The 72,089-nt window shown below is 43.4% G+C and overlaps 2 protein-coding genes across 2 annotated transcripts; both read right to left on the reverse strand.

Moving 5' to 3' along the window:
* Nucleotides 1-10,731: 10,731 nt before the first annotated feature.
* On the reverse strand, nucleotides 10,732-56,941 carry slc25a46 (solute carrier family 25 member 46). Its single transcript, XM_055633214.1, is given in 9 exon segments — nucleotides 10,732-11,427; nucleotides 19,418-19,475; nucleotides 24,771-24,827; nucleotides 27,536-27,636; nucleotides 34,419-34,496; nucleotides 36,543-36,600; nucleotides 39,075-39,117; nucleotides 56,550-56,817; nucleotides 56,819-56,941. Coding segments are annotated over 9 exon segments (1,350 nt in total). The 5' UTR covers nucleotides 56,927-56,941; the 3' UTR covers nucleotides 10,732-10,848.
* LOC129695844 (39S ribosomal protein L23, mitochondrial-like) lies at nucleotides 15,193-16,676 on the reverse strand. The gene has a single exon (XM_055633215.1). It carries the CDS (start codon nucleotides 16,305-16,307, stop codon nucleotides 15,846-15,848), a length of 462 nt encoding a protein of 153 aa, XP_055489190.1. The 5' UTR covers nucleotides 16,308-16,676; the 3' UTR covers nucleotides 15,193-15,845.
* Nucleotides 56,942-72,089: the final 15,148 nt, after the last annotated feature.

A 72,089-nucleotide genomic window follows, 5' to 3' on the forward strand; every position in this document is an offset into this window, starting at 1 on the left:
AAAGTTGATAGTATATGGCATTTGAAGATATAATGTGGTTGATCACATCAAAAACTTGCCTTTAAAGAGATAAAATATCAAAAGTGCAAACAGCAGTCAAATCAAACGACAGACACAAGAGATACTTAAATCTGGAGCAACATGCTGTTGGTACAAAATGCTGGCAGAATTCAATAGGGTGTGTGTGTGTGTGTGTGTGTGTGTGTGTGTGTGCGTGTGTCTCAACCAGAAATGGTTATTACTACACCAGTTTTTTTTTAGCTCAAGACCACAAAATTCTTCAAGATTCAGCGCTAGAGATATATGATTTTCGAGGCACATGAAGATACTTCAAGAGATTAGAGAGGAGAGGAAACCGCAAAAGCAGAATAAAATTGTCTGCAAAAGGTGAAAACCTAAGGCTGTGAAGATTTTTTGGGGGAGTGGATAAGATAATCTTGAGGACAAGGACATATAAGATCAAGGCGAGGGAGTCTTTTGGCATTCATGTATTCAGCAGATAGCAATATTGACATTTATTGCCCATTCCTAATTGAACTTGCGAGCTACCTGCTGAACAGATTGGGTATGGATGGCAAATTTCTTTCTCTGAAGGTCGTCAGTGAACTCAATGTGTTCTAGCAGACATTTGGTAGTTATTCAGTTGCTGTGACAGACATCAGCATTTAAAAAAAGATGCAGATTTAAATTCCAACTTGCCATAATGGATTTTGAACTTATCAATGGTTCTGAACTCCTGGCTATTATTCTGGCAATTTAATCATTTTGCTATTCTATCCTGGAGTAAATCAAAACCGCACAGAGCTGATTCCTTGTTCTTAAGTTCAAATAATTGGAGAGGGGTGGGTGGGGTGAAGAGAATTCCTTTCTTGGATTAAAGATTAAAGTGGTAAGGACATACACATAGAGTTATATAGCAATCGTGGCCTTTAACCCAACTCAACCATGCTGACCAAATTGCCAAAACAAGCCAGTCCCGCTTGCCATGTGACTTAATTCATTGTGTTTCCGGAATGAAACACCTCATATTTATCGGAGATAAACTCAATCAAGAGTCAAGAGTATTTTATCGTCATGTGTCCCAGATAGAACAATGAAATTCTTACTTGCTGCAGCACAACAGAATATAGTACACTGTAAATAATGATGAACGAGAGGAAAAAAAAGTTCAGTGTGTATACACACTCACACTCAAAAAACAAACAATAATAGTGCAATAATAATAATAGTCTATTGTAGTTCAGAGTTTATATGAGGTTGTAGTGTTTAGTAGCCTGAAGGCTGTAGGGAAGAAACTGTTCCTGGACGTTAGTTTTCAGGCAGCGACTCCAATAAATCCCTTCGACGGTGGGGAGGTCAGAGCCAGTGATGGACTGGGCAGTGTTCACAACTTTTTGCAGATTTTCCGGCTCCTGGATGTTCAAGTTGCCGAACATGGCCATGATGCAACCAGACAATATGCTCGCTACTGTGCATCTGTAAAAGTTCAAGAGAATCCTCGCAGTCATACTGATTCTCTTTAATCTTCTCAGGAAGTAGAGGCACTGATGTGCTTTCTTTATAATTGCAACAGTGTACTGGGTCCAGGAAAGATCTTCGGAAATATGCACGCCCAGGAATTTGATGTTTCATTGTCCCATTGATATAAACAGGACTGTGGGTCCTCATCCTTCCTCTTCCAAAGTCCTCCGTGGACCTAGTGTGACAGTAAGCGAATTGTAGTGGGTCGAGGTTCTTGAGGTAGGAGTTGATATGCCCCATAACCAACCTCTCAAAGCGCTTCATCACCACAGACATTTGTGCCACTGGTCAATAGTCATTGAGGCACATCACCTTACTCTTCTTGGGCACCGGTATTATTGATGCCCTCTTAAAGCAGGTGGGAACCTCAGACCTCAGTAGTGAGAGGTTGAAAATGTCTGTAAAAACCCCAGCCTCACAGGTTTTGGGAACTTGACTGGGAATACCATCGTCGACGTTTTCAGAGGGTTCACCCCCTTGAAGGATCTTCTGACGTCGGCCTCAGTGACTGTGATATCGTCAGGGCATATGGGGGCTCGGGAGGGCACATCAGAGTTCTCCCTATCAAAGCGTGCGTAGAACACAGAGCTCATCAGGAAGTGATGCTTCGCTGTCGCTTGAGTTGCCTCTTTATTTCGCCTTGTAGGAAGGGATGGCCCTGCCACAGTTGCTGATCATCCGCCCCATCCTCCAGCTTTGAACGGAAGTCCCTTTTGGCCTTTTTGATGGCCTTATCAAGATTGTATCTGGACTTCTTGTAGACCTCTACGTCACCAGTCCTGAATGGCCGGGATCTGGTCTTCAGAAGAATCCAGATCTCATGGTTCATCCAAGGCTTCTGGATAGGAAACACTCGGAAGGTTTTTGTAGGAATATTTTCTTATGAAGTCTGTAACCACTGTGGCGTATTCATTCAGGTCCGTTGCCAAGTCATTGAACATTGTCCAGTCTACCGACTCCAAGCAAACCTGGAGTTGTTCCTCTGCCTCCCCAGACTAGCTCTGCGCAGTCCTCACCTCTGGGGGTGCACTCTTCAGTTGTTGCCTGTATGCAGGAGGAAGCAGCACCGCTGTATGGTCGGATTTTTCGAAGTGAGGGTGATAGATAGAGCGATAGGCATCCTTGATCGTCGTATAACAGTCGTCAAGGGTGTTTGATCCTCTGGTGCTGCAGGAGACATGCTGATGGTAGTTTGGGAGTGATTTTATTCAGGTTGGCTTTGTTGAAGTTCCCGGCTATAGTGGTAAACGTCTTGGGGTAAGCTGTCTGGTACTTGCTGACCACGGTATGCAGCTCATTCCTCAGCCCATTGATCAAGATCCCATTGCAACAGCAAGTAATTGGTCATAGATTAACTTGACAGTCATCACAAGGTCAAGAATGGACTCTACTCATTGAAGCATCAGATTTGCATCCAGATGCAAATTAGTCATAACAATTACCAGGTATCATTCACCCCCAATTGTGGACTTGATCAGAAATAACGAGATTTAACGAGTTTTCAATTTTATAATTAAACAAAGCTTGAATTCTCTATAACCATATAACCATATAACAATTACAGCACGGAAACAGGCCATCTCGGCCCTACAAGTCCAAGCCGAACAAATTTTTTTCCCCTTAGTCCCACCTGCCTGCACTCGTACCATAACCCTCCATTCCCTTCTCATCCATATGCCTATCCAATTTATTTTTAAATGATACCAATGAACCTGCCTCCACCACTTCCACTGGGAGCTCATTCCACACCGCCACCACTCTCTGCGTAAAGAAGTTCCCCCTCATATTACCCCTAAACTTCTGTCCCTTAATTCTGAAGTCATGTCCTCTTGTTTGAATCTTCCCTATTCTCAAAGGGAAAAGCTTGTCCACATCAACTCTGTCTATCCCTCTCATCATTTTAAAGACCTCTATCAGGTCCCCCCTTAACCTTCTGCGCTCCATAGAATAAAGACCTAACTTATTGAACCTATCTCTGTAACTTAGTTGTTGAAACCCAGGCAACATTCTAGTAAATCTCCTCTGTACTCTCTCTATTTTGTTGACATCCTTCCTATAATTTGGCGACCAAAATTGTACCCCATACTCCAGATTTGGTCTCACCAATGCCTTGTACAATTTTAACATTACATCCCAGCTTCTATACTCAATGCTCTGATTTATAAAGGCTAGCATACCAAAAGCTTTCTTTACCACCCTATCTATATGAGATTCCACCTTCAAGGAACTATGCACTGTTATACCCAGATCCCTCTGTTCAACTGTATTCTTCAATTCCCTACCATTTACCATGTACGTCCTATTTTGATTTGTCCTGCCAAGGTGTAGCACCTCACATTTATCAGCATTAAACTCCATCTGCCATCTTTCAGCCCATTTTTCCAAATGGCCTAAATCACTCTGTAGACTTTGGAAATCCTCTTCATTATCCACAACACCCCCTATCTTGGTATCATCTGCATACTTACTAATCCAATTTACCACACGTTCATCCAGATCATTGATGTACATGACAAACAACAAAGGACCCAACACAGATCCCTGAGGCACCCCACTAGTCACCTGCCTCCAACCCGATAAACAGCCATCCACCATTACCCTCTGGCTTCTCCCATTCAGCCACTGTTGAATCCATCTTGCTATTCCTGCATTTATACCCAACAGTTGAACCTTCTTAACCAACCTTCCATGAGGAACCTTGTCAAAGGCCTTACTAAAGTCCATATAGACAACATCCACTGCTTTACCCTCGTCAATTTCCCTAGTAACTTCTTCAAAAAATTCAAGAAGATTAGTCAAACATGACCTTCCAGGCACAAATCCATGTTGACTGTTCCTAATCAGACCCTGTTTATCTAGATGCTTATATATATTGTCTCTAAGTATCTTTTCCATTAATTTGCCCACCACTGAAGTCAAACTAACAGGTCTATAATTGCTAGGTTTACTCTTAGAACCCTTTTTAAACAATGGAACAACATGCGCAGTACGCCAATCCTCGGGGACTATTCCCGTTTCTAATGACATTTGAAATATTTCTGTCATAGCCCCGGCTATTTCTACACTAACTTCCCTCAATGTCCTAGGGAATATCCTGTCAGGACCTGGAGACTTATCCACTTTTATATTTTTCAAAAGTGTCTGTACTTCTTTTACTTTGAACCTCATAGTATCCATAGCTACTCTACTAGTTTCCCTTACCTCACATAATTCAATATCCTTCTCCTTGGTGAATACCGAAGAAAAAAAAATTGTTCAATATCTCCCCCATCTCTTTTGGCTCTGCAGATAGCTGTCCACTCTGTCTCTCCAATGGACCAATTTTATCCCTCGTTATCCTTTTGCTATTAATATAGCTGTAGAAACCCTTTGGATTGACTTTCACCTTACTTGCCAAAGCAACCTCATATCTTCTTTTAGCTTTTCTAATTTCTTTCTTAAGATTCTTTTTACATTCCTTATACTCCTCAAGCACCTCATTTACTTCATGCTGCCTATAATTATTGTAGATCTCCCTCTTTTTCCGAACAAGATGTCCAATTTCCCTTGAAAACCAGGGCTCTTTCCAATTTTTACTGTTTCCTTTCAACCGAACAGGAACATAAAGATTCTGTACTCTTAAAATTTCCCCTTTAAATGTCCTCCATTTCTCTTCTACATCTTTCCCATAAAACAAAATGTCCCAGTTCACTCCTTTTAAATCATCTCGCATCGCATCAAAGTTAGCCTTTCTCCAATCAAAAATCTCAACCCTAGGTCCAGTTCTGACCCTCTCCATAATTATCTTGAAACTAATGGTATTGTGATCACTGGACCCGAAGTGCTCCCCAACGCATACCTCCGCCACCTGTCCCATCTCATTTCCTAACAGGAGGTCCAGCACTGCCCCTCCTCTAGTAGGTACCTCTATGTATTGCTGCAAAAAACTATCCTGCACACATTTTACAAACTCCAACCCATCCAGCCCATTTACAGAATGTGTTTCCCAGTCTATGTGTGGAAAGTTGAAATCTCCCACAATCACTACCTTGTGCTTACTACTAATATCTGCTATCTCCTTACATATTTGCTCTTCCAATTCTCGTTCCCCATTTGGCGGTCTATAGTACACCCCTATAAGTGTTGCTACACCTTTCCCACTTCTCAATTCCACCCAAATAGCCTCCCTAGATGAGCCCTCCAATCTATCCTGCCAAAGCACTGCTGTAATATCTTCCCTGACAAGCAATGCAACACCTCCACCTCTTGCCCCTCCAATTCTATCACACCTGAAGCAGCGAAATCCTGGAATATTTAGTTTCCAATCACAGCCCTCCTGCAACCACGTTCCACTGATCACCACAACATCATACTTCCAGGTGTCTATCCAGACTCTAAGCTCATCAACCTTTCTTACAATGCTCCTAGCATTAAAATATGCACATTTAAGAAAACCCCCGTCTCTTATTCTCTGTTTATTTCCTTTTTTTTCTTTCTCCTCTTGTGTCCGAGTGCTTCCCATTTCTGCTTCCTGCCTCCCATTCTGTCTACTACCTTTCGTTATTTGAGTCCCTCGCCCCAACCATTCTAGTTTAAAGTCTCCCCAGCTGCCTTTGCAAATTTCCCCGCTAGGATATTGGTCCCCCTCGGGTTCAAGTGCAACCCATCCTTTCTGTACAGGTCCCACCTTCCCCAAAAGTCCCAATGATCCAGGAACTTGAATCCCTGCCCTTTGCACCAGTCTTTCAGCCACGCATTTATCCTCCACCTCGCTCCATTCCTACTCTCACTGTCGTGTGGCACAGGCAGTAATCCTGATATGGTTACCTTTTTGGTCCTTTTTCTTAACTCTCCTCCCAACTCCCTAAATCCTCCCTTCAGGACCTCTTCCCTTTTTTTTCCTATGTCATTGGTACCTATATGTACCACGACCTCAGGCTCCTCTCCCTCTGATTTAAGGATATCTTGGATGCGTTGAGACACGTTCGAGACCTTAGCACCAGGGAGGCAGACCACCATCCTGGTCTCCCGACTGCGTCCACAGAATCGCCTATCCGACCCCCTAACAATAGAGTCCCCAATTACTATGGCCCTCTTTTTTTCCCTAGCTTTTGGAGCAACAGGGCCGGTCTCTGTGCTGGAGGCCCGTCTGCTGTCACTACCCCCGGGTAGGCTGTCACCCCCATCCGTACTCAAACAGGAGTACTTATTTACGAGGTGTACCGACATTGGAGTACTCACTCGTTCCTGCCTCTGCCCCTTGCCCTTCCTTATTTAAAATAAGATTCCCCAAGAAACAATGGTTCTGGGATAAGCAATTTAAGACTTTGTTGCCAAAATCTTTGTTCATTGCACCAGTGGAGAGCGCCAAATTAAACTTGATATTGCTTATGATATGGTCAGCTGGAGGAGTACCATGATAAATGTTCTGCATTTACTGAAGTATGTACTTTTAATGTACTGTCATTAAACCCAATGTCTACTACAGCATTGATGAGCTAAGAAAATGTATAACTGAGAAGAGGAAACTAAGCCAACCAGTTACAGCTAGTCATTTACTGAAGGCAGCAGAATACAATTTACAATTTGAAGTAAAATGCTTTCCTTTAAAACTTTGAAAAAGATTCATATTTTAAATCTTTACCTTACAAATACTATCATTCCTTTAAAGACAAATATTAGCTCACAATCACTCACCTAATTGTGTGCTCTTGGACTTAAATCAGCACTTTTCATGTTTTTTGTTAGCTTGATGCCACCTTAGATGAGTGAAGTCTAATACACTCTCCTGCCATAAGCATTGGGAAGACACAAGGTTATCCCCTTTTTTTTTAGGTCATATCTTTTCCTCCACTGTATCCAAGCATTTTTGTTGAAGTCAATGTCTACATTATTCTTAGACGATTTGGATACTATTTTACTTACTGTGTAGGCAAGGTCTGAAGATAATAGGTATTCCATCTGTACTTTTCTAATAATTTCAGATAGAGACAATGTAACATACTTTAAGATGTGCCCGAATATTTTCAGCATCTTTCCCATGAAATTGCTTGGAATCAATAACAGGATTAAGTATTACACCAATCACAATCTATAAAGAATTACCCTATTTCTCATTCTTGAAACAGTGAATTGTAAGGTCATTTATGAAACAGTAGTGATATACATTGGATATTGATCAATGTACAATTTACATTGAATGAAAATTGCTATGAATTAAACCCAAGAATTTCCTTCCCATCACTTGATGATGGGAAGGAAATCTATAATCTACAATTAGACTATACAATTAAATCTATAGCAATCTATAATCTACTTGGATTACTACAATTAAATTCTCTCTCTATTGGGACTTAACCATTCAGTTTGAACATTCAAATCCTATTATGGAAATTATGCTCTGGCATCTATTGGGCAGTCGTGAATTAATAGTATTTGCTTTCTACTGTTCCTATCCTATCCTGCCTGAACATTATTTCTATTAACAACCTCCCCCCCCAACTTAAAATCCAAAAGAACAATTGCAATTTCAATTTTTGACTTTGAGACAAACCTGCACATTGATAATGGAGGAAGCTCTAAAGAGTGGATCTAAGAGTGGATATTTTTTTTAAGATTAAGTGCTGACTGAGAATGTTTTACACCTCACATTTCAGATGTACACTAATTCCATGATAGCAGCAAAGTCTAGTATCTTTAGAAATATTTAAATCCCGAAACTGAGGGAAAATTTGGGGGAACTATTGTACCATTTGATTGTACAGGTGCACAACCTTTTATCCGAAAGCCTTGGGACCAGACACTTGTCGGATTTCGGACATTTTCGGATTTCAGAATGGAAGATTTTTAGCGTAGATTAGGTAGGTAGCGCGGGCGGCTTGAAAAGTCTGGAGCAGCTGCCTCCTCCCCGGAGACCGGGAGAATCATTGCATAAATGTTAGTCAGTTAGTTTGGAGGGATTTTATGTGGTGGTGGTGGTGTAGGGGTGAAGGGGGAAACTTTAATTCTTAGTCCCCTACCTGGTCAGCGACTCCCAACCTCGCGGAGCTGGGGGCTCCGTCCGGCCGCGGGCGGCGCCTGTTGTAGCTCCGACCCCGGCAACTCTACCCCTGGCTGCGAGGCGCTCCAAATCCAGCGCGGCCCGCGGCCGGACGTCCCAGCTCCGAGAATGTCGGGAGTCGGCGACATCGCAGCGCTGGGATACCAGCGGGGAGCGGGCAATGCCTTACCGGGTCGCCGTGCGGCAAGCTCCGGAGCGCTGTGGCCGCCTTCTTCCAACATTCGCGGAGCGTCGCTGGATTTGGAGCCGCGGAGCTGGGGGCTCCGTCCGGCCGCGGGTGGCGCCGGTTGGAGCTCCGACCCCGGCAACTCTACCCCTGGCTGCGCGGCTCCAAATCCAGCGACGCTCCGCGATGTTGTGTGTCGGCGGCCACAGCGCTCCGGAGCTTGCCGCTGCGACGCCGCCGACTCCCGACATTCGTGGAGCTGGGGCGTCCGGCCGCGGGCCGCGCTGGATTTGGAGCGCCTCGCAGCCAGGGGTAGAGTTGCCGGGGTCGGAGCTACAACCGGCGCCGCCCGCTGCCCCACCGGCCACAGCGCTGCGGAGCTTACTGCACGGCGACCCGGTAAGGCATTGACCGCTCCCCGCCTCTCCGACCAGGTAGGGGACTAAGAATTAAAGTTTACCCCTTCACCCCCCTTCACATAAAAGCCCTCCAAACTAACTGACTAACATTTAAGCAATGATTTACAGATGTTTAAGCGTCTCCCGGTCTCCAGGGAGGAGGCAGCCGCTACAGTAGTACAGACCTGGGTTGACCGTGGGTCGTTTTGGGTCAAGTTTGGCGCCAAACGCGAGCTTTGGTGCGCAGACGACATCTGGAAAAAATGGCCGGTTTTCGGAGCTTTTCGGTTTCTGGAACACCGGATAAAAGGTTGTGCACCTGTATTTATTCAGTGAAACTAAACTAGGAAATGAGATTGACAGATTTCAATAATCATAATTTATAGTGATTAAAAACAAAGCTCAGATGTGGGCATGAATTTTACCGTCATGTTTTTTCTTCCCGACAACTTATCTGATTGGAGAAACACCCCCATACTCCTTGCGGGTGGGCTACAACCCAATGGTATGAACATTGAATTTTCCAATTTTAGGTAACCACAATCCACCGCCCCCTTTCTTTCCTTCCCCGATCACTCCCGTGTGCCCCACCTGGACTTGCACCTATTCTCACCTGCCCTTGCCCCTATTTCCCCCCCCCCCCCCCCCCTACATTCTTCCACAAGCTTCACAATGTACAACTCCCCAATCCTTTTGTCTCCAACATTCTGTCTTTGCATCTCTGGACTTTGTCCAACCATCTGTCTATCAACCCCCTCCCTCATCTGTATCTACCTGTTACTGGATAGGCTCCGTCCTCCCCTAATCACCATCAGTCTGAAGAAGTGTCTCCAGCCAAAACATCACCTATCTATGTTCTCCAGAGATGCTGCCTGATCTGTTGAATTATTCCAGCACTATCTTTTTTTAAATTGATATACTTAGTTGACTAAACTGGCAAGCATTCACCATGAAAAAATAGGAAGTATGTTCATTTGTATCCAGATCACAAATGGAACTCAAAGAACGCGTTAACTTTCATTCATCATATTATGGTTTGTACAATGATAAAGATAATTATTATATACAAAAAAGCCACATTCTTGATACCTGGAAATAAAGAAATCCAATAAGGCAAAGCCAGTCAAAATTAGTAAATTACAACACTGCAGTAATAAAGCACTCTAACTTTAACTAAACATTAAGCCAAATTATGATTCTCCTTTTCTTGCCATTTAATAGTTTTCAGCAGATAAATTCACTAGGGATGAAGAATTCGGTTTGTCCACATTGTGACATTCTTCCATGAAATAAATGAGGCAAGGAGACATGAAAAATCTATTCCATGCAGAAGGTGTGCCAATAAAAGTAAAGATGCTTATCAAAAATTACAAAGGAAACAGCTCTATCAGTTATTTTCATGTTAAGTAATAGAGAATATGTTTATCATTCCTTTTGGCTTATTCTGATTTGGATGGATACTGCATTGTGGGAGAAAATGATACTTCAAAAAGAGAATCATGGGGAATGGCAGGAATCTAAATTAAAAGGACATTAAAAGTCATAAATCATGGGCAGCTTTACAATTTTACAAATACTTATTTTTAAAACTAGATTTAACAACTCAGTAGTTTAAATAGTTACAGAGTGCATTTTATTAGTGCTTCTAACATACACCATAGGAAATTAATAACTTGTTCTTCATGACTATTGGTTATTTACCAATGACATCTTAAACTCCTGGATTAAGTGGTATTTTGCAACCATGTCGAATATATTATTCTAGTAATCTGCAGTACAGCAGCATGCAATGTGTACTGGACAAGAACTGCCCCAAAACCCTTATAGAAGCCAAATATGCCTTCTACTTTCTTGATTACATTAATGCAGTCTTTCATTCCTTCATACTGGGTGTTAATAGGAAGAACTTCATATCCATGGTCTGTGTTATCAATGATGGTGCGTGTTCCTTGAATGTGAAGGCGGTGAAGTACAGTTTCCAATGGATAAACTATAACATCAGCACAAAGATTAGCAACAAAAGCAGCAAAAAGTTCAGGGAAATAAGCGTCCAGCACAGTCTGTATGGAACTGGAAGCATCAGCTGGGCACTGATGTGATGCCTTCCTCCGTAGAAAAAATAGAATTAACTTCTGAATGATGGCACTGATGATGTAATGGAGCACTCCATGCAAGACAGTTGGAAAGATTAAGACTCCAAGAGGAAGCAGGCGCTTGCTGTGTGGGACACCCATTCCCACCAGTCTGCATACACCTTCCTTCACGCAATCAAATATTCCTGGATTGTCTCGAATAATCTCGCTCTGGAATTATAATAGACAATGTTATCGGCTTTTTAAATGTACCATACAGTATACCTGTGTTATGAATGAGCTGTGCTCCGAGAAAACCGTCCACGTTGTCATTTTCTATGATTCAAATTGTTGACAAAAATTGACACTTTTTGGGGGGTATTTTGTGTTTATTTTGTTGATTTCTTTACTCAAAAGTTTTCGCAAATTTTTATTCTGTATCTTAAATTTTTGGTAGTGATTCGTGAATTCCAAAAGGGTGAATTTCTGTTACCCAAACTGCTATAAAATGAGGGTACATTGTTTTCAAATGATTTCAAAGTAACATTTATTTTCAATTGATTACATTTATGACCAAACTAATACTATTTCCCTCCCCCAAATTTTGTACTTGAAGGGTGCAAGATGGTACCTAAAACATGGTGACTCTTCTTTATGGACTCACTGCAATCTCACTTGTCTTACACACGTAGATTGATTGTGCCTAATGTATAACAGGATTATCACTGAACTATGTGTAAAAGGAGGATTTCACTGTACAGACACTCCCCCACGTATGCCAAGGTTACGTTCCAAAAACCCTTACGCAAGTCATATTTTAGCCAAGTCGGAATCACATGAAAGGTCATGCAGCATCTCTGGAGAACATGGACAGGTGAGGTTTTGGGTCAGGTCCTTCTTCAAACTGATCAGTATGCTGAGTTACTGCAGTACTTTGTGTTGCTTCATCTTAAAACTAGGCTCTGAAGCTGCTGGTCTGCACCAGTGAGCCCTTCTTCTCCAGCTGCCACTCCATCTGGTTTACGTGGCTGTTGTTTCGGCGAGTGTGGAAGCCCCTGGCTGAGAGCATTTTATTCAGGCTATGGCCACTGCCAGGGTGCATCGGTTACCAGGGCTCATTCCCCTTTCACCAGCTGCTGTTTCACCCTGTCGACTGTCGCTTTGTCCGCTCCCCTGCACACAGTCACCCCCTTCGCCAAGGAGGAAGATGTCGGTGACTCTGGGGGAGAAAGAGGTGGTGGCGGTTGTGGAGGAAGGAGCAAACAAAGCGACGGCCAACAGGAAGGAGTGGCAATTGGTGAGAGGGGAGGGAGGCCCCATGGTGAACAAGCATATCCTGTTAGTGTTGGTAGTCTGCCACTGTAAGACAGGGCCTACAATGTGAGCCGCAACACCAGCTCAGTTAACAAAACAGTGTGGCAGCTGGTGAAAGGCTCACAACTTGTGCAACGGCTGGGAATTGCCAACGACCCCCTTCCCCGTTCTCGCTCGCCTTCCCAGTATCATACCCACAGTGGCCTCTTTTTAAAATCTATGAAGCTGATGGGAAACCCTCGCCATCTTCCTGTTGCAATAACACAGGTTATTCAGATCATTCATCCATTGTAAATTATTTACTTAAGTGAGAGTTTGCATAATTCACCTATCATGCAAGCCGGGGAGTGCCTGTACTGAGTTACATATGACAATAAGCATAGAAAATAGGTGCAGCAGTAGGCCATTCGGCCCTTCAATATGATCATGGCTGATCATCCACAATCAATGCCGTTCCGGCTTCATCCCCATATCCCTCGAGTCCCTTAGCCTAAAAAACTAAATCTTAAGCCCGTCCCACTTTCCCAAGTTACTCACGAATTCTCCCAAGTTTTCCCCTTGCTTCAAACACGGAGAATGTCCGTAGCGAGTCCATAGCGGCTCGTGATGCCAGCCGTAGGTACTCGAGGCATCAGGTAAGTCGGGACTTTTTTCAGCATGTTGAAAAATGTCCACGAGTAAAAAAAATAGTCCCGAGTACCTATGGCTGGCTTTTACCATAATTCTCCGAGTTTGAATCAAGGGGAAAACTCGGGAGAATTGGTAACTCGGGAAAGCGGGACAGGGGCTTAACTCTCTTGAAAAGCAGGGACAGGACTGATCCCTAAAGGCCAGGAGGGTCAGTAGTGCCCCCTACGGGCTGGGAGGAGGCAGTGCTGCCCCCGACAGGCCGGAAAGCAAAGATCTTAGAGCAGAGCAAGATAAGCCACTCCTGCGAAATACAATGGGCTGACGTGTAGTACGCTACGGAGGGGATCCTGGGCATTTTTCCCCGCCTATTTTAGTAACCGGAGCCTACCTGACCCGACTCGCAGTGTAATCAATGTTGCGGGGCAACAGTTTGTGTGTGTGATATAGGGTTAGATTCATAATTCTGTTAGTTCATAATTCTGTTCATTCTTGTTAAAGAATAAAATGTTTATAAACACACATACATGAATGTGATATAAATGTATATAATCATATAACACACACAATTATATTTCTTCCGATCCAATAATGAACTTTTTTTCCAGACTAGACAAGGGACATTAAATAAGAAACATTGTAAACCTCCCCGCAACTTCACACACACTAGGCCTTATCCCGCCCCACAAATCTCCCCCCCCCCCCCCCCCCCCCCCCCGGCACTCCCTCGCCTGCCCCCACCCTACAATGTCTCCCCTCCTATGCCCCACTGCCCCGGGCTGCCTCGGGCCGCACACTCCCTCTCCCCGGGCCGCGCACCCCCTCTCCCCGGGCCGCGCACCCCCTCTCCCCGTTGCGGAAACAAAGATCCAATCTTTGGCCGGAAGCAAGATGGCGGAACAAGATGGCGGGGACTGGTTGCTAAAATGGGTCCTACAATCATCCATGAATCTGCCCATGAGCGTACTATGCGTTTGCGTGAGAGTAACCCATCTTGCTCTGCTCTAAGATCTTTGCCGGGAGGGTCAGTGCTTCCTCCTACAGGCCGAGAGGAGGGACAGTGCTGCCCCCTACAATGTGGGAGGAGGAGGGACAGTGCTGCCCCTTACAGACTGGCAGGAGGAGGGAGAGCACTGCCCCCTACAGGCCTAAAGGTGGGACAATGCTGCCTACTACAGGCCAGGAGGGACAGTGCTGCCCTCTATGGGCTGGGAAGGACGATGCTGCCCCATACTGGCTAGGAGGGTCAGTGCTGCCACCTATCGGCCGGGAAGGACGGTGCTGCACCCCAAGGAGTCTAATTCACAGGCCGAATTCACAGGCTGAATTGGATGCAACACAATTTTAATTGGGATCTAACGTGCCACATAAAAGCTACTTTGGAATTTAACTAGAAAAACAGTTATCCTGGGGGAAAAAAAGTATCCAGGCTGTTTCCATGTAATCCCCCTGAGTAATCAAGATACCTTTGGCGCCCTCCACCAGCGTGTTCGTTATTTAGACTTTTTTTTTTGTGTGCCTAATGTTAGTTTAGGTGTCTCTTGGCGTGGGGGGTGGCAGGGAAGGGGGCATCCGCTTTCGGTCGCCTCCTCGATGGAGAGGTGACTTTTTCCATGTTGCCTTCCTCGTGGCCTAACAGCACGGAGTCGGGCCCGGAGCATCGGTAGCAGGCACAGCGTGGACTTTCCATCGCGGAGTGGGCGAACCCTTGCCGGGAGTCGCCAGGTGGCCTATTGACTTTGGCACCATGGGAGCTGTGGTCTGCGGTTTCTAGCCGCAGGCGTGTATTTACCATCTGGAGCCTGGGATCCCTTGCTGGGGATTGCCGGAGAACAGCTCCGACTGCCGACCTATAACATCCTGAATCCGGTAGGAAAGTGCGGAGTATGTTCGACTGTCCCGACGTCGGAGTTTCGATCATCCCGACGAGAGGGCCTGTACATCGGGCCGTTCCTGACGGTAACTATGGATGGTTTATGGCCGCGACCACGGGTAAGCAAAGGAGTAGGTCTGGCTGAACTTTGTTGCCTTCCAACACAGTGAAGTTTTTTTGGTTTTTTTTGCCCAGATACACTTGCATTTGATTTTCTCTCAAAAAAAAGTTTACAAAAGTAACTCAATAAATTCCTTGGCAGTTGGTCTTCAAATAATTAAATTTATTTTCCACGTACCTTCTCTCCAACCCCCAACAAACATCAAGTCTGCCCTCTTAAAAATTAGCATAAACTGTCGGGTGCAGGATATATTAACTTACGTACACATTCAGTTTAGCACCCATACATGAGCTACCTTCAGTAATACTAATAACGGCTGTGGAGGCCAATTCATTGGGTATTTTTAAAGCAGAGATTGATAGGTTCTTGATTAGTAAGGGCGTCAAAGATTACGGGTGAATGGGATTGACAGGGAAAAATAGATCAGCCATGGTCGAATGGCGGAGCAGACGTGATGGGCTGAATGGCCTAATTCTGCTCTTATGGTCAGCATATTGAACTGGATTTTCAATTAATGGACATCAAAACTGACTCGCAGCCATTACGTAACAGAGCACTACACCGCTGCTTTATAAGTAATGGACACAAATCACTGGAAAGTTGGTGAGCAATAGTTATCAAAATGTATAATGTCTACAAAGTTACCGCTCATGATGAACAGTATCTGAATGATAATTCTTCTGAAAAATATCTCAACTTCCAAAGAAGTGCGTCTCAAAGTCCAAACCATTCAGTGACACCCCCTCGCCGTGGGTCTGCTTTCTGTTTCTGTTTATCTTCTGCCAAGAACTTATTTTGGATTTCTTCCAGAGAGCCTGATTCAGCGGTTTGATCCTTCTTGGGAAAAATGTTTGGAAAATTGAAAGTCTGACCTTCAGCTAACTGAACATAGGCAACTTTATAATCAGGCCACTTCACCTTCTGATTCGTATGATTTCTCTTCTTGTTAGTACAATATTGTATTCTGGTCCTAACTGCAGCCACTGGGACACTGTCTATGTCCTGTAGGTAATTTTTCACGTCAGGTTTTGTCATCTCGATGGGGATCCTAAACTGGCCTGTATCGTCTTGTTGCTCCTTCCCAGGCCTCACCAGGGTCATAAAAAAGTTGGTTCGAAATATCCTGAGTTGAGGGTTTCCATATTGATACAGTGGATAGATCACCCTCCGCCCCATCGCGTCGCAGCTTCCCCGGCCCCAACACAGTGAAGAATTCAGTGGTGGGTGTTCATGTTAAATTCAATTGTGTATTGTGTGTTCTTTTTAAGTTTATCGCTGCTGGCAAATTTCACTGCACCTTCGGGTGCATGTGATGAATAAAATTGACTGACTTAATTAGTTTCACTGTAAGTACGCATTGAAATTGGCAAGCAATTGCTTCCATTGACTCCTGTGCAATGATACTTTATTGAACAATGTAACAGACAGTCTTTACTATTTTTAGCTTGCAGTAACAAAAATAAACACTGCTATTAAAAAGACCTTTGTTTTTGAAAATCTAGTGGAAAAAGTTACTTTGATGTTACGGGTCTGAAATTCTCTAGCCCCTAGCCCCTAGCCCCCGGGATACAATTGTTTTTATCTCAATTTTCCATAATAGAAGGTTTATTTGATCAGAACAGAACACAATGGAATCATGGAAACTATGTCACAGTGAAATAAGTTGAAAAATTGCTATATCTGAGACTCCCGTTTCAATTTAGAATCAAGTGCAATCTCCAGTACGCTCTACATGGCTTGGATCAGCATGCGTGAAGGGAATGCTTCCAGTTACTCAAAGTTAAGTTTAAGATCGGCAAAAAGTCACACCAGGCCACACTGGTGGCTGAGAGGTTTTGGTGCAGCTAAAAAATATATAAAAATACAAATTGTTGGAAACAGTCAGGATGAGAGGCAACTGTAGAAGCAGAAACCGAATCAACATCGCGGTTTCAAAATTATTTGTCAAATACTTCATTCTGACAAAAGGTCTTTGATCTAAAACAGATTTGATTTATCCTTCTACAGATGGGCCAGAACTGCCGTGTGTCTCCAGCATTTTTTGATTTTATTTCAGGTTTCTAGAATCTGTAAGGAAGTCAGAAATCTAACAAGTGACAGTCAGTCATATTTAAAGCTGAATAATAGCCATGGCAATGACAACTTGGGAGAGCCATTTGGAAATGATCCATAAATTTAGGCATCCCCTCTATGACAAAGTGAAAGTTCTTAATTAATGGGTGTAAATATCAATGTGTCGGGAGGGGCAGCCTCAGGCAAAGAAAGGAAAGATGTGCGTCATGCAGTTAGTTTCAGGAGCTAAGGAGGAAATTAAAGAATGGGACATATAAAAGTATGTGCATATGAATAAACTTAGGGAGTTAAGAAAGGGAATGAATAAATGGCTCGGAATGCAGGCTTTACATATCTGTGACAATTCCTAGGTAGGAGAAACCTGGACTAATATTGTTCTGGTATGGAATTTATAATTTGGGAGCAGGGACTCCTGGATGACAGAGATGAAACAAGGTGCCAAGTTTAGCGGGAGAGACTAAAATACCTATTACAAAGCTTGACTCAGATAAGGTAAATGCAAGGCAATCCACAATAGATACGAACAAACAACTGATGCAAAGATGAATTTGGAGTGAATGTGGAACAGAAATAAAATTGGCACGGTACAGGCATAAGACTGAACAAGATATATCAACAAGAAACAGGTTAACTAAAAGAAAAAAATGTTTAGTTAACTTATAACACCTTCAAGAGTGCTCTGCAAATGCAAGTATAGATTTAGAGATAAAGGAAAATTGATACCACACTGGGAAAATTTAAAAGCCCACACCAGTTCAAAAGTCTGAACTTTGTTACTGAAAAATAACATTTTACGAATAAGCGAAGAGTCAACTGCTTCTCTAATTTATCTTATTCAGACATCATGGCTCTTTCCTGCAAAAATCCACTTGATCAATTAATACAATTTTCCAATTTTAGCTTAGATTTTAAAATGCGTTAAAAAATTACCACTGGAAAACATGAAAATTATAATAAAACCCGAGATTAAAATAGAATTTACAATGCTACGAATCATTCAATTAAAAATTCATCGTTTGCTTTTGTTTGATTATTAATAAAGTAAATCTAGATAATTTGCACTGTAATCTTTTGGTGCCTTGCCCTCTATCCAACAGTGAGCAATAAATTACTGATATCATTCATCAAGTTTCCAAATGTTACTTAGTATTGATCTAGCAATGTTACAAAATTTTGAGATTTTAAAAATCAAGTCTTTAATTTATCCCATCAGATAAAGCATACAAATAAGTTTAATTTGACACCTAATTTGCTTTCATATCTTCAGTATTAAAAAAGTTATGGCCATTTTCATACTCGGAAATTGGCATCTTGTTCCCTATTGCTTTTTCATTGAGAACATTTAAAGGCCAATAACTTTCTTAAAATTTAAGAGAACTGAAAGACATTTTCAGTTATTATAGTTTGAAGCATTCTGAAACAAATATGAAACAATCTTACTTAGATGACTTGAAATTAAAGCTTATAATTGGTCAGTTACCTAATTGTAGCTAATTACAAAATTCAATTACTAGATCTAAACATCTATCCATTTCTTAATAGATTAACATTTTTAAATAGCCTAAGTGTCCAAATAACATTCACACAATAATTCAGAATATAACATAATTTTTAAATCTCATTGTCATGGGTTTATAGGCCAAATGAAAGGAATTTAATGTTTAATATCTGAAAATTAATGGCCATTTAAATCAGCTTGCGAGTGGGATTTTCTGGAACGGGACCATTTAGAACGTTGAGGTGCGGTGAATTTATACCCCCATATCTGCAACAAATACACTGCTGGTTCTTCGGGGGGAAAAATCACCGTTTTGCAACTTAAAATGTGAATTAAATACATCTTAAGAAACATTTTTGTACATAAAAATAATTTTACCTGGTCCTCCATACAATCCGTCCCAGTTGTCGGCATTGACGGCTTCCAAAGCCGCTTTTAAAATTATTCCAGCGATTAACTTGCCGGGTGAATTTTTTTAAAAACACACAGAACGGCCGTAGGAACAATTCTTTAGCAAAATCTTGCACTCCAACAAAATATAATTCAGGACCAGGTCGGGAAAAAACCCCGTTTTAACCCCGCCCCCCCCCCCCCCCCCTCCTCAAAAGCTGAAGGTAAGTTTTGTAACACACCTACTTGATCACTGGGAAATTACTTGCAAACAAAACACTTCATGCCCATCAATATGAAACAAGTTAAAACACTGACAATTTACCTGCACAGTTTCGATTAAACTAGCCGAGTAAAAAGGCATTGCCACAGCACATGTCAACCTGCAGGAAATAATATTATTTAAAAAAAAGAATCAATTTTAGTCAAAGAAAAATGATAACATGCTCATGTATATGTTCAAATTGACACAAAATTTATTAACATTAAACCATCTATCAGAGTTTTTTTTTCTGATAAAGGGGACAATAGAACAGTTTTGATTTCCTCTCATGCTCATCAACAAACACAAGTGATAGGGCCCTCAAGTCTGCTGTGTCAAGTCCATGGCTCTCTTCTACCTCAATGACATTTCTCCAAACTATCCCAAATCCCTTGATTTCCTTAAATAACTAAAATCTATTCATTTCATTGTTAGAACCTTCACAGCCTAGGTTGGCAAAATAATTAAGCACGATTCACCAACCTCTGCATGAAGTTACAGTGCCCTCCATAATGTTTTGGACAAAGACCCATCATTCATTTATTTGCCTGTGTACTCCACAATTTGAGCTTTGTAATACAAAAAGGCCTGTATGGCAGCCATCTCTAGCTTATGCTTGTTTTGGGGACTACTCCCCTTCAGTTTTCTCTTCAGCGTATAAAAGGCATGCTCAATTGGATTCAGATCGGGTGATTGACTTGGCCACTCAAGAATTGACCATCTTTTAGATTTGAAAAACTCCTTTGTTGCTTCAGCAGTATGTTTGCGATCATTGTCTTGCTATAGAATGAATCGCTGGCCAATGAGTTTTGAGGCATTTGTTTGAACTTGAGCAGATAGGATGTTTCCATACACTTCAGAATTCATTATGCTACTACCATCAGCAGTTGTATCATCAATGAAGATAAGTGAGAGAGTAGCTTCGGCAGCCATACATGCCCAGGCCATAACACCCCCACCACTGTGTTTCATAGACGAGGTGGAATGCTTTGGGCAGTTCCTTCTCTCCTCCATACTTTGCTCTTGCCATCACTCTGATACGAGTTAATCTTCGTCTCATCTGTCCACAAGACCTTTGTTCAGAACTGTGGTTGCTCTTAAGTACTTCTTGGCAAACTGTAACCTGGCCATCTTATTTTTTACAGCTAACCAGTGGTTTGCATCTTGCAGTGTAGCCTCTGTATTTATGTTCATGAAGTCTTCTGTGGGCAGTGGTCATTGACAAATCCACATCCTACTCCTGAAGAATGTTTCTGATCTGTCGGATAGGTGTTTGGGGATTTTTCTTTATTATAGAGAATTCTTCTGTCATCAGCTGTGGAAGTGTTCCTTGGCCTGCCAGTCCCTTTGTGATTAGTAAGCTCACCATTGCTCTCTTTCTTCTTAATGATGTTGCAAACAGTTGATTTTGGTAAGCCGGAGGTTTGGCTGATGTCTCAAACTGTTATTCTTGTTTCTCAGTCTCATAATGGCTTATTTGACTTTCATTGGCACAACTTTGGACCTCATGTTGATAAAAAGCAATAAAAGTTTCCAAAGGTGATGGAAAGGTTGGAGGAAAGCTCTCTTCTACCTCCATTAAGGAGGCATTTAAACACACCCGAGCAATTACACGTGTCATAAATATTATGGTGCCCTGAAATGGGGGGGGGAGGGGGGGGACTAGGTATAAACACTGCTGTAATTTCTACATGGTGAAACCAAAATGTATAAAAATGGCCTTTATTAAAATCTGACAATATGCACTTTAACCACATGATTTTTTCCTATGACAAATCTCAAATTGTGGAGTACAGAGACAAATAAATAAATGATGGGTCTTTGTCTCAAACGTTATGGAGGGCACTGTATATATCAAAACTTGTCGAATTGGGGTAAGGGTGACCTGTACAAAAGGGATGGGTTACACCTTAATTGGAGGGGAACCGACATTCAGGCAGGCAGGTTTGCTAGGGCTACACGTCTAGGTTTAAACTAAATAGTGGGGGGAGGGATGATTGACAAATTGGGAGTATAAAGATGGAGTTGAAGGGGAAGCGAGTACTGGAAAAATTACAAATGATTCTCAAATTATTGGGAAGGAAAGTTCGAGAAGGGATAAAAGACTAAGGTCAGGGCCAATTGCGAGCGGTCCGAGGGGGAACGTGAATACGGAGGTCAAAGTGTTGTATATGAATGCGCGAAGTATAAGAAATAAAGTGGATGAGCTTGAGGCTCAGTTAGAAATTGGCAAGTATGATGCTGTGGGAATTACAGAGACATGGTTGTAAGAGGGCCAGGGCTGGGAACTGAATATTCAAGGGTATACCTCCTATTGAAAAGACAGACAGGTGGGTAGAGGGGGTGGGGTAACTCTGTTGGTGAGGAATCAAATTCAGTCCCTTGCAAGGGGTGACATTGAAACAGATGTGGAGTCAGTATGGATAGAACTAAGGATTTGTAAGGGTAAAAATACCCTAATGGGATTTATCTACAAGCCCCCAAACAGAGGCCTGGACATAGGGTGCAAGTTGAATCAGAAGTTAAAATTGGCAAAGGTCTTCTTCTTCTTCTTGCGTATGGCGTGCACAGCCTAAAGTTGGAGGACAACTTGTTCTATTTGATCTTTCTTGATTGTGTACGCCAGGTTGATTACATCGAAACAGGGCGGACCACGTGAAGGTTGCAATCTCCCACCCTGTAATGCTGTGGCTGTTATGGGAGATTTCATCATGCAGGTATACTGGAAAAATCAGGTTTGTACTGGACCCCAAGAAAGGGACTTTGTAGAGTGCCTTCGTGATGGATTCTTAGAGCAGCTTGTATTGGAGCCTACCAGGGAGAAGGCAATTCTGGATTTAGTGTTATGTAATGAACCGGATTTGATAAAGTAACTTGAGGTTAATGAGCCATTAGGAGGTAGTGACCATAATATGGTCGGGTTTAATCTACAATTGGAGAGGGAGAAGGGTAGATCGGAGGTGTCAGTGTTACAGTTGAATAAAGGGGACTATGGGGCCATGAGGGAGGTGCTGGCCAATGTTGACTGGAAAGATCCACTAGTAGGGATGACAGTGGAACAAAAATAGCAGGTATTTCTAGGAATAATACAGAAGGTGCAGGATCAGTTCATTCCTAGGAGGAAGAAAGATTCCAAGGGGAGTAAGGGGCGACCGTGGCTGACAAGGAACGTCAGGGCCAGTATAAAAATAAAAGAGAAGTACAACGTAGCAAAGATGAGCGGGAAGCAAGAGGATTGGGTAATGTTTAAAGAACAACAGAAAATAACTAAAAAGACAATCCGGGGAGAAAAGATGAGGTACGAAGGTAAGCTAGCCAAGAATATAAAGCAGCACAGTAAAAACCTCTTTAGGTATGTGAAGAGGAAAACATTTAGTTAAAAACAAAGATGGATCTTTAAAGACCGAAAAAAGTGAATTCATTATGGGGAACAAGGAAATGGCAGATGAGTTGAACAGGTACTTTGTATCCGTCTTCACTAAGGAGGACACAAACAATCTTCCTGATATAGTACTGGCCAGAGGATCTGGGGTGATAGAGGAACTGAAGGAAATCCACATTAGGCAGGAAATGGTGTTGGGTAGACTGATGGGACTGAAGGCTGATAAATCCCCAGGGCCTGATGGTCTGCATCCCAGGGTACTTAAGGAAGTGGCTCTAGAAATCGTGGATGCATTGGTGATAATTTTCCAAAGTTCTATCCTGTTTTTGGATAATTGGATAATTTTCCAATGCTCTATCCAATGATCAATTCCTGTGGATTGGAGGGTAGCTAATGTTATCCCACTTTAAGAAAGGCAGGAGAGAGAAAACAGGAAATTATAGACCAGCCTGACATCGGTGGTGGGGAAGATGCTGGAGTCAATTATAAAAGATGAAATAGCCGCACATTTGCATAGCAGTAACAGGATCGGTCCGAGTCAGCATGGATTTACGAAGGGGAAATCATGCTTGACTAATCTACTGGAATTTTTTGAGGATGTAACTAGGAAAATGGACAAGGGAGAGTCAGTGGATGTAGTGTACCTGGACTTTCGGAAAGCATTTGAAAAGGTCCCACATAGGAGATTAGTGGGCAAAATTAGGGCACATGATATTGGGGGTAGAGTGCTGACATGGATAGAAAATTGGTTGCCAGAAAGGAAACAAAGAGTAGGGATTAACGGGTCCCTTTCAGAATGCCAGGCAGTGACTAGTGGGGTACCACAAGGCTCGGTGCTGGGATCGCAGCTATTTACAATATACATCAATGATTTGGATGAAGGGATTCAAAGTAACATTAGCAAATTTGGAGACGACACAAAACTTGGTGGCAGTGTGAACTGTGAGGAGGATGCTATGAGAATGCAGGGTGACTTGGACAGGTTGGGGGAGTGGGCAGATGCATGGCAGATAAAGTTTAATGTGGATAAATGTGAGGTTATCCACTTTGGTATCAAAAACAGGAAGGCAGATTACTATCTAAATGGCATCAAGTTGGGAAAAGGCAAAGTACAGCAGGATCTGGGGGTCTTTGTTAATCAGTCTATGAAAGTAAGCATGCAGGTACAGCAGGCAGCGAAGAAAGCGAATGGCATGTTGGCTTTCATAACATGAGGAATCAAATATAGGAGCAATGAGGTCCTTCTGCAGTTGTACAGAGCCCTAGTGAGACCACACCTGGAGTATTGTGTGCGGTTTTGGGTCCCCTAATTTGAGGAAGGACATTCTTGCTATTGAGGGGTTGCAGCGTAGGTTTACAAGGTCAATTCCCGGGATGGCGGGACTGTCATATGATGAGAGAATGGAGCGGCTGGGCTTGTACACTCTGGAATTTAGAAGGATGAGAGGATATCTTGTTGAAACATATAAGATTGTTAAAGGTTTGGACACGCTAGAGGTAGGAAACATGTTCCCGATGTTGGGGGAGTCCAGAACCAGGTGCCACAGTTTAGGAATAAGGGGTAAGCCATTTAGAACGGAGACGAGGAAACACTTTTTCTCACAGAGAGTTGTGAGTCTGTGGAATTCTCTGCCTCAGAGGGAAGTGGAGGCCAGTTCTCAGGATACTTTCAAGAGAGAGCTAGCTAGGGGTCTTAAAGATAGCGGAGTCAGGGGATATGGGGAGAAGGCAGGAATGGGGTACTGATTGGGGATGATCAGCCATGATCACATTGAATGACGGTGCTGACTCGAAGGACCGAATGGCCTACTTCTGTACCTATTGTCTAGTGGCTCAGCCAAGGTACAACGTAAAATTAAAGGACTGAATCCTTTCAGCATTCTTTGTGTTCCAGATTCCAGGATTTGCAGTTTCTTTTGCTTTCTAGGTGGAATTAATTTATGTAAATGCTGAGAACGACCAAGATAATAGATGCCAATAATATAACAAATTAAAAAGGCTTGTTTAAAAAGAAACAGACTGCTTAATGCTTACCCTTTGAGTACAAGATGACCAACAATTTGTTTTGGACTCCATTTATGTGAAACCTCTCTGTAATACAAAAAATGCTGAAAATGTTAAATAAATTAACGTAATAAAAAACTGTGTGGAGAACAAAATAAACATTACGCTGCTGCTAAAATAAATTCAAGTTTCTTCCAGATAATCTGAACACACTGCACATTTTTAAAAAATAATGAATTTTCCAAGATTTTGGTATTGTAGTCAAGGCTATCTCCAACTCCCTTTAATAAGGTGCTCTTGAATTGCTGCAATCCTTTCACCGATGTTTTTGCAAACCGTGATTGTACACAACCTGGCAGATGAAACTGCAGGTGCTGGCGCACCTCCTGCCCTTTTCTTTCTTGGAGGTGGAGGTTGTGATGTCTGACAATGCAATCGGACAGGTCTGTACCATTAACTCCATCTCGTAAATTATATATCTGCAGCCACTGTATATAGTTGCAGGAATAAATGTTTATAGTGAATGGGATGCCCATCAAGTGGTGGCGGTTTTGGTGTGCATGGCATTGAGCTTCTTGAGACCTATAGAGTCCTATTCATACAGCACAGAAACAGGCCCTTCAGTCCAACACATCTATGCAGGCTAAGATGCCCCATTAAGCAAATCCCATTTACCCACATTTCCCTCTTATCCTTTCCTATACCTGCAGCTATTCGAATGGCTTTTACATGTTGTTATTGTATCTGCCTCAACTACCTCCTCTAGCAGTTCATTCCATATACCCACCATGCTCTGTGAAAACATTGCCTCTCGTCTCCTATTACATCTTCCCCTCCTTATCTTAAACATATCCTGTTGTTCTTAATTCCTCTACGCAGGCTGAAAGACTGTGCATTCATCCTATAAATTCAATGGACAATAGACAAAAGACAATAGGTGCAGGAGTAGGCAATTTGGCCCTTCGAGCCAGCACCACCATTCAATATGATCATGGCTGATCATCCCCAATCAGTACCCCGTTCCTGCCTTCTCCCCAAATTCCCCGACTCTGCTATCTTTAAGTCCTATCTAGCTCTCTCTTGAAAGTATCCAGAGAACCGGCCTCCACCGCCCAGTGAGGCAGAGAATTCCAGAGACTCACAACTCTCTATGTGAGAAAAAGTGTTTCCCCGTCTCCGTTCTCTCAATTCCCCTCACATTTTTAAACATCTCTATGAGATCACCCATCAGCCTCCTGCGCTTCAGGGAATAAAGTCCCAGTTTGCTCAATCTCTCGCTACAGCACAAACCCTTGAGTCCTGGCAACATCCTCGTAAATCTTCTCTGCACTCTTTCCAGCAAGAAAAGATAATTTACTAAATCAATTACATCTTCCTAAGGACAAAACTAAGCACAGTACTCCAACTGCGGCCTCAGCAACAACTTGCACAACTTGACATATCGACCCAACTTCTATACTCATTATGCTGACTGATGATGGCCAAAGTACCAAAGCCTTCTTTACCACCCTGCCCAGGTGAGATGCCACTTTCAGTGAAGTGTATACCTGCACTACTGTATCCCTCTGCTCCACACACTCCCTTGGGCCTTATCATTCACTACGTCCTGCCCCGGTTTGACTTCCCAAAATGCATCACCTTACACTTACCTGAATTAAACCCTATTAACCATTCTTATAACCATATAACAATTACAGCACGGAAACAGGCCATCTCAGCCCTACAAGTCTGTGCCGAACAATTATTTTCCCTTAGTCCCACCTGCCTGCACTCATACCATAACCCTCCATTCCCTTCTCATCCATATGCCTATCCAATTTATTTTTAAATGATACCAAATGATTCTTCAGCCCACTTGTTCAGCTGATCAAGACCCTGCTACAATGTTTGAAAACCATCCTCACTATCCAAGATGCTAGCTACTTGAGTGTCATCTGCAAACTTACTAATCCTGCCTCGCACATTCCCATCCAAATGATTGATATGACACAAACAGCAATGGAACCAGCACCAATCCCTGAGGCACACCACTAATCACGGGCCTCCACTCTAAAAAGTACCCTTCCACCACCCTCTGCTTCTTTCCATGAAGCCAACTTTCTATCCAGTCACCTAGCTCTCCCTGGATGCCATACGATCCAACCTTCCACAGCAGCCTACCATGCAGACCGTTCATTCATCCAGGAAAATTGAGAGTAGCACATCAGACTCATGACCTGTGCTTTGTAGATAGTGGAAAGGCAAGTCACTAGCTTCAGGATAACCAGTCTCTAAGGTGGTCTCACAACCATAGCATTTATTTGGTTAGTTTAGGCAGGTTTCTGGTCAAAGGTGACGCTCAATGCATTGATGGTGGGGGCTTGAACATCAAAGGAGGCAATTAAAATCTCATCTTGGGAGATGGTGACTGTATGCATGTAAATATATTTAATTATTGCTCATAATCTATGGAGATGCTAAACTGCATTTCGTTGTCTCTGTACTGAACACTGCACAATGACAATAAGGTTTGAATCTGAATCTGGTTTTTGCCCGTCACTTACAATTTGAATGACTCTTTTCACAATACTGCTAAATTCAGAAACATTTTGTATAATCTCTCCAAATATGCACGTAAATTTAATCCTCACCCCCCCCCCCCCTCCCACTCCCCCGCTCGAAGAAACATCCAAATCACATACTTCCTATTTATAGATTTCTACTGTTTATCACGTTTTAAAATAATTATTATCTAGTTATAATTATTTACCATATAAAAGGAAGCAATTTTCAAGAAGCCCACAGCTGTGACCTACCTAGGAAGACGTGCAAATTCACTTATGACGCCTTCAGTACCCAAAGCTACTCCTTGAACAATAAACGTACTGCCCATCCCTTTCCATAATCCTTTTAAACCCTGCAAAATAAAATTATAGAATGTAGTCAAATATGCAATTTTCACAAATTTCATGAAATTTACAGTTAAAAACCACATCCTTTTACTGTGGCCAAGGTTTTCCATCCATTATTTGATGGGAGATGTGTGGGGGGGGGGGAAAGACAGAAAGGAATTCTGGTTTAAATAGTCTGACATTTCCTATGAGGGGGAGTGGGGAGAGGGAAAGGGCAGTGGGGCAGAAAAGCTGGAGAAATGGGTGCATATCCAGGTGGGGTAACGGAAAGAGGGGGGAAAAATAGTGGAGGGAGAGTGTGCACGTTGGTTAGTTACCTAAAATTGGATAATTCAATGATCGTCCTGTTTGTTTGTAAGCTATTCAAGTGGAATATGAGGTGCTATTCCTCCAGTTCGCATGTGGCCTTACTCTGGCAATGGAAGCCTAGGACAAAAAATTCTAAATGGGAATAGGGGTTACAATTGTTCGCAACTGGATGATACAGCAGGCCTAAAGGGGACCAAACACAAGCATTTGGCGAAATAGTCGCTTATTCTTCGCCCGGTCTCGCCACATCAGGAACACGGAATTCAGTAGAGTAGGTTAGAGGAAGTGCACGTGAACCTCTGTCTCATCTGGGATGTCAGCTGGGATCCTTGGATGGGTGTGGAGTAGGTGATGTAGGGACAAGAGTCAAGGGCTCTTCCCACTTTCACGACCTTTTTTACTCGTGGATATTTTTCATCATGTTGAAAAAAACACCCCGACCTACTTGATGCCACGAGTACCTACGATCAGCATCACGACCTACCTACGACCTGCTACGACCATGCTGCAAGTACGAGTCAAGGGTAAACTTGGCAGAGGTCAAGAATTAGGTCATGAAAGTGGGACAGGCCCTTTACATCACCTGAGGATACAAGGGAAAGCACATGTGATGGGGTGGTTTTGATGGGAAGGCATGAGTGAGCCAAGGAGTTGCAAAGGAAGTAGTCCAAATCTGACAAAGGATCCTGACCCAAATTGTCACCTACTGATGTCCTCCAGAGGTCTGCCTGATCCTTTTGAGTTACTCCAGCACTTTGTTTTTTTTGTAAATCAGCATCTGCAGTTTCTTGTGTTTACATTTAATTATCAGTCTTGCTGAGAGAAAGATCTTATTTACACAGCCAAATATTGACCAGTTAGAATGATGACTTTTTTTTTATTTAGAATTACCAACTTCTTGTTTTGCAAAGATGCAAAAATGATAATGATTTCCAAGGAGTCATGAAATCTAAACCAGGTAAGCACTTAAATGTTGAACCTGGGTAGGAAATGAAAGTGCCCTTAATCAGTCAGAGATTTGTTATGGATGTAGATTTTGGGTGCAATGTTGATATGACGTGATTTGATAATTGTACTCTTGAGTAAAACAAAGTATTGGAGTAACTCAGCAGTCAGAGAGCATCTGAGGAGGGGAAGAAATGTGTAGGAAGGAACTGCAGATGCTGGTTCAAACCGAAGATAGACACAAAAAGCTGGAGCAACTCAGCTAATTCAGCTTTCAAATACTTATAGATTCCTCCAACAGTAAGATAACAAAACAGTATTTTGCTTTGATGTATCTAAGAATCAAATTGAATATAGAAACTAGAGAGTAGAAAGCACTAATGAGACTTCAAAAATGGAGCAAGGTGAGCAAAGTATTAATGTCAGCAGCTGACATTAAGGCTGCCTTTACAACCACATTTTTAAAAAGGCTTGGGTCGGACAAACAATTCTTGCAGAGGAAATGGGCATGAAGATAAAGTACCAAGTATTTAGTATCAACCTTAAATAGGCCAATCATGTCAAACCACTGATTAATACCACTGATATTTGGACAGTTAAAAATAACTAAAGAACTTAAAGGGTGGCAGAGCACAAACAACGTATTCACTTGGTCCAGATGGGATGCATCCCGTGTTACTAACCTGGCTCTAATTTTTCTTGGATATAATGAATGGAAGAGGATTGGTCAGTGGGAGGCGCTGCGAGCCAGTAGCCCTGCCGGCAACGTGTTAGTTTTTTCTACCTTTTTTTTGTTTTTTTTATTGCGTCGTAAAGTGTATTTTTAATGTCTCTCTGTGTGTCTTGCGTGGGGGGGTGGTGTGGGGATAAGGGAGAAAACCGTTTCGGTCGTCTCCTCCATGGAGAGGCAAATTTTTCCATGTTGCCTCCCCCGTGGCCTAACATCGAGGATCGGTGTGGCCTTTCCCGGAGACGTGCCCGGGGCTTCAGCTGCGGGCGCAGCGAGGACGAGTTCGTCGCGGACCAGACGAGCACTCACCGGGGGTCGCCGGAGGGGAGCGCTCCGTTCACTGGCCCGACGCAGCATGAATCCGCGGCCTGCAGAGCTCCAGCTGGCACTGCGTCCGGAGCCTGGGATCCCTCATTGGGGATGCCGGAGAAGAGCTCAGACCGCCAGCCCGCGGGCGCGGCGGGTTCTTACCATCCAGAGCTTAGTATCCCCGGAGAGGAGCTCTGACCGCCGGCCCTGCAGTCTGCGGTGTTTCTGGCTGCGGCCTGGCGGGGACTTTAGATCTTCGGCCGCCGGCCTGCGGCCTACACCAACTTGAAGCCGCGGTCTCCGTTGGGGAGGCACCGTTTCAGGACTTACCTTGTCTGAACATCTGGACGCCCTCAGTGGCGACTGCGGAGGGTTGAGGTCCCGACCACGGGGGAAAATGGAGGAGGACTGGCCAATTATTGTGCCTTCCACCACAGTGATGAATGCCATGGTGGATGTTTGTGTTCAATCTTTATTGTGTATTGTGTGGTTTTTTTTATTATACCGCTGCTGGCAAATTCATTTCACTTGCATAGAAACATAGAAATTAGGTGCAGGAGTAGGCCATTCGGCCCTTCGAGCCTGCACCGCCATTCAATATGATCATGGCTGATCATCCAACTCAGTATCCCGTACCTGCCTTCTCTCCATACCCCCTGATCCCCTTAGCCACAAGGGCCACATCTAACTCCCTCTTAAATATAGCCAATGAACTGGCCTCAACTACCCTCTGTGGCAGAGAGTTCCAGAGATTCAACACTCTCTGTGTGAAAAAAGTTCTTCTCATCTCGGTTTTAAAGGATTTCCCCCTTATCCTTAAGCTGTGACCCCTTGTCCTGGACGTCCCCAACATCGGGAACAATCTTCCTGCATCTAGCCTGTCCAACCCCTTAAGAATTTTGTAAGTTTCTATAAGATCCCCTCTCAATCTTCTAAATTCTAGAGAGTATAAACCAAGTCTATCCAGTCTTTATTCATAAGACAGTCCTGACATCCCAGGAATCAGTCTGGTGAACCGTCTCTGCACTCCCTTTATGGCAATAATGTCCTTCCTCAGATTTGGAGACCAAAACTGTACGCAATACACCAGGTGTGGTCTCACCAAGACCCTGTACAACTGCAGTAGAACCTCCCTGCTCCTATACTCAAATCCTTTTGCAATGAAAGCTAACATACCATTACACTTTCTTTACTGCCTGCTGCACCTGCATGCCTACCTTCAATGACTGGTGTACCATGACACCCAGGTCTCGCTGCATCTCCCCCTTTCCCAATCGGCCACCATTTAGATAATAGTCTGCTTTCCTGTTTTTGCCACCAAAATGCACTATGAGGATGAACCCGTAATCGGATACCAGGCGGCCTAATGGAAGGCAACAGCAGAATATTTCATACAATTCTGGGCTACTGCAGTTTAGAAATATTAACCCTCTGGAGAGAGCTTAGAAAATTTTGCAGAATAATAAGGATTGAGGGAGTTCATTCACAGGGAGAGACTGTAGAACTGTTTTTTTTCTTGCAGCAGAAGAGATATAAGATCTAATCAGAACTTTGAGGGAGTCTTTATAAAGAGCAAATCAGGAGAATGCTTTCATAAATACATTAGTTCAAGTAGGTTATTTTTAATGTATTGATTGAAAAGCTAGTGGTCCATTATGAGAAATCTGTAAATTGTACTGCAGTTTCTCAATTAGACTATGCCAATAGCAACTCTGAAACTAAATATACCACTAGCCTTCGCATCCAACAACACATTCATAGCAAAAGGATTTGAGTACAGGAGCAGGGAGGTTCTTCTGCAGTTGTACAGGGTCTTGGTGAGACCACACCTGGAGTATTGCGTCTAGTTTTGGTCTCCTAATCTGAGGAAAGACATTCTTGCCATAGAGGGAGTACAGAGAAGGTTCACCAGACTGATTCCTGGGATGGCAGGACTTTCATATGAAGAAAGACTGGATAGACTCGGCTTGTACTCGCTAGAATTTAGAAGATTGAGGGCAGATCTTATAGAAACTTACAAAATACTTAAGGGGTTGGACAGGCTAGATGTAGAAAGATTGTTCCTGATGTTGGGGAAGTCCAGAACAAGGGGTCAGTTTAAGGATAAGGGGGAAATCTTTTAGGACCAAGATGAGAAAAACATTTTTCACACAGAGAGTGGTGAATCTCTGGAATACTCTGCCACAGAAGGTAGTTGAGGCCAGTTCATTGGCTATATTTAAGAGGGAGTTAGATGTGGCCCTTGTGGCTAAAGGGATCAGGGGGTATGGAGAGAAGGCAGGTACAGGATACAGAGTTGGATGATCAGCCATGATCATATTGAATGGCGGTGCAGGCTCGAAGGGCCGAATGGCCTACTCCTGCACCTAGTTTCTGTTTTCTATGTCTATCCTTCTCCAACATTTTCGCCACCTTCAATGTGACCCCACTATCAGTGGCATCTTCATGCCCTCGCACCTTTCCGTAGAGATCACTCTCTCCACAACTTGGCTCCTCATTCCTCTCCGCACCTCATTCCCAAGCACTTTCCCCTGCAACTGCAGATATAACACCTGACCCTACCGCCCCTCTCACATCCACTCAAGGATCTCAACAGCCTCTCTAGGTGAGACACAGGTTAACATACACCTCTTCCAACCATCCATTCCTTTTTTGTTGCCCCCGATGCTCATCAAGCATAGACGAGGTGACTGTTTCGATGGGTAGAGTGCAAGTGTTCGACAAGGCCTGCTGGAGCTCCCAGTTGCGAACCATTAACTCCTGTCCTTGTTCCCATACTGACCTTTCTGTCCTTGGCCTACATCATTGCGGAGTGAGACCACTTACAAACTGGCACCCCATATTCCGCTTGGGTAAGTTACAACCGTATGAACACTGATTTCTGAAAAAGGGGTTTGAACTGAAAAAGTTTGCCCATTGCATCTACAGATGTTTCCTGACCTGCCGAGTGTCTCCAGCACTTTGAGTTTTGCTCAACAATTTCTGCTATTTTGATAGCACTGATGGCAGAAAATGATTGACTGGACTGGGCTGAAATATACTCATTGAATTGTTACTTTTGATCGAGCCTGATGCCTAACCATAAGAACAATTAGACGCAGCATTATTGGAGATTTACGATACTTCTAATGTCATACTTTCATATCAAACCAAATACCTGTTGGAAATCTAAATGGCATCCACTGGTCCTCTTTATCAACTGTGCATATTACATCCTCAAAGAGCAATACATTTGTCAAATAGGATTCCCTTCCTTAAATACACGCTGATTCCACTTGAATGTCATTCTACAACTTGAAAAAGAATGAATTCCAATATTTGCGCACTGAAATATATATTTTAAAAAATCCAGTCTGTAGTTTCCAGCTTTCCATCTCCTTTCCTACATTTATGTTAATCTTTTGTTTTCAAATATATGGGGATTTTTGCAAGATAACATCCATTATCACCAGTCATTAAGGCCATCAAATTCAGGATATCAGTCAGTCATTCAATTGAATTGTAACTATAAAATAGGGATTATTTTAAGTTTCTTCCTGGATTGCCTATCATACTTGGTTTATGGTATCTTTTATTTTAAAGATAGACAGGAGATATTTGTTGAAATTCTTTTCCATTTCCTCTAATCTCATTATTTCCTAAGTCATCCTCTGGAGATCCAAAGGACCAAATATTTACTTTACTTTAACCAGCCATTACATTTTTATATACTTGAACAAGATATTACAAGCTGTTTTTGTATTTCTTGCTAAGTTACTCTCATAATATTTTCATATTTTTCTTTTTAAAACATCTTCAGTATATTTTTAAAACTGTCAATCTTTAGGCCCACCACTATTCTTTCAATTTGATATCAGTCTCATCTCCCTTGGTTAGCTATGGACAAATCCTTCAGAAAGTCATGATTCCTCAATGGACTGTCTTTGTTGTGAATTACGAAATATTTCACTAAATGTTTGCAATATCTAACCTCCATCTCCCCTTTTAGTTTATTTTCCTACTCTGCACTCATATCTGTTTTATTATATTCTCACTCGAATGTTGTATACATAATTCTATTATATAATAATCGCTCTCTCACAGAAACCTTGTCTCATTGCACACACGAATTAAAACCTTGTCTCATTGCACACACGAGTTCTAAAATAAGTCTGTCTATTCCTTGGTTGGTCCACAAGTACTTTCAAGAAAATGTCCAAATACAGCCTGAAAATTCTCAAGCTTATCTTTGCCAATTTGACATCCTTAATCTATACGAAAATTCAAGTCATCCACAAAGTAATGCAGTATCTTTCTTTTGTGCCTCCGTTATTCAATGCACTATTCTTTGGAGACCTATAGATAACTTCCGCCAGTGAACCTTATTTTCACCTGTCATATGGCTTGGGAAGGTACACAGGGAAAGTGGAATGCAATTTTTTTTGGAGTGGGAGCAAGTATGTGGGGAAAATTTTGTTTTTAACTAGCATAGTTAAGACAGTTGTAAAGGCCTACCTGGGTTTTGCTGAAATTGTACATTATGTTAACAACGGTGAAAGGAGTAAGATGATAATTTTTTGCATGATAATTGACCTAAAATAGAAAATAGAAGAGGTTAGAAGTTTAAAAAAAAACCTTTTCATACATTGCAAACCCGATATTAATAATTTTATGTACAGCTGCAAGTTTTAAAAACGTTTCTTTAGTTTAGTTTAGAGATACTGCGCGGAAACAGGACCTTCGGCCAACCAAGTCCGCACCAACCAGCGATCTTCACACAACACTATCCTACACCCTCTAGGGACAATTTCCACATACACCAAGCCACTGTCTTTGGAGTGTGGGAGGAAACCAAAGATCTCAGAGCCAACCCATGCAGGTCACGGGGAGAAAGTACAAACTCCATACAGACAGCATCTGTAGTCGGGATCGAACCCGGGTCTCCGGTACTGCAAGCTCTGTAAGGCAGCAACACTACTGCTGCGCAACCGTGCCATTTCTTGGCAATTTGTTAAAGATTTCATATGTTCATATTTGCATATCAAGTTCTGGAAAACCTCTGCATTTTAGAGAAACAGTTATTGCAGTCAGTGACTTTCAGTAGGATAATTAAACTAAAGACATATTCCAACAAGAAATAAGGACTCTGAGAATTGTTTAAGAAGGAACTGCAGATGCTGGAAAATCAAAGGTAGACAAAATGCTGGAGAAACTCAGCTGGTAAGGCAGCATCTATGGAGCGAAGGAAATAGGCGACATTTCGTGTTGAGACCCTTCCTCGGGACTCTGAGAACGATGATTTATCCATGGCTAACAAAGGATGGCAAGGATAGTTATTAAGTTGCATCACTATCTCCAAATACTGCCTGACCTGATGAACATTTCCACCATTTTCTGTTTTTTATTTTTCATCTAACAAGTGCAGTTTTTTTGCGTTTCAATTGTACGTTTCAGATTCTAATAGTTATAGGAATCTCATTTCCCTAGTCTAGAACAGAAATAAGATAACTTTTGTTTTAGAGCAACAACCGGTGGTGTTCTTTATTATCGGACCATTGGAGACACCATTCACATGTCCCTCCAAATGGTAGTTATAAATAATTTAAAAGTACAAATATACCAGTCGAGCAACTCAGATAACTGACTTTTTCAATTTTGCTCTTCGATACACCGTGGTCTGAATGAATGCACGGTTTAAACCAGCATCTGCTGTCACTTCTTACACATGACTACATCGTTATTCTTTGGTATCAGCCAGAGCTCAACCTATGAACTTTTGTCTCCAAGCAAAAAGAATCTGGCTTCTATTCCAGACACTTGATATAAAATTAGTAGTTTGTTACTCTAATTTCAGATTAGATGCTTAGTCTGACTACGCAAAATGACCATGAAAGACCATACCATTGATAATTGACGAGGAAGACTCTTGGTCAATCCTTATTTTATATTGCAAAAACAGATTTCCTAGTCTTTATCATGTTGCTACTTGCACATAAGACATCATGCAAGTGAAAGCTGTTTTCATTGGCACAAATTTTTTGTTGTTTTAAAGATAAATTGCTAGACTCTTGACCACAGCATACGTTTCTTTTCCCCCAGTAAGGCCCCATTGTATCCTTCTATCACAAGGAAGCTGATATACCACTCAATATCACTGACAGCCAGAACGTTTTCCCTCTTCAGACTCAGCGGCCAAATATATCAGTGCAATTAGGCTACTGAATGCTAATGAAATCACAAATATTCTGTCACAAATACTTGACACAACCAAAAATGTATGAATACATTTAAAATTTTAATAAACAAGTTTAAAACACTGAACCTTAGCCTAATGATAAAAAGTTATTACTTTTGACTCGGCCATTTCACTCATTCACTCCAATGGGACTGCTGTGCTTATACCAGATTTAACCTAGCACCGGCTCAGATGGCAGGCCAGCAGAAGATTGCAATGTCCTGCTGAACTCCACGAGGAACCCAATGAATCTGTCACTCTGGAAAAGGAGATTTCACTGGGGATACTTGGGTAAATCTTGGTATGAGTGCCGAAGATGGGGAGGAAGACCTGCCCCATTATATTGCTTTCTATTTCAATAGGTTTTTGCAAGTACATTAAGAAAACCTTACAAAACATCATACCTGACACTGCCGCCGAAAAACAATACAGGGATGTGCCAAAACATTTTCTGTGAAGAGACTTTAAAAGATAATGTAGAATTAGATAAAAATGCAAAAACAAAATATTTTACTCAGCTACAAATCTCCTCGCCTTTTGCGGGTACCAATTTATCAGCCTGAATCTCGTTGGAAATAGCAGAGATTCTGAACTGAAGACCAGGACTGGAGACATGTGAGATTACAGATGTTTAGCAACAAACAATCTGCTAGTGCAACTCAGTGTGTTAGCAGCATCAGTGGAGAAATATAGATGAAGGGTTCCGACCTATCATGCCAACTGTGCATTTTCCTACGGAGATGCTGCTTGACGTGCAAAATTCCTCCAACAGATTGATTGTTGCTGAAGATCAGGACTTCTATACAGACAAAAGAAAAGTCCTTAACTAAGATATCCTGGTTTGGACAGGTGGCTGAAATTACAGAGTAGATCCCTTTGATTTCAACAGGAAATTACAGAACCACGTTTCATGAGACAAAGGAGAAAACAAGTTCTTGAGGACAGTCAATATTACAGTCAAGGAGGTGCTGAATGTCCTAAAGTGTACGAAGGTAGAAAAATCTCCCAGCCTGATCAAATATATCCGAATACAGTGGGAAGCTAGAAAAGAAACTGCAGGCGGTCTGACTGAGATACATGAATCATCATTAAATACAGGCGAGGTGCTGGAAGACTGGAGGGTGGCTAATGCTGTGCCTCTATTTAGGAAGGGCAGCAAGGAAAAACCTGGGAACTATAGACCAGTGAGCCTACATCTGTGGTAGACAAGTTACTGGAGAGTATACCGAGGGATAAGATAAGCTGCCTTCAGATAGATAGGGGTTTATTAGGGATAGTTAGCATGGTTTTGTATGCGGGAGGTGATGTCTAACAAATCTGATTGAGTTTTGTGAAGATGAAACCAAAAAGATTGATGATGGCATCCCTGTAGACATTGTCTTTATGGATTTCAGCAAGGCATTTGATACGGTTCCATATGGAAGGCTGCACTAGAATATTAGATCTCATAGGATCCAGTGAGAGCTAACTGTCAGGATTAAAAAAATTGACTTTGTGGAAGGAACCAGAGGGTGATGGTGGAAGGTAGTTTTGCAGACAGGGGGGCGTGTGACTAGTGGTGTGCCTCAGGATCAATGCTGGGCCCATTGTTGTTTGTGATTTATATCAATAATTTGGATGAGAATGTGGAAGGCAGGATTAGTACGTTTGTAGATGACGCTCAAGCAGGTGGTACTATAGATTGTAAAATGGCTATCAAAGATAACAGCAGGATCATAATCAGTTGAGCAAGGGGGCTGAGAAATGGTTGATGGAGTTTAATGCAGATAAGTGCAAGGTGTTGCATTTTGGGAAGTCAATGCAGGGCAGGACCTTCACAGTGAATGGCAAGTGTCAGGGGAGTGCTTTACAGTAGAGGGATCTAGGAGTGCAGGTACATGGTTCTTTGAAAGTGGTGTCACAAGTAGATAGGGTAGTCAAGAGGGCTTTCAACACATTAGCCTTCATCAGTCAGGGTCAGGATGTTATGTTACAGTTGCACAAGAAGTTGGTGAGACCATATGTATTGTATTGTATCCAGGTTTAGGTCACCCTGCTATAGAAAATAGGTTGTTAAGTTGCCAGATCTTGAAGGCCTGAGCTATAGGTAAAGGTTGAGCAGGCTTAGACTTTATTCTTTGGAGTACCGGAGGATGAGAGGTGATCGTATGGAGGTGTATAGGATTATGAGGGGGAAAAAAAAGAGCCCTTTACCCAGAGTAGGGGAATCAAGAACCAGAGGACAGAGGTTTGTGAGGGGAAAGAGTTAATAGAAATCTGACCGGCAACCTTTTCCGCAAAGGATGGTGGGTACATGAAATGAGCTGCCATGGGAGGTAGTTGAGGCAGATACTATAACATCATTTAAAAGACATTTGAATTAGAGGGATATGCACCAGCCACGGGTGGGTGGGACTGGTGTGGCTGGGGCCGTTAGGTTGGCATGGGCAAGTTAGGCCGAAAGATCTGGTTCCATGCTGTATGATTTTGTTATTAAAAAGTAACATTCACTTTTAATTTATATATTTTTGATGCTTTAGTTAAACTTGCTGGCTTTGAACGCTGTCAAAATACTTAGAATGCAACAGTATGGTATTTTCTGGGGAATCAAAAGAAGTCAGACGAGAATTAATTTAGGGAGACTGTCAGTAACAATTCCAATCCAGCAAGATTTGGCACATCATTGATTTATATCTAAATGTACTATAAAATAATTAAAATATATAAAGTATTTTATTTCTCTCTGAATCATGCATTTGACAATGTACACTTTTGTTGTACAATAGTTTTTCTTTCCAATCATTTACATTTGAATGCATCAATTTTCCTTTGCACAGTTCAGTAATCAATACATAATTTTCAGTGATTTTAAATATCCTTATTCATTTTATGCAACATGCAAATTTGCTCAGCAGTAAGCTCAGAATTCCATAAGAGACTTGAAACATAAACAGTACCTTGCAAGACCAATGCCAAATCCTGCAAATCTGTTTAACTGATCTGTAACAAAATAAGAAAGGTAAACAGTTACTATTAATGGCCTTTCAAAATACATATTAATCACATATACTTGTTCCTTTCCATTCTTAGCTACTTTTATATCAGCACGAAAGCATGAAACCATTAATACCATGATTCTTCAATGAGAAACCGAAATGTCACCTATTCCTTTTCTCCCGAGATGCTGTCTGGCTAGCTGCATTATTCCAGCCTTTTGTCTGCTTTCAGCCTCATAAATACGTCAGTGGAGGATCCAGATCTTTCCCATGCAACTGCACAAGATGAACACCTGTCCTTATACATCCTCCCTTCCAGATGAGGCGGAAGTTCATGGAAAGAACACCACCCAAAGTTTTGTACTACGCTTTAATTTTTATACTGTCCCTGGTGTCCCTTGTCAGCCATGGTCATCCCTTTCTCCCCTTGGAATCTTTCTTCCTCCTAGGAATTAACTGATCCTGCACCTTCTGTATTATTCCTAGAAACACCTGCCATTGTTGTTCCACTGTCATCCCTGCTAGTGGATCTTTCCAGTCAACTTTGGCCAGCTCCTCCCTCATGGCCCCATAGTTCCTTTTATTCAACTGCAACACTGACACCACCTATCTACTCTTCTCCCTCTCCAATTGTCGATTAAACCTGACCATGTTATAACCATATAACCATATAACAATTACAGCACGGAAACAGGCCATCTTGACCCTTCTAGTCCGTGCCGAACACATAATCTCCCCTAGTCCCATATAACAATTACAGCACGGAAACAGGCCATCTCGGCCCTACAAGTCCATGCCGAACAAATTTTATTTATTTTTTTTCTTTTCCCTTAGTCCCACCTCCTGCACTCATACCATAACCCTCCATTCCCTTCTCATCCATATGCCTATCCAATTTATTTTTAAATGATACCAATGAACCTGCCTCCACCACTTCCACTGGGAGCTCATTCCACACCGCCACCACTCTCTGCGTAAAGAAGTTCCCCCTCATATTACCCCTAAACTTCTGTCCCTTAATTCTGAAGTCATGTCCTCTTGTTTGAATCGTCCCTATTCTCAAAGGGAAAAGCTTGTCCACATCAACTCTGTCTATCCCTCTCATCATTTTAAAGACCTCTATCAGGTCCACCCTTAACCTTCTGCGCTCCAGAGAACAAAGACCCAACTTATTCAACCTATCTCTGTAACTTAGTTGTTGAAACCCAGGCAACATTCTAGTAAATCTCCTCTGTACTCTCTCTATTTTGTTGACATCCTTCCTATAATTGGGCGACCAAAATGGTACACCATACTCCAGATTTGGTCTCACCAATGCCTTGTACAATTTTAACATTACATCCCAGCTTCTATACTCAATGCTCTGATTTATAAAGGCTAGCATACCAAAAGCTTTCTTTACCACCCTATCTATATGAGATTCCACCTTCAAGAAACTATGCACGGTTATACCCAGATCCCTCTGTTCAACTGTATTCTTCAATTCCCTACCATTTACCATGTACGTCCTATTTTGATTTGTCCTGCCAAGGTGTAGCACCTCACATTTATCAGCATTAAACTCCATCTGCCATCTTTCAGCCCAAATTGTACACCATACTCCAGAATTGGCCTCACCAATGCCTTGCACAATTTTAACATTACATCCCAACTTCTATACTCAATGCTCTGATTTATAAAGGCCAGCACACCAAAAGCTTTCTTTACCACCCTATCTACATGAGATTCCACTTTCAGGGAACTGTGCACAGTTATTCCCAGATCCCTCTGTTCACCTACATTCTTCAATTCCCTACCATTTACCATGTACGTCCTATTTTGATTTGTCCTGCCAAGATGTAGCACCTCACACTTATCAGCATTAAACTCCATCTGCCATCTTTCAGCCCACTCTTCCAACTGGCATAAATCTCTCTGTAGACTTTGAAACTCTACTTCATTACCCGCAACCCCACCTATCTTAGTATCATCTGCATACTTACTAATCCAATTTACCACACCATCATCCAGATCATTGATGTACATGACAAACAACAGTGGACCCAACGCCGATCCCTGTGGCACCCCACTCGTCACTGGCCTCCAACCTGACAAACAACCATCCACCATTACTCTCTGGCATCTCCCATTCAGCCACTGTTGAATCCATCTTGCTACTCCACCATTAATACCCAACCATTGAACCTTCTTAACCAACCTTCCATGAGGAACCTTGTCAAAGGCCTTACTGAAGTCCATATACACAACATCCACTGCGTTACCCTCATCAATTTCCCGTGTAACATCTTCAAAAAATTCAAGAAGATTAGTTAAACAAGACCTTCCAGGCACAAATCCATGTTGACTGTTCCTAATCAGACCCTGTTTATCCAGATGCTTATATATATATTATCTCTAAGTATTCTTTCCATTCATTTGCCCACCACTGACGTCAAACTAACAGGTCTATAATTGCTAGGTTTACTCTTAGACCCCTTTTTAAACAATGGAACAACATGCGCAGTACGCCAATCCTCCGGCACTATTCCCGTTTCTCCGGCACTATTCCCGTTATGGTCACTGCCTCCTAATGGCTCATTAACCTCGAGGTCCTTTATCAAATCCGGTTCATTACATAATACTAAATCCAAAATTGCCTTCTCCCTGGTAGGCTCCAATACAAGCTGTTCTAAGAATCCATCACGAAGGCACTCTACAAAGTCCCTTTCTTGGGGTCCAGTACCAACCTGATTTTCCCAATCTACCTGCATGTTGAAATCTCCCATAACAACCACAGCATTACTTTTACTACATGCCAATTTTAACTCCTGATTCAACTTGCACCCTAAGTCCAGGCTACTGTTTGGGGGTCTGTAGATTAGTCCCATTAGGGTCTTTTTACCCTGACAATTCCTTAGTTCTATCCATACTGACTCCACATGTCCTATTTCAATGTCACCCCTTTGCAAGGAACTGAATTTCATTCCTCACCAACAGGGCAACCCCACCCCCTCTGTCTGTCTTTTCGATAGGAGGTTATACCCTTGAATATTCAGTTCCCAGCCCAAAAGAATGAGAATTTGCACCCAAAAGAATGAGAACTTACATTGGTGCTAAGATGATTATATCCAAGTCATAATTTAGCCATTAGTGCATACCTGTGGCCTTAGTTTAATACATTTTGGAGTAAAACATATAATTTTAATTAATTCAATGGAATTTAAATTTTGTCATAGTCCTATATGTAATTTATTTTCCTTTTAGCATAATGAATTATGTTTTTTTTTCAAAAATAAACAATAAAAAAGCCACAATAGCATAGCTACAACCATTGGACTCAAAACTTTAAGGATATATGGGTTTAAAAGGTAGCCTGATGATTCATGTAGTTCTTATGAAATGCCACCTTGTGTAATGTCATCATAGCAGATTTAGAATTATTTTACGTAGGAGTCAGACCGAGAGTGAGAGTGAGAGCGAGAGCGAGTACGTAAGTTTATTGGCCAAGTATTCACATACAAAGAATTTGTCCTGGTGCTCCTCCCACAAGTAACAACATGGCAGTGACATTTACGAATTACTCAGAAAACACCAAACATTATTAATGATAAAACATTAATGATAAAACACCATTGATCAAGCATGTGAACCAACAAAATACCAGATCAAAGGGAGGGTACAGATTTTTGGCTGTTGACTAGAGCAACTACTCGTGGATAAAAACTGTTTTTGAGTGAGAGTGAGTCAGAATCAGATACACAAGAAATCAAGGAGTCGGAGTCGGGTGTTTTAGGTATCGACTCCACAGCTCTGCTTTGGTTCAAATGTTATCTCTGCCAGATCTGTTACTTCAAAGCATTCTGAATATCAAATTGGCTTTTGAAGAAAACCCATCCTAATAGGCAACTCAAACACAGATCCTTTCCATCAGTCTCTTTAATCCTTCATCTGAAGTCACCAGTCTTAATCCTTGAAAATTGACCAAATCTAGCAAAGATCGGCCTCATCCTCGTTAATTTGAACATTTATTAGGTATGTTGCAAAGCCTACCTGAAGCGTCGCTGAAAATCTGTCCCAGCCCGTGTGTGTGATTTTGGCGCTGTTTAGAGGGAGCGGGTTTAAAACGCGATTTTCACTAGGCTGTTCCAATCGAAGATGTTCAGCCTAGTAAATCATTAACGAAAAATCGCTGAAAGACCCCGTCGCAAAAGGTATTATTAGTTTTTATGGCCTTGTATAATAGTTATAATAGTTTAAAAATCACTCTCTAAACCCGCGACCTCACGCAACCACAGGGCCGCATGGAGCTGTATACAGAAGGTATGTAGCTTATTTTTACATTTAAAAGGGCTTCTTAAGAACCCTTTATACAAAGTTTAATGTTGCGAGTAGCTAATTTTGGGCTCTTTATATCCCGCAGTATTTTTTGAGGGCACAAATCCACCGCAATGTGAACATTCTAAACCAGCGCGTTCCACAGGAACCCACTGGAAAGCTGATTTAAAATGGACTTTAATTTACAGCAATTGAACACTAAATTCCTTCCATTTGGCCTATAAATGAATGTAAATGAGATTTCAAAATCATGTTTTATTGTGAATTATTTATGAATTTTATTTGGACACTTGGGCTATTTAAAAATGTTAATCATTTATTAAGAAATGGATAGATGTTTAGATCTAGTAATTGAAGTTTGAAATTAGCTACACTTGGGTAACTAACTAATTATATGTTTTAATTTCAGGTCATCCAAGTAAGATTATTTTATATTTGTTTCAGAATGGTTCAATCTACGATAACTGAAAATTTCATTCAGTTCTCTTAATTTTTAAGAAGGTTAAGGCCTTTTGACAGCACACGATCACAGCTTTTTTGTTATGTCCATAGAAAATCAATAGGGAACATGATGCTAATTTCCAAGTATGAAAATGGCCATAACTTTTTAAATACTTGAGATATGAAAGTGAATTAGGTGTCAAATTAAATTTCTTTATATGCTTTATCTGATGGGATAAATTACGGACTTGATTTTTTAAATCTCAAAATTTTGTAACATTGCTACATTAATACTACTTATCACTATGGAAGTTGCCAATTTTCAATTATTTATCTGAAAATATTTTACAAATACGTTAGGGGAAAAAGGGTAACTAGAGAGAGAGAGAGAGAGAGAGAGAGAGAGAGAGAGAGAGAGAGAGAGAGAGAGAGAGAGAGAGAGAGAGAGAGAGAGAGAGAGAGAGAGAGAGAGAGAGAGAGTGGGTCCCCTCATGAATCAAAGCCGTCAACTCTGTGTGGAGCCACAAGAGAGGCGCAAGATCCACCATGAGTATTTTCCTCCATATTTACCGAGGAGAGAGACAGGAGGACAGAGGAACTTGGGGCAGTCAATGGAAGATGGAAGTGTCTTGAGAGCAGTCGATGTTACAGTCAAAGAGGTACTGAAGATACTATCGTGTATGAAGGAAGACAAATCTCCAGGGCCTGTTAGGATATATCCGAGGACATTGTGGGAAACAAGAGAAGAAATTGCAGAAGCTCTGGTTGAAATTTATGAGTCGTCTTTAAATACAGGAGAGGTGCCAGAGGACGGAGGGTGGCAAATGTTGTGCCTCTATTCAACTGCTGCAGGGAAAATGCTGGGAACTATGGGCCAGTGAGCTTAACATCCATAGTTGAAAGGTTACTAGAGGGTATTCTGAGGGATAGGATATGTAGGCATTTAGACAACAAGGGCTGATAAGGGATAGTCAGCATGGGTTTGTACATGAGAGGTCGCGTCTCACAAATCCGATTGTTTTTTGAAGACGAGACCAAAAAGGTCAATGAGGGCAGAGCTGTAGATGTTAGATGTTGTGTACATGGACTTCAGCAAAGCATTCAACAAGGTTCCGCATGCTAGGCTGCTTTGGAAGGTTAGATCGCATGGAATCCAGATAGCCGAAGGATAGAAAATTGGCTTCATGGAAGGAAGGTGCGGTGATGGTGGAAGGTTGCTTCATGGACTAGAGTCCTGTGCCTAGTGGTGTGCCGCAGGGTTCGGTGCTGGGCCCATTACAGTTTGTCATCTACATCAATGATTTGGATGAGAACATACACGGCAAGATTGCAGATGATACCGAAGTGGGTGGTTTTGCAGATAGTAATGGTTGAGAAAAATTGCAGCAGGATCTTGATCGATTGGCCAGGTGGGCTGAGGAATTCATTCAGTTGATGGAATTTAATTCAGAGAAATGTGAGGAGTTGCATTTTGGGAAGTCTAGCATGGACAAGACCTACACAGTGAATATTAGGGCTCTAGAGAATGTTGTAGAGCAGAGAGATCTAGGAGTGAAGGTGCCTGGCTCATTGAAGATGGTGTCACGAGTAGATAGGGTAGTCAAAAAGTAGTTTGGCACATTGGCCTTCATCAGTCAGAGTATTGAGTATAGATGTTGGGAGGTCATGTTGCAGTTGTATAAAACGTTGGTGAGGTCACTTTTAGAGTATTGTGTTCAGTTCTGGGCACCATGTTATAGGAAAGATGTTGTCAAGTTGGAACAGGTACAGAGAAGATTTACAAGGATGTTGCCAGGGGTAGAGGGTCTGAGTTGTCGAGAGAGGTTGAATAGTAGGAAAGAACTGCAGATGCTGGTTTAAATCGAAGGTAGATTTCAAAATGCTGGAGTAACTCAGTGGGTCAGGCAGCATCTCTGGAGAGAAGGAATGGGTGACATTTCGGGACAAGACCCTTCTTCAGACTGATGTCAGGGGAGGGACAAAAATAGAATGTAGTCAGAGTAAAACTAGTAGGAGAACTAGGAAGGGGAGGGGATGGAGAGAGAAAGTAAGGGCTATCTGACGTTAGAGAAGTCAATGTTCATACGGCTGGGGTGTAACTACACAAGCAAAATTAGAGGTGCCATTCCCTCCAAAACTCCATGGTCAACTGGTCCCTTCGCACCCAAACCAATCCCTCCCCAAGTACTTTCCCCTGCAACCACAGGAGGTGCAACACCTGTCCCTTTACCTCCCCCCTCAACTTCATCTAAGGACCCAAAGAGTCTTTCCAGGTGAGGCAGAGGTTCATTTGCACCTTCTCCAACCTCGTCTACTGTATCCGCTGTTCCAGGTGTCAACTTCTCTAGTTGGCGAGACCAAGCGCAGGCTCAGCGATCATTTCGCTGAACACCTCCGCTCAGGCTGTCTTAACCTACCTGATCTCCCGGTGGCTCAGCACTTCAACTCCTCCTCCCATTCCCAAACTGACCTTTCTGTCTTGGGCCTCTTCATGGTCAGAGTGAGGCACAGCACAAATTGGAGGAGCAGCACCTCATATTTTGCTTGGGTAGTTTACACTCCAGCGGTATGAACATTGACTTCCCCAGTTCTCCCACTAGTCTTACTGTCTCCAACTATATTCTATCTTTGTCCTGCCCCCTCCCCTGACACCAGACTGAAGAAGGGTCTTGATCCAAAACGTCACCCATTCCTTCTCTCCAGTGATGCTGAGTTTCTCCAGCATTTTGTGTCTACCTCCGAGAGGTTGCGCAGGCTGGGACTCTATTCCTTGGAGCGCAGGAGGATGAGGGGTGATCTTAGAGGTGCATAAGAGGATGCACAAAGTCTCTTGCCCAGAGCAGGAGAATCAATGACCAGAAGAAATAGGTTTAAGGTGAAGGGGATAAAGATTTAATAGGAATGCAGGGGTAACATTTGCACATCAAGTGTGGTAGGTGTATGGAATGAGCTGCCAGAGGAGGTAGTTGAGGCTGGAATTATCCCAACATTTAAGAAATAGTTAGACAGGTACATGAACAGGACAGGTTTGGAGGGATATGGACCAAACACAGGCAGGTGGGACTAGTGTAGCTGGGACATGTTGGCTGGTGTGGGCAAGTTGGGCCGAAGGGCTTGTTTCCACACTGTATCACTATGAATGGGTTCAATCTGTAATCACCATTATAAACATTGCCAAAGAACAGTTGATTTTTTTCTTAAATTATTGGCATGAATCATTCTGCACTCATAGCCTTGTACCAAATTTGCCTGCAAATAACACTTAAAACATGTTAATAATCTTGTATAGCCACCCACTGAGCCTGTGCATGACTGACAAGCCATTCCCAACGTTTGACCTACTAACTCAAGTTCTTAGAACTCTGACTGCTACATATATCACCTTTTCCACATTAGTGACCTAATTTTCCACATTAAAACCCAAGACACCTCTGCTGCTTTAGGAAGGGTTGATACATTGAGTGATTAAATTATTTCCATGTGAATAACTGAACTATTAAATTGCGATTCTGCCTTAGTATTAAATGGGACAATGAAAATCGGTATGTCTTTCCATTGTAATACAGATTAATATAGCTGGAACAAAAACAAAAAATGCGAATTTATTTTTATCAAGGCAGAACTAGTAACGCTGCCAATATCTATAAAATGTTGGTTATAAATGCACTGTTGAGGATACAAAAAGATTTTAAAGGATGATATCAGAATAATGCTATGTCTATCATCGAAGTAGATAACATTGTGGGTAATTTTTTTCTCCTTATTTCCCATCAACTGCCTACAGATTCTACCATTAGCCTTCACTCCGCGTTCCACAGGAACCCACTAGAAAGCCGATTTAAATTGACTTTAATTTACAGCAATTGAACACTAAATTCCTTCCATTTGGCCTATAAATTGATGTAAATGAGATTTAAAAATCATGTTTTATTGTGAATTATTTGTGAATATTATTTGGACACTTGGGCTATTTAAAAATGTTAATCATTTATTAAGAAATGGATAGATGTTTAGATCTAGTAAATTGAAGTTTGAAATTAGCTACAATTGGGTAACTAACTAATTCTATGCTTTAATTTCAGGTCATCCAAGTTAGATTATTTTATATTTGTTTCAGAATGCTTCAATCTATGATAACTGAAAATTTCATTCAGTTCTCTTAATTTTTAAGAAGGTTATGGGCTTTTGACTGTCCACGAACACAGCTTTTTTGTTATGTCCATAGAAAATCAATAGGGAACAAGATGCTAATTTCCGAGTATGAAAATGGCCATAACTTTTTTATTACGAGATATGAAAGTGAATTATGTGTCAAATTAAACTTATTGTTATGCTTTATCTGATGGGATAAATTGCAGACTTGATTTTTTAAATCTCAAAATTTTGTAACATTGCTACAGTATGTTCTATGCAAACTCTTGAGACTTGGCCCAAGCAAGAGACAACAATCTTCATTTTTTTTTTTCTTCTCCATTTTAATACTCTTTGCCTTTTCTGACCTACAAAATGCCAGTTTCCTTTTTATTTACACTTTCAGCTTCAACAATTCCGCACCTGATCAATCAAGTCTTTTCACGTCCTTTTAAAAGACTAACTACTAATTTCTTTAACATCTCCATTCTCCTTTCTACATTTTACTGATTTTAGTCACTAGTCTTTCGAATAATCTATTTCCTGGTAAGATCTACTTTATGTTGCCTTCATGTCAAAAAACTAACCAATTGACCCAGTGCCATAACCCCGACATAACACTCAGTCTCAAGAAGTCTTGATCTGAAACATCACCCATTCCTTCTCTCCAGAGATGCTGCCTGTCCCACTGAATTACTCTAGCATTTTGTGTCCATCTTCAGTTTAAACCAACATCTGATTCCTGGGATGTCAGGACTGTCTTATGAAGAAATACTGGATAGACTTGCTTTATACTCTCTAGAATTTAGGAGATTGAGAGGGGATCTTATAGAAACTTACAAAATTCTTAAGGGGTTGGACAGGCTAGATGCAGGAAGATTGTTCCCGATGTTGGGGAAGTCCAGGACAAGGGGTCACAGCATAAGGATAAGGGGGAAATCCTTTAAAACCGAGATGAGGAGAACTTTTTTCACACAGAGAGTGGTGAATCTCTGGAACTCTCTGCCACAGAGGGTAGTTGAGGCCAGTTCATTGGCTATATTTAAGAGGGAGTTGGATGTGGCCCTTGTGGCTAAGGGGATCAGAGGGTATGGAGAGAAGGCAGGTACGGGATACTGAGTTGGATGATCAGCCATGATCATATTGAATGGCGGTGCAGGCTCGAAGGGCCGAATGGCCTACTCCTGCACCTAATTTCTATGTTTCTATGTTTCTATCTGCAGTTGCATCATAGGCATAACACTGATGTTCTGACAAGAGGAGCCAGATGTACTTTGTTTACAGTTTCTCTATTTTACACCAGGCTATGAGAGTGAGAGTGGGAAAAGATTAATAGAAGCATTTGAATTATTTTGGAGACTTTGAGTGCTGTTACGTGACGAATGGAAGTTGACCAAGTTCCCTTTATGAATAAATCCATCAACCAACAAAGCAAGTTAAATGTTTCAGTTTAAAACATTTGTATAATCTTATGTAAGAAATTTGAGGCATAACAAAGGAACTGGAATAAGGGGCAATTGGAGAAAACTTTTTTGTAAAGCAAGAAGTTGTAGATACACAGAATGCAATAGCTTCCCCAAAGTCCTCCTCTGCACAAAAATTGGTGTGATCTTGTTCTGAATTTAAATCATTAACATCAATCACAAGATGCATTATTGCTTGCTTCAGAAAAAGATTGGTGGTATCCAATTTGCTCAGTTAATGCATTTGGGAAGGGTAAACAATGCAAGACAATATATGCAAAATTATAGAATATCAATCGCTAAGGGAGGGATTTTGAAGTGCATATCCACAGATCCCTTCCTGCAGGGCAGGAAAATAAGCAATGAAACAGTTAGAAGGGATACTTACTTTATTGACCAAGCACAGAATACAAGAATGGGAATATCATGCTAGAACTGTGTAAAATACCAGATGTACATCAGGTAACATGTTGTGCATAGTTATAGTCATTGTAGTAGGAAGAATGTGAAAATTGACAACACACGGTGCTGGGTATACAATTTTTTTCGAAGTAGATAAAGTAACTTTTGTTGAGAATAGCAGTGTGAGACAGGACTTTGAGTCACAACCACTGCTGGGAGATTGTCAAGTAAAACGTGCTGGTCTTCCAGTGGAAGAAATTATCCTTTGTTTGAAGGCGAGATAAAACAAACATATGAACCAATCAGAAGGTAGATGAAAATGCTGGAGAAACTCAGCGGGTGAGAGCGAAGGAATAGGTGACGTTTCGGGTCGAGACCCTTCTTCACACTCTCCGAATTCTACTTCACTGTGAACCAATCAGCCTATGTATGACAAATTTGCAGTCTTCAGGGTCTTGACTTGCAGAATAAATAAGGGCAATCCAAGCAATGCAGTGTATTTAGTCTTTCACAATGCATTCAATGAGGTGCCACACAAGAAACTATTAAATAAAATGAGAGCACATATTTTTTTAGAGTAATAAACTGGCTTGGATGGAAAAACAAATGGAACGGTGGAAGAACTACGAGGGTCAAGCAGCATTTGTGGAGGCAGGGGTTGAGACTGTATTAGGACTGACAGGGAAGGAGTGCCAGTATATAGCGATACATAGTGAAGAGAGACTGGTAGGTAGAACCAGATCGGGGGGGGGGGGGGGGGGGGGGGGGAATAATGAGCAGATGGAACCAGTTAAGGAGGATGGGGTGTGGGAAAGATGAACATTGGGAGATGCAAAACAGGTTGAGCAGTCAAGCGTCAGTGAAAAGCACTGGGTTTGTGGGTTACCCAAAATTGGAAGATTCAATGTTCATACCACTGAGTTGCAAGCTAGCCAAGATAGGTCTATGTGAGAGTGGGAAGGAGAATTGAAATGGCATGCAACCTAAAACTCAAGGTAGCTACTGGAGACAGAGCAGTGTTCCTTACAAAACAGTGAACTAACTGCACCTGAAGTGGATGGATGATTGGTTAACTGACAGAAAGCAGAAATTGATTGGTGGACTGTGGTTAGTTGGGTGCCACAGGGATTAATGCAGGGTCCACAACATTTTCCAATTTATGACACTGATTTAGATTTACATTAGGCTACATGGCAACCAGATCTTTGACGGTAAAAGAGAAACATCACAGGATTAAGTTAATAATAATAATAATAATAATCTTTATTGTCATTGTACAAGACAACGAAATTTTGCTACGTTAAGTCTTCCTTGTTATTTTTTGAGGAAGTAACAAAGGAGGCTGACAAGACATTGTCTACACAGACTTCAGCAAGTCCTTTGATAAGGTCCGACATGGTCAGCTGCTCTGGAAGATTAAATCACACGGAATCCGGGAAAAATTCTTCTTCTTCCTCTTTCGTGTGGCGTGCACAGCCTAAAGTTGTAGGACAACTTGTTCTATTTGATCTTCCATTTGTGCACATCGAGTTGATTGCATTAGTCGAAACAGGGTGGACTACGTGAAGGTTGCAATCTTCCACCCCTCTGGGAAGTCCAAGGTGCCTGGATACAGAATTGGCTTCATGGAAGAAAGCAGAGGATGGGGGTAGAATAAATTTTTTGGACTAGAAGGCTACGACTCATTGCTGTTTCTGGTTTATATCAATAATTCGGATGAAAATGGCCAAAGCATGATTAGTATGTTTGCACTTGATGCTCAAGAGGTGGTCTTGTAGTCAGTAAAGATGGTTATCAAAAATGAAAGCAATATTTTGAACCGCTAAGCAAGTAGCCTGAGGAATGGCTAATGGAGTTTTCTATAATGGAGATACCAGATAAGTGTGAGGTGCTGCATTTTATGGAGTCAAACCAGGTCAGGACATTCCCAGGTCCCTGGGGAGTGTTGTAGAAGCAGAGGGATTTCAGAATACAGGTACATGGTTGACAAAAGTGCTGGAGAAACTCAGCGGGTGCAGCAGCATCTATGGAGCGAAGGAAATAGGCAATGTTTCGGACCGAAACCCTTCTTCAGACTTCAGATTTTCCAGCATCTGCAGTTCCCTCTTCAATAGGTACATGGTTCCTTGAAAGTGGCGTCACAGATAGATAGGGTGGTAAAGGTGTCTTTTGGTAAATTGGCCTTAATCAGTAGGGTATTGAGTATAGAAGTCGGAATATTATGTTACAGTTGGACAAGAAATTAGTACGGTCGCATTTGGAGTATTGCGTTCTGTTTTGGTCATCCTGCTATATTAAGGATATTATTAAGCTGGAAAAGATGCAGGATTTACGAGGATGTTGCCGGGGCCTGAGCTGAGATTGAGTAAGCTAGAACTTTATCCCCTTGAGTGCAGAAGGCAAATGGGTGATCTATAGAGGTGAATAAAATCATGAGGGGAATTGATAGGGTGAAGGCAGTCCTTTATCCAGGATACAGGGAAATCACAGGATACGACATCGGCTGACATGTTACAAACCTACTGACCACAGTTATCTTCCCACCCTGCCCCTGCCTCTTGCAAAGACTCCATACCCTACTCCAAATCCCACTGTCTCCGTCACATCTGCTCCCAAGATGAGGTGTTCCATACAAGGACATCCGAGATGAGATAGAAACATAGAACATAGAAACATAGAAATTAGATGCAGGAGTAGGCCATTCGGCCCTTCGAGCCTGCACCGCCATTCAATATGATCATGGCTGATCATCCAACTCAGTATCCCGTACCTGCCTTCTCTCCATACCCTCTGATTCCCTTAACCACAAGGGCCACATCTAACTCCCTCTTAAATATAGCCAATGAACTGGCCTCGACTACCCTCTGTGGCAGAGAGTTCCAGAGATTCACCACTCTCTGTGTGAAAAAAGTTCTTCTCATCTCGGTTTTAAAGGATTTCCCCCTTATCCTTAAGCTGTGACCCCTTGTCCTGGACTTCCCCAACATCGGGAACAATCTTCCTGCATCTAGCCTGTCCAACCCCTTAAGAATTTTGTGAGTTTCTATAAGATCCCCTCTCAATCTCCTAAATTCTAGAGAGTATAAACCAAGTCTATCCAGTCTTTCTTCGTAAGACAGTCCTGACATCCCAGGAATCAGTCTGGTGAACCTTCTCTGCACTCCCTCTATGGCAATAATGTCCTTCCTCAGATTTGGAGACCAAAACTGTACGCAATACTCCAGGTGTGGTCTCACTAAGACCCTGTACAACTGCAGTAGAACCTCCCTGCTCCTATACTCAAATCTTTTTGCTATGAAAGGATTTGAGTATAGGAGCAGGGAGGTTCTACTGCTCCTTCATCTGTTGCCTGCCTTCTTCCCCTTCCCACCCACCCCCCGGGTCAGGACAGCTTGAAGACGAGAGGGGAAAGATTTAATAGGAACCTGAAGGGGAACTTTTCCCACAGTGGTGGGTACATGGAACAAACTGCCAGAGGAGGTAGTTGTGGCAGGTACTACATCCACATTTAAAAGGTACTTGGTCGGGTACATGGATAGCAAAGGTTTAGTGCTATATGGGCCTGATGCAGGTAAATGGGGCTTGCTTAGAAAGGGCACCCTGGTCAACATGGGCAAATTGAGCTGAAGGACCAGTTTCCATACTTCATGGCTACGTGAATGGGCAAGGACTTATATGGATAATAGAAAACAATGTAGAAATATACACAGTTTAGAAGAATTAAAACACAACATATTTTTCAAAATTAAAAATTTAAAGGCCTGTTTCATGAATCCAGGATGCCATGCACATAAATAACCTGTTAACTTTAGCCTCCACAGCCAATTAAAAAGGAGTCTCACTGCCCCTCGGGTGAATAAATTTCTTCTCACAAGTCATAGGCGCAGAATTAGGTCACTCAGCCCATCAAGTCTACTCCGCTATTCAATAAAGGCCCATCTATCTTTTCCTCTCAACCCCATTCTTCGGCCTTCTTAGACATACTGTAAATAGTTAACGGCTCTCTTCAATCAGGCAATGCCTTGAAAGCCTTGAAAACTGCAGTTATTAAACCCCTTTTAAAAAAGCGGAGCCTAGATGCCTCTATTATTAACAACTATAGACCAATATCAAACCTATCTTTCATAAGTAAAATCATTGAGAAAGTTGTCCTCCAGCAACTTAATCACTTCCTAGCCTCAATTGGCTGCTACGACAACTTCCAGTCAGGATTTCGACCTCTTCATAGCACCGAGACCGCCCTTATTAAAGTTGTAAACGACATCCGTCTTAACATAGACTCTAGCAAAGTTTCAATATTAATGCTATTAGACCTCAGTGCTGCATTCGACACTGTTGATCACTCAATACTTTTGGACAGGTTGGAAAAATGGGTGGGTCTTTCAGGCACAGTCTTAAGTTGGTTCAGGTCATATCTACAAGATAGGAACTATTTTGTTTCCATTGGCGACTTTGTATCAGAACCAACCAACGTGACGTGACGTGTGGAGTCCCGCAAGGTTCGATCTTAGGGCCCTCTTTATTCAACATCTACATGCTCCCACTAGGGCAAATCATGCGAAATAATAATATTGACCACCACTGCTATGCCGATGACACTCAAATCTATGTAGCGCTATCACCAAATGACTATCGCCCCATAGATCTGCTGTGCCAGTGCATTGAGCAAGTCAAAGACTGGATGTGCCAAAATTTCCTCCAACTAAATAAGGACAAAACGGAGATAATTGTTTTTGGTGCTAAAAAAGAAAGACTTAAAGTAACCCAACATCTTCACTCTCTGTCCCTGAAAACTTCAAACAAAGCCAGAAATCTCGGGGTTATTATGGATTCAGATTTACATTTCGACAGTCGCATCAAATCAGTAACAAAATCGGCCTATTATCACCTCAAAAACGTAGCAAGATTAAGAGGACTCATGTCAGCTCAAGACTTCGAAAAACTTGTACATGCCTTTATTACTAGTAGGCTAGATTATTGTAACGGTCTCCTTGCAGGTCTTCCGATAAAAACTGTCAGGCAGCTACAGCTTGTTCAGAACGCTGTTGCTAGAGTTCTAACAAAGACCAAAAGACTTGAACACATTACACCAATTCTTAAATCCTTACATTGGCTCCCTGTATGTCAGAGAATTGATTTCAAAATCCTGCTGCTCACCTATAAATCACTAGATGGTTTAGGGCCAAAGTATATCACTGACATAAGCCTTCTGAGACCAATCTGTTAGTGATTCCCCAGAGTAAATACAAAACATGGGAAAGCAGGATTTAGTTACTATGCAACAAATAGCTGGAATAAACTTCCTGAAGATTTAAGACTTGCCTCAACTTTGACCACTTTTAAAACAAGACTGAAAACTTTTATGTTTACTTTAGCTTTCAGCTAAATCTTAACTACATTATACTTTTAACTTTTGTACTTTTTAATTTTGCTTTCATTTTCTTTTAATTCTTCTATTTTATTTCATTTTATTATTTGATTTTATTGTATGACTTGTTTTTATGTGAAGCACTTTGAGTCTGCCTCGTGTATGAAATGTGCTATATAAATAAAGTTGCCTTGCCTTGCCACTGACACCCTTACTAATCAAGTCAATTTCCACTTTAAAAATACCCAACGTCTTAGCCTTCACTGCCGTCTATGACAATGAATTCCACAGATTCATGACCCTCTAATAAAATAATTTCCTCCTCATCTCCTTTCTGAAGGTACATCCTTTTATTCTGAGGCTGTGCCTATACTCTCCTACAAGTAGAAACATCCTCTCCACACCTTTCATCTCTGCCCGGATAGCAGGCCTCTTATTTTACACTAATTCTGGACACTCCAGTAGACATCAATTCATACTCTTTACAACTTCAGAATTTTATGCACTTCAATGAGATGATCTTTCATTCTCCTAAATTTGGTCCAGTTAGCTTAAATTCTTTTCATATGATAAATCACTCATTCAAGACTTTATTCTTCCGAACCTGCATGGTCTTCTCTTTATCTTATTCTTCCTTGGGTGTGAAACTGCACCAATTAACAATATTCCAAACGTGTTTTCACAAATAAGGTGTTTTTGCTCTTGTACTCAAATACCCAGGAGTCCAACATACAATTTGCTCATTGCCCCTGAAAATTAACTTCAGAGGAAAGAACATATAATGGAACATGTATTTGGGGACTCCTGAAGTACAATCAAATCAAAATGTTGTAATTGTAGGAGATTCTCCAGCTTTTGAAAACAGATGTAAACCAGGGGTAAGACTGTTACTTTGTGTAGTGACACTGAAGGCGAGTGTGATCAACCATGTCAAAAGCCATATCCAGTCAAAACTGTGAGGAATACTGAACACTAAGTGGAAAAGGAACTTTTGATTAGGTATATTTTGTGAGCTCACTGATGGCGAAATCTGCCTGGACAAACGAACATCAAAATTTCCATTGAAGAACTGGTGGTGTCCAAGTTCTACAATGTTATTGCAAGTGTAAGAAAGGGGAAACGATGGCGTTGGCTAATAATAATTCAGTGAACGTAACATGAACGGTAATAGGCAGAGTTGACCCTGCAATAAGCAAGGATCGAGCGGCCTTGGGTCTCAGGTGCGAGAGCCCAGCCGTATCTACCAGTGGTTCCGCCTGCTGCACACACTCGGCCGCCACACGCTCGCTGCCCGTCTACTTCATGTTAAATACTCGCCAGAGGATCCCGCCGCGTTTTCTGGGGCAGCCACCCCCGCAGTGCCAGGTGGGGCTGGGGCTGGGGGTGGAGTCGCCGCCGCCGCTCTCTCTCCCCAAGGCCCGACTACCGGGGCCCGGAACCGGCTCTCCGTCGCCCAAGGGTCATTGCAATCCCATGCCCTTGCCGAGGCGGCGTGTCCACCCACCGCCGACACATCCTCACAACCTCGGCCGCCCAGTCCGTCGCTGAAATCTTGCGGCCGCCGTGAATACATCGAAGCGGAGATGATGGGGGGGAATAAAGCGACAAGCGTCAACACCCCCGATAACAGGAAATGACCTCAGCCGGAAATAACGGGCGGCGGCGGCGGCGGCGTGCATTCTGGGGATTGTCATCCCACCACAGATCCTACAGCAACGTTGATTACACCGCGGGGCGGTTCCGGTTCCGGTTACTAAAATGGACGACAAAAAGCCCCACGTTCCGCTCCGTTACGTTGCGTTGCGTTGCGTACAACACGTCAGCCCGTTGCATTTGGCAGGAGTGGCCAACCTTGGATCATTGGGTCAAAGATGCTTTGGGCCTTTGCCACAGAGAGCATCAGCATGAATGATGGAGAGACATCTTTCCCATCCACCTGCAAAATCAGACAAAATGGTCCGAAATTGTAACTTCCACACGTTTGGAATATTGTTAATTGGTGTAGTTTCACACCCAAGGAAGAATAAGATTCAGATTCAGATTCAGATTCAATTTTAATTGTAATTGTCAGTGTACAGTACAGAGACAACGAAATGCATTTAGCATCTCCCTTGAAGAGCGACATAGCGTTTGGGGAGTCTGCACCCCGGGGGCATGAACATCGACTTCTCCCAATTTTGTTAGTCCTTGCTGTCTCCTCCCCTTCCTCAGCCCCCCTGCTGTCTCCTCCCATTCCCCAGCCTTCGGGCTACTCCTCCTTTTCCCTTTCTTGTCCCCACCCACCCCCGCCCCCGATCAGTCTGAAGAAGGGTTTCGGCCCGAAACGTTGCCTATTTCCTTCGCTCCATAGATGCTGCTGCACCCGCTGAGTTTCTCCAGCTTTTTTGTGTAACCTTGTAACTTACTTTGATGCCCTTCTATTTGCTGATACTTGCCGTAGAAATTGTGTGTCCGCCACCTGTGTCTTACCTGTGAACCCTTGTTAACCTTCATGAACCTTTGACAAGGGCATTCGTTGAAGATTGGTCCTGAAGGTTAGAACTAATAGATTCGAAAATTGATTTGGAAATAGGAGGTTGAGAATAATTGTGGAAGGCTCTTTTACGATTTTAAAACCAGTGACCAATGATCTAGCACTCGTCTTGATACTGTATCCCTCATTGTAATATATATCAGTGCTTAAGGTCATCGGGTCAAAGGGTGTGACGCAGGGAGCAGCTCAATCCTTCTGGAGGACATGGCAGCTTCCAGTATACGCTGTTAACACATGAAACCTGTACTTTCTTATCTGTTAAAAAACGCAGAAATGGTCAATTTTTGCACTGTAAATAATTGTGGAGGGTGAGTGAGCACTCTGAACCAAAGGCTCTGGTATCTTTGCTCAGAACTCGAGCAACAAGGTGTAACACACACACGGGGCTGGGTGGAGCGGGCCGTGGCTCCGGGCAGCGGACACACGGAGACGAAAACCCGGCAATGTCCCTGTCAGCTGAGTTGGGGACAGTCTGGTCCCTCCGTCCACCTAGAGTCACTGACAGCGCTGCACTGGCACCCCGACCTCCCGTCCGACCATGACCCCACCACCACCTCCCCGACCATCCACCTCCCCCCATCCTTCCCCCCAACCACCAACCTCCAGGAGGTTGCACAGCAGTCGAGGTCACGACCCATGACCGGTACTGTTGCCAAGCAATACCTTCTGGAGTATAAGCGGCGAACATCAGGTAAGCACTTACTACGGCTGCCAGTACAGCAGATCCGTCTTCTGTCCCATCATCCGGACTCCACGCTGATGGGTTCCACACTCGCGGACCCCGGGACGTCTGTCCCCGCGGCCGGTGTTTGGCGGCTGAAACGCCTGGCACCCAGGAGGGGAATCCCCCCGGGTCGGGGTCGTTGGGGGTGGGGGGGGGCGGCTGAATCACCATGCGTGGTGGTGGGGGTCCGGGGGCCGGGTGGGTGAATCAGGGGGGGGGGGGGTTTAATCACCCTGGTGTAGAGGTCGGGGTCCGGGGGCAATGAATCACCCCGTGTGGGGGTTGGGGTCCGGGGGTCGGGGAGGTGAATCACCCCATTGTCCGGTGCCGGTGCAGCTTGGTTCTTGGTTTCTTGGTCCTCCAAAATATTCCAAATGGAATTTAAACTGGAGGTGGTCAGTGACTCTGGGTGGGCGGAGGGACCAGACTGTTCCCAACTCTGCTGCAGCTGACGGGGACGTTGCTGGGTTTATGGCCCCATGTGTCTGCTGCCTGGAGCCGTGGCCCCGCTCCACCTGGCCCCTTGTGTGCGGGCGCTGCCGACCCACAGCATATCATAGTGCGACCGCACAGGGGGAGGGTGGGCTGAGGGCGGCTGTAGCAGGACATCGCAAGTCAAGTCAAGTCAAGTTTATTTGTCACATACACATACGAGATGTGCAGTGAAATGAAAGTGGCAATGCTCGCGGACTTTTGTGCAAAAGACAAACAATAAAACAACCAAACAAATTATAAACACAATCATAACACACATATTCTTTTACATAATAAATAATGGAAGGAAAAAAACGTTCAGTAGAGTTAGTCCCTAGTGAGATGGGCGTTTACAGTCCGAATTGCCTCTGGGAAGAAACTCCTTCTCAACCTCTCCGTTCTCACCGCATGGCAACGGAGGCGTTTGCCTGACCGTAGCAGCTGGAACAGTCCTTTGCAGGAGTGGAAGGGGTCTCCCATGATTTTATTTGCTCTGGAGTTGCACCTCCTGTTGTATAGTTCCTTCTTGTCCTTGGCAGAGCAATCCCCAAACCAGATGGTAATGTTCCCGGACAAGATGCTTTCCACCGCCGCTGCGTAGAAGCACTGGAGGATCCTCGGAGACACTCTGAATTTCCTCAATTGCCTGAGGTGGTAAAGGCGCATGTGATGCCCATGTCATATCCTCGGAGATGTGGACTCCCAGATATTTAAAACAGTTCACCCTATCCACAGGATCCCCATTTATCCTCAATGGAGTGTACGTCCTCGGATGATGTGCCCTCCTAAAGTCCATGATTAGCTCCTTCATTTTTTTGATGTTCAAGAGGAGGCTGTTATCCTGGCACCAGAGTGCTAGATCAGCCACCTCCTCCCGGTACCTCCCAGTGGGGGCTGTCCCAAGGGATCTTCTCTTTGGGCCGCTTGCACCTTGGTGCTCAGGTTCAGACTAGAGGGTGACCAGCCCTGGGCGGTCATGGGTCGGGACTTTGCTGGCACGCTGCTCTTTCGCAAGTCAGTGAGTAGCAGTGATTTTGGCGGTGTTCTCTCACGGTCATCCCAATTTCCACAATATTTTACAGCGCAAAAATTGACAGTTTTTAACAGGAAAGAATGTACGTGTTTCGTGTTACTAGTGTATGCTGGAAGCTGCCTTGTGCTCCAGAAGGATTGAACTACTCCATGCATTACGCCCTTTGACCTGATGACCTTACGCCAACCACCCGCTACAAACTATGAAGTACGATGACATGAACATTTCTGCTGTTGAATGTGAGGAGGGTGGTTACAGGACAACATTGATCAACTCGTACAATGGAGAAAGTCGTAGCATATGGAATTTAATCGTAATTAAGCATTTTCAGAGGACTTTATTAGCTGAGGCATGAAGTACAAAAGTAAGGAGGTTATTAAAACTTCATAAAATGGTGGTTAATCCACAACTGAAGCATTGTTTGGAGTTTTTGTCTCCACAGTATAGGAAGATCATTATATTCCAGAAGGATCTGAGAAATTTCACCTTTACATTGCCTGGAATTATGAGTTTCAATTAAAATGAGACACTGCATTATCTGTGGTTAAAGAAAGCTGAAGAGGAAACACAAGAGGTTGCAGAGGTGTATACATTGTTTTGCCTGTCACCTTAGGTCTATGTCCTATGTGTCATTTGCAAATTAGCAAATTTGTGAATGACACAAAGCTGGGTGACAGTGTGAACTGTAAGGAGGATGCCATAAAAATACTGGGTGACTTGTGCAGGTTGGGTGTGTGGGCAGATGCATGGCAGATGCAGTGGATAAATGTGAGGTTACCTTCTTTGGTAGCAAAAACAGGAAGGCAGATTATTATCTAAATGGTGTCAAGTTGGGTAAAGGAGAAGTACAACGGGATCTTGAGGTCCTTGTGTATCAGTCAATTAAAGTAAGCATGCTGGCACAGCAGGCAGTGAAAGCGAATGGCATGTTGGCCTTCATAACAAGAGTTGAGTATTGGAGCAAAGAGGTCATTTTGCAGTTGTATAGGGCCCTAGTGAGACCACACCTGGAGTATTGTGCGCAGTTTTGGTCCCCTAATTTGAGGAAGGACATTATTGCTATTGAGAGAGTGCAGCGTAGGTTTACAAGGTTAATTCCCGGGTTGGCAGGACTGTCATATGCTGAGAGAATGGAGCGGCTGGGCTTGTACACGCTGGGGTTTAGAAGTATGAGAGAGGATCTTATTGAAACATAAGATTGTGCCAGAGCTACTACACTCCAAACTTTTTGAGTTGACTGTGCCGGAACCCCTCTGTCGGTGGATCACCAGTTTCCTGACAGACAGGAAGCAGCATGTGAGGCTGGGAAAGCACCTCGCGGACACGCAAACCTTCAGCATAGGGGCACTGCAAAAGGCTGCATACTCTCCCCTCTCTAGACCAATGACTGCACCTCCACTGACTCCTCTGCCAAACCTCTCAAGTTTGCAGACGACACAACCATGATTGGACTGATCCAGGATCAATCAATCAATCAATCAACCTTTATTGTCATCTTGCAAGCAACAGTTGTACAGTGCAAAATGAAAAGACGTTTCCCAGTGAATAGCGGAGCATCGCACATGAAATTTAAAACATTTCACACATAATAACACTAAAAACAATCCAGTCCCTGATGGAACAGTATAAATAGTTAAAAGCAGGTAAAACACAACGTTAAAATACAATAAACCAATCATAAAAAATGTCCGGGGCAGCTGATTTGAGTGGCCAGTGCCAGTTATTAAAGTGTACGTGCCAGCTGCAGAATCAAGTGACTGTGAGTACAGAGTGACTGTTTAGCAGCCTCACAGCCTGTGGTAGGAAGCTGTTTAGCAGTCTTGTAGTCCGGGCTTTGATGCTTCGATATCTCTTGCCTGATGGCAGGAGATCCAGGTGTATGTGGAGGGGGCGCAGTTTGTCCTTAGCAATTCTCTGAGCTTTTTTCAGACAGCGGCTCTGGAACAGTTCTTGTACCGAGGGTAGGGAGACGCCAATGATCCTCTCTGCTCCCCTCACTACCCTCTGCAGAGCCTTCCTGTCCGAGTAGTTGCAGGTGCAGTACCACGTATTTATGCAGTACGTGAGTACAGACTCCACCGTGCCCCTGTAGAAAGTCCTGAGGATGTTGGTGGGGAGTGAGGCCTGTTTTAGTTTCCTCAGGAAGTGCAGTCGCTGATGGGCCCGTTTGACGGTCCCAGTGGTGTTCCTGGACCAGGTGAGGCTGTCCGTAATTTGCACACCGAGGAACTTTATGCTCTCCACTCTCTCCACTGCAGTGCCACTGATGTTGAGGGGTGTATGCTTTGGCTGCGCCCTCCTGAAGTCGACAACCATCTCCTTAGTTTTGTCGACATTCAATTCTAGATTATTTTTGCCGCACCAGTCCACCAGTTGTTCTACTTCCTCCCTGTACATTGATTCGTCATCTCCACTGATGAGTCCCACCACTGTAGTGTCATCCGCGAATTTTATGATCTTATTGTCCCTGAATCTGGCAGCACAGTCATGTGTGAGCAATGTGAACAACAGCGGGCTGAGCACACAGCCTTGAGGGGAGCCGGTGCTCAGCGTGATCGAGCCTGAAGTGTTCTTGCCAACACGGACTGACTGCGGTCTCTCTGTCAGAAAGTCCAAGATCCAGTGACACAGGGTGGTGTTGAGGCCCAGCAGGGTTAGTTTCTCCACAAGTCTCTGTGGGATGATGGTGTTAAACGCTGAGCTGAAGTCAATGTACAGGATTCTGGCGTATGTGTTTTTGTTTTCCAGATGCGTGAGTACTGTGTGCAGCGTGGTAGAGATGGCATCCTCTGTAGAACGGTTGGGGCGATAGGCAAACTGGAGGGGGTCTAACGATGAGGGGAGGCTGGCAGTAATGTGGGGTTTCACCAGGCGTTCAAAACACTTCATTATTATTGGGGTCAGGGTGACAGGGCGGTAGTCATTTAGGCAGGCAACCACTGGTTTCTTCGCTATGGGGATTATCGTGGAAGTTTTGAGGCATGTGGGGACAATGGCTTGACTAAGGGAGATGTTAAAGATGTCTGTTAGCACATCTGCTAACTCCTCAGCACATTCCTTGAGCACACGTCCTGGGATGTTGTCGGGTCCGACTGCTTTCCACGGGTTGACCTTGGACAGGATTCTCCGTGTGTCCATTGAGTCTATGGTCAGGACTGGCTGGTCAGTTTGTAAGCAGGGGCTGGCTCTCCCCTTGGGTGTGGTGTTTGCTGCATCAAAACGTGCAAAGAAGTTGTTCAGTTCATCTGGGAGAGAAGTGTCCGTGTCGGTTACCTGCTGCCTTGCCTTGTACCCCGTCAGTGTTTGGATTCCCTTCCACATCCTCCTGGTGTCTCCTGTGTCACAGAGGTGTCCCTGGATTTTCCCCGCGAAGGCACGTTTCACTGCCCTGATTCCTTTTTCCAGTGCAGTCCTGGTAGATCGAAGAGCGGCTGTGTTACCGGCTCTGTAGGCTGCATCACGAGCCCTCAGCAGCGAGCGCACCTCTGCTGTCATCCATGGATGATGAGGAATCTGCCTACAGACAGGAAGTGACAGGGCTGGCGTCCTGGTGCCATCGCTGGCATCCTGGAGCTGAATGTACTTAAGACAGTGGAATTGATTGTAGACTTTAGGATCCCCCTCCCCTCACCCCACTCACCATCAACAACACCACAGTCATATCTGTGGTCTATTAAGTTCCTGGGAACCATCATCTCCAAGGACCTTAAGTGGGGGGCTACCATCGACTCCACAGTCGAAAAGGCACAACAGAGGATGTACTTCCTACGGCAGGAGAATCAATGCGAGGCGAATAGGGAGATCAGTGCAGGGTGAATAGATGGAGGGGGGGGGGGGGGGGTAGATGGAGAGGGGAGCACAGGGGATGTCAGTGAGGACTGAATAGAGGCGGGAATGGGGATCAGTGGAGAGGAGGGGTCACAGGATAAGGAGGGCGTACAAGAAAGAGAGAGAGAGGGGGGGTGGATGGTGGGGATGAAGGAAGGTCAGCGCTCAGTGGACAGGGACGGTATCATTGACCCACTGCCTTGGCCGCCTCTGCCCACCGCCGCCGCCAATGGGGGAGGCCGTTGGGATCTGCTCGCCACCGCCTGCAGCAAGGAGCAGGGCCGAGTGGTGCAGGTGCCTCAGATGGCGAAAGGGGGCCTCCCCCTCCCTCCCGGCCTCGGCGTGTGGAAGAGTTTGTTTTGAAATCGGTATTGCCGTTAGCGGATTGGCGGGATGCAGGAGGAGCCGCAATCGCTGTCGCTGCCAAAGTTGGCCGCTGCTGTCCTGCGGGGCCCGTCATTTGCTCTGACACTCCGTCACCCCACACCCCGTATCTTTGCTCCGCACTACGTCGTCGGCGCCGACACAAAACGTCACGTTCGTTTTCTCCAGAGATGCAGAGATGAGTTACTCCAGTTTTTCATGTTTATATTTGGTATAAACCAATACAGTGCCAAGCCTGGCACTGCGCGGGGCCCCCATCAGCGCGGGACATAATTGGGAGCAATCGGTCCAATCGGCTTAAGACCAGCCATGCTCCTGCACCTATTGGCTGTTGGCTGTACTGCTGTATTGCAGGAAAAAGACTGTGGCCATGCATCTTATCTATGCGGATGATACGAAAATAGGTGGAACGCAGGTAGTGTAGAGAAAGCAGGGACTCTGCAGAAGGGACAGGTTGGGAGAGTGGGCAGAGAAGTGGCAGATGGAATATAGTGTAGCAAAGTGTGGAGTCATGCATTTTGGTAGCAGGAATATTTTCTAAATGGGGAGAGAATCTAGAAATCGGAGGTGCAAAGGGACTTGAGTGCTGGTGCAGGATTCCCAAAAAGTTAATCTGCAAGTCGAATATGTAGTAATGAAAGCAAGCTCAATGCTAGGAGTATTCGTGCATTCGGGAATATACCATGCAAGGAGTATTCGTAATAAGGTGGATGAGTTGAACGTGCAGATAGCCATTAATGATTATGATATAGTTGGGATCACGGAGTCATGGCTCCAGGGTGACCAAGGCTGGGAGCTGAACATCCAGGGATATTCAATATTCAGGAGGGATAGAGAGAAAGGAAAAAGAGGTGGGGTAGTGTTGCTGGTTAGAGAGGAGGTTAACGCAATGGAAAGGAAGGACATTAGTTTGGAGGATGTGGAATCGGTATGGGTAGAGCTGCGAAACAATAAGGGGCAGAAAACGCTGGTGGGTGTTGTGTACAGGCCACCTAACAGTAGTAGTGAAGTTGGAGATGGTATCAAACAGGAAATTAGAAATGCTTGCGACAAAGGCAAAGCAGTTATAATGGGTGACTTCAATCTACATATAGATTGGGTGAATCAAACTGGCAGGGGTGCTGAGGAAGAGGATTTCTTGGAATGTATGCGGGATAGTTATCTAAACCAACATGTAGAGGAACCAACGAGAAAGCTGGCTATTTTAGACTGGGTATTGAGTAATGAGGAAGGGTTAGTTAGTAGTCTTGTTGTGCGTGGCGTCTTGGGCAAGAGTGACCATAATATGGTTGAGTCCTTCATTAGGATGGAGAGTGACATTGTTAATTCAGAAACAATGGTTTTGAACTTAAAGAAAGGTAACTTTGAGCGTATGAGACGTGAATTGGCCAAGATTGACTGGCAATTAATTCTAAAAGGGTTGACGGTGGATATGCAATGGAAGGCATTTAAAGACTGCATGGATGAACTACAAAAATTGTTCATCCCAGTTTGGCAAAAGAATAAATCAGGGAAGGTAGTACATCCATGGATAACAAGGGAAATCAGGGATAGTATCAAAGCAAAGGATGATGCGTACAAACTAGCCAGAAAAAGCAGCATACCGGAGGACTGGGAGAAATTCAGAGACCAGCAGAGGAGGACGAAGGGCTTAATTAGAAAAGGAAAAATGGATTATGAAAGAAAACTGGCAGTGAACATAAAAACTGACTGCAAAAGTTTTTATAGATATGTGAAAAGAAAGAGATTAGTTAAAACAAATGTAGGTCCCTTGCAGTCAGAAACAGGTGAGTTGATCATGGGGAACCAGGATATGGCGGACCAATTGAATGACTACTTTGGTTCCGTCTTCACTAAGAAAGACATAAATGATCTGCCGGAAATAGCAGGGGCCCGCGGGTCAAAGGAGGTGGAGGAATTGAGTGAAATCCAGGTTAGTCGGGAAGAGGTGTTGGGTAAATTGAATGGATTAAAGGCCGATAAATCCCCAGGGCCAGATAGGCTGCATCCCAGATTACTTAAGGAAGTAGCTCCAGAAATAGTGGATGCATTAGTAATAATCTTTCAAAACTCTTTAGATTCTGGAGTAGTTCCAGAGGATTGGCGGGTAGCAAACGTAACCCCACTTTTTATGAAGGGAGGGAGAGAGAAAACGGGGAATTACAGACCAGTTAGCCTAACATCGGTAGTGGGGAAACTGCTAGAGTCAGTTATTAAAGATGGGATAGCAGCACATTTGGAAAGTGGTGAAATCATTGGACAAAGTCAGCATGGATTTACGAAAGGTAAATCATGTCTGACGAATCTTATAGAATTTTTCGAGGATGTAACTAGTAGCGTGGATAGGGGAACCAGTGGATGTGGTGTATCTGGACTTCCAGAAGGCTTTCGACAAGGTCCCACCTAAGAGATTAATATACAAACTTAAAGCACATGGCATTGGGGGTTCAGTATTGATGTGGATAGAGAACTGGCTGGCAAACAGGAAGAAAAGAGTAGGAGTAAACGGGTCCTTTTCACAATGGCAGGCAGTGACTAGTGGGGTACCGCAAGGCTCAGTACTGGGACCCCAGCTATTTACAATATATATTAATGATCTGGATGAGGGAATTGAAGGCAATATCTCCAAGTTTGCGGATGACACTAAGCTGGGGGGCAGTGTTAGGTGTGAGGAGGATGCTAGGAGACTGCAAGGTGACTTGGATAGGCTGGGTGAGTGGGCAAATGTTTGGCAGATGCAGTTTAATGTGGATAAATGTGAGGTTATCCATTTTGGTGGCAAAAACGGGAAAGCAGATTATTATCTAAACGGTGGCCGATTGGGAAAGGGGGAGATGCAGCGAGACCTGGGTGTCATGGTACACCAGTCATTGAAGGTAGGCATGCAGGTGCAGCAGGCAGTAAAGAAAGCGAATGGCACGTTGGCTTTCATAGCAAGAGGATTTGAGTATAGGAGCAGGGAGGTTCTACTGCAGTTGTACAGGGTCTTGGTGAGACCACACCTGGAGTATTGCGTGTAGTTTTGGTCTCCAAATCTGAGGAAGGACATTATTGCCATAGAGGGAGTGCAGAGAAGGTTCACCAGACTGATTCCTGGGATGTCAGGACTGTCTTATGAAGAAAGACTGGATAGACTTGGTTTATACTCTCTAGAATTTAGGAGATTGAGAGGGGATCTTATAGAAACTTACAAAATTCTTAAGGGGTTGGGCAGGCTAGATGCAGGAAGATTGTTCCCGATGTTGGGGATGTCCAGGACAAGGGGTCACAGCTTAAGGATAAGGGGGAAATCCTTTAAAACCGAGATGAGGAGAACTTTTTTCACACAGAGAGTGGTGAATCTCTGGAACTCTCTGCCACAGAGGGTAGTTGAGGCCAGTTCATTGGCTATATTTAAGAGGGAGTTAGATGTGGCCCTTGTGGCCAGGGGGATCAGAGGGTATGGAGAGAAGGCAGGTACGGGATACTGAGTTGGATGATCAGCCATGATCATATTAAATGGCGGTGCAGGCTCGAAGGGTCGAATGGCCTACTCCTGCACCTAATTTCTATGTTTCTATGTTTCTATGCTAGCATTTATTTCAAGAGGGCTTGTATACACAAACAGGGATGTAATGCTGAGGCTCTATATGGCACTGGTAAGGGGCATTTGGAGTATTGTGAGCAATTTTGGGCACCATATCTGAGGAAAGATGTGCTGGCGCTGGAGAGGATCCAGAGGAAGTTTACAAGAATGATTACTGGAATGAGTAGGTTAACCTATAATTAGTGTTCAAGAAGGAACTGCAGATGCTGGAAGATCAAAGGTACACAAAATTGCTGGAGAAACTCAGCGGGTGCAGCATCATCTATGGAGCGAAGGAAATAGGCGACGTTTCGGGCCGAAACCCTTCTTCAGACTGATGGGGGGTGGGGGGAAGAAGGAAGGAAAAGGGGAGGAGGAGCCCGAGGGCAGGCGGATAGGAGGGTGGGAGGAGACAGCTAGAGGGTTAAGGAAGGGGAGGAGACAACAAGGGCTAGCAAAATTGGGAGAATTCAATGTTAATGCCATCCGGGCGCAAGGTCCCCAGGCGGAATATGAGGTGCTGTTCCTCCAATTTCCGCTGTTGCTCACTCTGGCAATGGAGGAGACCCAGGACAGAGAGGTCGGATTGGGAATGGGAGGGGGAGTTGAAGTGCTGAGCCACCGGGAGGTCAGGTTGGTTATTGCGGACTGAACGGAGGTGTTCGGCGAAACGATCGCCCAACCTACGCTTAGTCTCCCCGATGTAAATCAGCTGACACCTAGAGCAGAGGATGCAGTAGATGAGGTTGGAGGAGATGCAGGTGAACCTTTGTCGCACCTGGGACAATTGCTTGGGTCCTTGAATGGAGTCGAGGGGGGAGGTGAAGGGACAGGCGTTGCATTTCTTGCGGTTGCAACGGAAAGTACCCGGGGAGGGGGTGGTGCGGGAGGGAAGGGAAGAATTGGCAAGGGAGTTGCGGAGGGAGCGGTCTTTGCGGAAGGCAGACATGGGGGGAGATGGGAAGATGTGGTGAGTGGTGGGGTCACGTTGGAGGTGGCGGAAATGGCGGAGGATTATGTGTTGTATTTGCCGGCTGGTGGGGTGAAAGGTGAGGACCAGAGGGACTCGGCCCTTGTTGCGAGTGCGGGGATGGGGAGAGAGAGCAGTGTTACGGGGTATGGATGAGACCCTGTTGTGAGCTTCATCTATGGTGGCGGAGGGGAATCCCCGTTCCCTGACGAACGAGGACATTTCTGATGCCCTGGTATGGAATGTCTCATCCTGGGAACAGATGCGGCGTAGGCGGAGGAATTGGGAGTAGGGGATGGAGTCTTTACAGGGGGCAGGGTGGGAAGACGTGTAGTCCAGATAGCCATGTGAGTCAGTGGGTTTGTAATGTATGTCGGTCAGGAGTCTGTCCCCTGCGATGGAGATGGTGAGGTCAAGGAATGGTAGGGAAGTGTCGGAAATGGTCCAGGTGTATTGGAGTGCCGGGTGGAAGTTGGTGGTGAAGTGGATGAAGTCAGTCAGTTGTGTGTAGGTGCAGGAGGTGGCCCCAAAGCAGTCGTCAATGTAATTAGTAATACCTCCTCCGCAACTCACTTGTCAATTCTTCCCTTCCCTCCCGCACCACGCCCTCCCCGGGTACTTTCCGTTGCAACCGCAAGAAATGCAACACCTGTCCCTTCACCTCCCCCCTCGACTCCATTCAAGGACCCAAGCAATTGTTCCAGGTGTAACGCCTATAATTAGTGTTTGTTGGCACTGTGTTGGTACGTGCTGGAGTTTAGAAGATTGGGGGGGGGGGGGGGGGGGGCCTCATTGAAACATACAGAATACTGAAAGGCTTGGATAGAGTGATGTGGAGAGGATTTCCACTAGTGGGTAAATCTAGGATCAGAGGTCATAGCCTCAGAATTAAAGGACATTATTTTAGGAAGGAGATGAGGAGAAATGTCTTTGGTCAGAGGGTGGTGAATCTGTGGAATTCTTTGCCACGGAAGGCTGTGGAGGATGTCAATGGATATCAGAGATAGATAGATTCTTGATTAGTACAGGTGTCAGAGGTTATTGGGAAGAAGGAAGGAGAATTGGGTAGGGAGGGAGAGATACATCAGCCATGATTGAATGGTGAGTAGTTGATGGGCTGAATGGCATAATTCTACTCCCATGAATTATCACTTTATGCCTCATGATTTTGAACACCTTAGGTCTCCTCTCAGCCTTCTGTGCTCCAGCGGAAACAAAAGTCACAGTCCAAACAGTCTCTCCTCAACTGAAGCCCTCAGCTCCTGGTCATACCCTATTGAATCTTTTCTGCTTCCTTTCTAGCTAAATGATATCCTTCCTAGAGTAAGATGACCATTTTTTGGAGTGACCATTTTAAGAGTGGCTGTGTATGAGCTCCTCGTGGTAACAGCTGACGGTTTGGGTTGCAAGCAGGTTGTGGAGCCAGATGTTTTTTGTACATTTGAACCAACGATATAAGCATAAAAAGGGATGACATTGTGAAAGTCTGTTAGACTTAAATTGTAAAATAATTCAAAAGACACAAGTCTCAGTCAAAAGCTTTTACTTTAACATCATGACGGGGAGGGACAAGATACTTGAATGTACCGAAGTTCACTCAAGCGCCCGCGATCACCCTCTCAAAAATATACAGTAGTACAAGCATATTTATACCCAGTAATCAGTCCATGGTAGTATTTTTCCATAAATGCACAAAAGAAGCTAGTCTGTAAAGACACAATAGGGTCCCTTTAATTGTATCAGGGAGTTACACAGGAGTTTTTAGCGAGTACTAGGGAGTTAGATAGCTGCTATGAAAGAAGGCACCATTGTGTGATAAGGATGATGTAGCTCAGAGCAATGGAATGTTTAGTCTCTGAGAACAACTTATCTGTGTTTCTCTAGTATAGTGAAGGTTGATTCTGCAAAGTCTGTTCTATAATATACTAGTACATGACTTAAAATGTTGGCTATAGCTAGAATAAAATAAAATAAAATGGCTGCTACCGCATTAACCCTTACAACATCTTGCAGATCGACTATAGAGAGTTAGGAAAATGGTTAATAAACAGGACCTATAATAAAATGGTAATCTGGAGTATTCCCAGTGCCACCTGCTAGTGAGGGCAGAATCATTTAGCATGAATGTAAGTTGTAACATCTCTTAACGTTGCTCCCTCTAACAAATTCTAGTTAATATCGTGGGTCTTCAGGTGTGAGCAAGAAGTGAAAGTATTTCATTTCTAGTTTACCAGTAACCATATAACCATATAACCATATAACCAGTCTTTAAGATCGATTATACATTTTGTGATCTGAGTGGGAGGAAAACTACCAAAGTTGTTAACCCTGAAAATGGAGACATATCAATAGGGTGATTAAGAAGAATTTTGACATGCTTCCTTTAACGGTCAGGACATTGAGTGAAAATGTTGGGACATCATGTTACAACTGCACAAGTTGCTGGTGGGGCCACACTTAGAATATTGTGTGCAGTTCTGGTTGCCCGACAATAAGAAGGATGTCATTATGCTGGAAAGGGTGCAGAAAAGACTCACAAGGATGTTACTGAGACTAGGGGAGCTGAGGTCTCCCTGGAACATAGATGGCCTAGTGCTGACCTTAAAGAGATATATAAATTCATGAGAGGCATTAGATGAAGAGCCAAGGTAAATAAAAATGCTGGAGAAACTCAGCGGGTGAGGCAGCATCTATGGAGCGAAGGAAATAGATGACGTTTTGGGTCAAGACCCTTCTTCAGACTGATGTGAGGGTAGGGGGGGCGGGAAGAAGAAAGGAAGAGGCGGAGACAGTAGGCTGAGGGAGAACTGGGAAGCGGAGGAGAAAGCAGGGACTAACTGAATTTGGAGAAGTCAATGTTCATACCGCTGGGGTGTAAACTGCCCAAGTGAAATATGAGGTGCTGCTCCTCCAATTTACGGTGGGCCTCACTCTGGCCATGGAGGAGGCCCAGGACAGAAAGGTCAGATTCGGAATGGGAGGGGGAGTTGAAGAGCTGAGCCACCGGGAGATCAGGTTGGTTATTGTGAACAGAGCGGAGGTGTTGGGCTAAGAGCCAAAGTCTTTTTCCTAGAAGGAAACTAGAGGGAATGAATTTAAGGTGAGCAGAGAAAGATTTAACAGGGTCCTAAGGGGCAACTATCACACATGGTGGATATATGGAACTGAAAAAGTTCACTTTGTAACAGACAAAGACATCAGTTAAGACCATTCAAAGCTTTAATTTTAAAGTCTAACAGGTGTGGTTCAGATTCAGATTCAATTTTAATTGTCATTGTCAGTGTACAGTACAGAGACAACGAAATACATTTAGCATCTCCCTTGAAGAGCGACATAGCAAACGATT

Source organism: Leucoraja erinacea, chromosome 3 (assembly GCF_028641065.1).
Source record: "Leucoraja erinacea ecotype New England chromosome 3, Leri_hhj_1, whole genome shotgun sequence".
Classification (NCBI taxonomy): domain Eukaryota; kingdom Metazoa; phylum Chordata; class Chondrichthyes; order Rajiformes; family Rajidae; genus Leucoraja; species Leucoraja erinaceus.

Coding starts and splice junctions, on each gene's coding strand:
- LOC129695844 (XM_055633215.1), bottom strand. CDS start 16,307: ATGGGGCGGAGGGTGATCTATCCACTGTATCAATATGGAAACCCTCAA.